The sequence below is a fragment of the Vicia villosa genome, linkage group LG2 (genome assembly GCF_029867415.1).
Source record: "Vicia villosa cultivar HV-30 ecotype Madison, WI linkage group LG2, Vvil1.0, whole genome shotgun sequence".
NCBI lineage: Eukaryota > Viridiplantae > Streptophyta > Magnoliopsida > Fabales > Fabaceae > Vicia > Vicia villosa.
The window spans coordinates 190,476,171-190,528,153 of record NC_081181.1 but is presented as its reverse complement, the minus strand read 5'-3'; the positions used below and the strand labels follow the sequence as shown (position 1 = coordinate 190,528,153).

Sequence of the window (51,983 nt, the reverse complement as noted above, 5' to 3'; positions counted from 1 at the left end):
GTCGAGGAATAGCTTGTTGGCCAGTCTCCGTCGTTTCGATTTGAGTTCCCAATTCGACCGCTGGATTCTGTGCGACTGGATTTGGCCTTGGTGGGGGTACTATGTTTCGGATTGGTTCGACAATTGGATCCTCTTCTTGGTAGGTTGACTGGTTATTCCTTCGTCTATTTTGTGGGACTCCTAAAAAATCCGCCATTCGTCCCAATTGCGATGATAACCTTTGGTATGTTTCTGCGCTATCCTGGCTAGACCTAGTAATGCTTGCTGCTATTGGATTAAAGATTGTTCCTAACTCTCTAGCAAGGAGTCCTACCATATCCTGGTTACTTGCATCCATTTCTTGTCGAAATGCTGCTTGAGTACTAGTGGTCATAGGGGGAATCTGAGCCTACAAACCAGTATTGTGTGCACTTCGACCCCTGTTCCTCATAGTCCTGCCATGTATGAATATGGCATCCCGTATGGCATATTTTGTCTCCAACCATCTACAGCGAATGATGGTCCTGGGGTAGATAAATAATTTGCAGCGTTCGTCGATACGGGTGGTATCTCGCTTGTGCTTGCAAACGGAGGAGCGGTGGTCGATACTGAAATTGGGATAGTCCCAGTTGATGTGGAAGTATTTTCAATCATGGCTTGCGAACTACCCGCTGGTTCAGATCTTGTCGAAACCGGTATGGCCTGCGCTCCTTGAGTGGAAGTCGAAACATTCGTCGCATTTGGCGCTACTGTTCCTGATCCTTGTGAGGGATCTTCTTCGCCCCCTGCACACTGGCCGCTACGACCATTTTCTTGTTGTACCTTCGTTTAGGAACTGGATTTGCACTGTTGGTTAATTTACCGTTCCTAAGGTTCATACAAGGTCTTGACAATTTCTAGACAAAATAAAACAATCAATTAATAATACTTAGTTTGACACAGTCCCACTGGGCGTGCCAATTTGTTTACGGTGATTTCCGGTAAACAACCGCTAGTCCTCCAAACTATAATAAATATGATTTGGTTACTCGCAGGATCGACTAGATTGATCCTAGGACATGGTCAAACGAAAGGTTTATTGATGTGATTTGGTTCATACCTGTTTGTTTTGATTTCGAGAAATTTATGTTCAAATGACTAGTCATTCGAGATAACGCTGGTTATATGAGTTAGTGTAACTTCGACGCATAAATCGTAATAAGAAAACATGTAAGAATGTAAGTCGCAAGAATATAAATTGCAGGAAAGTAATGTGCATGAAACTAAATGACTTCGAAAGTAAAAGTTTAAACAAGGAAAGTAAAGAAAACGAAAAGATATTTGATAAAAGTAAATACACATGTATTCAAATTGGTGGCGTCATACGTACATTTCTCAGCGAACTCTTTCTCTTAACACTTGATACTTGAGCGATATGTGAGTGATTTGTACAAAATGAACACACGAAATCCTATCATTAAGACTCCTATTTATACTAAATTTGACCCTAACGGTCATACAATAATCTAATGCCACGTTATCCACGAGAACTCTGGGGATGCCATCTGTCTATGTGCAGTTTATAGAAACAGTTTCGCAATTCAAATCTTCCCGCTCAAGTCCTTTTCGATATGTGGCCATATAGTTATATTCGAAAATGTTACGGAAATACATTAAGCTTCAGTACTTTATGTAATTTTCCGCGAAATGTCTAAGTCTTGGCAAAGATATCTTCCGTGCTAGCTTCGATACTTCTCTCCTTCGTTTCAACTTAGACATTTTCATGAAGCATGGCCATCAGTAGCCATTTTTTAAATCTTCGAAGATGGTCATCAGTAACCATCATTCTTCGAACTTAAAACCTTCGAAGATCAACTTCTTAAACGAAATCTCCAGCTAACACATACATCTAGCATTTTAGCTTTTCTTTTGCCTTTAAAGTTAAAAGTCTTATCTTTTGGTCTACCTTTATTAAAGTGACTCATTTTCTTATTCTTCTTATAAGAATTTTTATAAATATCCTTATTATTTTTATGAGGTTTATTCCTGAAGATTTTTCATTTCTTCCTTTAATTCTTTGAAGATCTTCGAAGATCAAAGGCAAAGTGGTCGCAAAATTTACCCATCTAGTGTTTTTCAGAAAGTTTATGTTTCTTAAGCTAATTTCTAAGCTTAATATCATTACATAAGGTTAACCCTTCATCAACACAAGTGCTAATAATTTGACCATAAGTAAGATCAGGGTAATTAATATTATCCTATCATTTTTACTTCTTAAAGAATATCTAACCTTTTCAGAAAAGAAATAGGGTAAACCATCAATAAATTTGGCTTTCCAGTGGATAGAATTAGGGTTGTTTAATTTGTAAACTCTAGACAAAAGGGTGTCGTTATACCATCTAAAATGTGTAAGAGAAGGACATCTTAGATTCTGAAGTAGAGTTTGAATTTTTTTTCCAATAGGGATATTGGTTCCAACAAAATGTTGAAGGATAGAGAGACTCAGTGTATAAACCACATCTTCTTCACCTGTGGTGGCATTACCACTTGATACGATTCCAGACGCTTCGGTCTTAACCATTTTCTTAAGGTGAAGAATATCTTTTTTCTGACTTTCAGTGATATAATGATCCCACCAGCCTCTTAATTGACCAACAAATCCAGTTGTTGTGAAGGAGGCAATATCTCTGTCGGAATTTTCGTGCTGTTTACAAACAGTTGAATACATAATTAATCTATGTATTGTATCCACGATTTTCTTGTCATTTAATCCATCAATATTCCATTCATAAATGGCTTTTCCATAATACAACTTTTGGAAGGGTTCAGGTTCCTCAAAAAGTAAATCTTGAGTAGGGGGGCGCTTATAATAGTATTTTTCTAAGGGTTTAGAGTTATACACAGGGTTTATCTCACTAGTAATTTGATTAATAATGTCTAAGTCAGCAAAAATATTTGCTAAATCATTAATGTCTTCTTCATTGGAAGAGTCTTGATTAGACATAACATATTTAGAAATATTAACAAGAAAAAAAATTAGAAATATTAACACTGTCTTTGAAATTTTCTGCCTCTATTTCTAAATGTTTTTACCGTGAAATCTAGAATTACTATTTTTTTCCAAATTTGAAGACACTAGATTTTTTTACAAATTTATTGATTCCAATAATTGAAATGAGTTTGAATTCAGGATTTGGTAATTTTTTGTGTTATTAAAGGGAATTTAGATGAAAAAGATGAAGAAAATGAATGTTTTTGAAGATGAAGAAGATGAATGTTTGAAAATGAAGAAGATGAATGTTTGAAGATGATAAAGATTAATATGAAATAGAATTTATTATTCAGATTATTTAAAAATAGGGTTATTTAATATAAAAAATATTAAATAATTAATAATTAAAATTTGATAAAAAATTATTAATAGGTAACAAGTCATGCATCACAGCCGTCTGAATCAAATAATAATATATAAATGGTTAAAAATACAACTTCTCCATGGTCCCCTATTCCTTTTGTTTAGGCGACATTTTTAGAAAGCGTGCCCAAACAACACCAAAAAAACATTCCCTTAGACTATAGGCAACGCTCGCACATGAGACGCCCATAAAACATCCCATATTTTTTTAGGCAACGATTTTCAGAATTATGGCAATGTTTTTCAAGTATTGCTAGAGACAACAAATGTTGTAGTGTGGCCCAGGCGAAATGCATTAATCATCTATGTCGAAATTTGTTTGATATTGTTTTAAATCGATCAAGTGTTTCACTGTACAACTAAATTTTAAGTGTTTTTAAACTTGAATTGATATTAGATTGAATTTATAATAGTGTGTACTTGACTATGAAAAATATTTTGACTTTATAATTGAATTCAATGTCTTGAAGTTCCAATATTCTTATAGTGACAACTGTCTTTAAAGGTAAAGTTTTAGGCGAGAGATTGACTACCTTTGAAATTTGGTGCTTTTGGTTCCTGTCTCTATCTATCTCATAACTATGAGTGTTCAAAACTAAACCAACTCAATAGAAAATCGTAAAACTGAACTAAACCAAACCGAAATTGCAAAAAACCGAATTTTAGTCATTTTAAAAAAAAAAACAGATTTTGAAATTAATTTTAGAAAGAAAAAAACCTATTCCACCTCCCTTCTAAATCAATCTAAGCAATATTCTCCCCAGCTATGGTTCTCAGCAAAATGAATAACTTAACCTATAACAAAATGTAATTTATCAACGACTTCATAATATATGTTGTACGACTAAGAATTATAGAAAAGGGTAAATATTTTATTTTCTTATTATTAGTTTAGAATGATTATTAATTATATGTATTTGTTTTTTTCTTCTTCTAATTTTAAATAATTTTTAATTTTTGTTAGTAAAGAGTAAATTTAAAAACCCTTCCAACAAATATGACGAATTTAAGAGAATTTGTGCTACCTTTGTACCGGCCAGATCCTAATTAATTCCTACATATAAATATTTTACGGTCAACAATTTATTGTCTCTTTCCTACCATGAAAGCTTAAAAAATTATAAATTGATGAAAATAATAATAATAATAATAATAATAATAATAATAATAATAATAATATTTGATGAATTTAATAGAAATACACCGACACTGTAAAACTGTTTTATACTACTGTTAGTGAAATCATAACCGGTAATTTTTGTAAAAATTTGACTTTTTCATTAAATTGCATATAAAATATGTATTTTAAGAGTTGTGATGCACTTACCGTTTAAAATATTTTACACTGACAATACACTACTTTTAAACTCATATTTTATTACTAAACAATATTTAATTACATGACATATTTTATTAAGTGTACTGACAAAACAATACAACCAATTTACTCACTGAAGAGACACTAATTTTATTAATTTTTATAAATAGTATTTAACTTTTATGTGTTATAAAATGATCAAATCTTACTCTATCTATCACTAAAAAGAGAGAAAAAATATGACTGCAATTCTAAAATTTATATACGTTGTGTTTATAATTTTGTTCTTATTTTCTGTTGCAGCTAAAGTTGATGGTGAGCATTTTCTTTCTTCAATTTAATTTTTACTTATTTGTTTGTGCAAGAAAAATCTTGTGACTTATTTTTAGCTTTTCACCATCGAGTCTGATGCAAACAACACTAATTTGTTACTTTTTAATCTATTTTAGCCTTCGGTCTACAGAAATGTGTTGAAGACTCTGATTGTCCAAAGAGTGAATTTGTTGATGAAAATGGCATTGCACCTGAGGTGAAGTGTATTAATGGTCTTTGTAAACCTATCGTACCGTTTTTTTCATAGAAAATCAAAGGGATCGTAGAGACACTTTGCATGAATGAATAAAGTATCTTATCCACACAAGATCTATGTAATAATCCTTAATATATTAAAATAGAATACACATTTAAGCGCCAAATTTTAAGTAAAATCCCGCCTAAACAACTTTTAAGTATATTATTTTCTTCTCTCTTTTCAACAAATATTAATATATTAATATTAATTAGTATTTAATATTAATTACTCCACCACTAATTTCTATGTACTTCAACTATTTAATCAACAAAAATCCTTTAAAAGAAATTATGGCATGCAATAGGTTTTTAGAATTTGTCCCGTGCATCACACGGGATGAATTACTAGTGTATTCTAAGAGCACTTTCAGCGGGAGGTTTCTTGCTCTTGCTCTTGGTTCGCCAGATGTCAATATTTTATTATTATTTTCTCTTTTTATGTGAGTTAATAGTGGGGAACGGTTCATAAATAAGCAACATGTTTTTCTGCTTTTTCTTTTAGTTTTTTTAATAATATATAATCAAGTAGCCGTTGATAATCATATGTTTAATTTGCTTTTTTTTTAATAATATATGACTTTAAACGAGCCGTTCAATGACTAGTTTTTTTTTTTATTTTAACTTTTTTTTTATAATATATAACTTTTTTTAATAGTATATTTGAGATTAATTTTAATTATCATTTTAAATTATAAGTTTAATTTGAATTTTATTTATTTTATATTAATTTTAATTAATATAATTAAAATTATTATTTTAAATGATTTAAAATTTAGTATGAATACAATTAATTCTATTTGAAAAGTTGATGTTCCTCTTAAAGTAAGAGTTTTTGGTTGGAGATGTCTTCTTAATAGAATTCCTACAAAGGATTCTCCAACCTTAGAGGAATCATTTCCTCATCGTCTAATCTTGCTTGCGTTTTTTGCGAAGAATTAGCCGAATCTTCGAATCCCTCTCTTTTGGCTTGTCGCAAAGTGGAGGTTGTTTGGAAGGAAATGGCCGATTGATTGGGATTGAATCTCCCTATGTCTCAAGATTTTAAAAAAAGCTTTTGTAGGTGGAGTTGTTCTTGCCGTAAGTTGAACATCAAGAGAAGTAAGACGAGAAGTGTTTGGTTGGCTATTGTTTGGAGCATTTGGTTATGTCGGAATGATATCATTTTTAAGGACTATGGTTGGAATGCTAGAGATGTGGATTGGGGATGCAAATCATTGTTATGGAAATTGTCTTATATAGGGAAAATTCCTCATTCCAATTGCAACTTTTATGAGTTTAGCAAAAACTCTTTGCTATACTTATGATAGGTTTTATTTAGTGAGCAATTTTTTGTATCGGGCTCGTTTTAGCCCCTCTTTTGTAAGCGTGTTTTGAACTTTTGTTCCCTTTCAATATAACTTGATTAAAAAAAAGTATGAATAAAATATTAATAGGAGTGTTCATTGGTTGGGGTAAATTCGAACCAAACCAGAATCCAAACCTAACCATAGTGTTTGGGTTGAATATTTTTTCAGTTCGGGCAAGAACCGAACCAAACCAATGAAATCCAATGACAATTGATTCGGGCATCGGATTTTCAATTTTCTACCCGCAAGCCCAACCCAAACCAACCATAATTAATTATCATAAAAATTACTACCAAGCATTCAACTTCAATAAGAAAAAAATAAAATGTTGTGTGTGGACAAGTTATGCTATTTTAATTTGTTATTAGAAAATTGATAGTGTAATATGATAAATGAACATAAAGTTATGAAACACATTCATTATCATATTAATTCAAGTGACTAGTTATAGATTCAAAAGTCTTAATCTTAGATATTTTCTTGTTAGATATTTTTGAATCTATTAGAGAAAAATTTCTAATATAATATTTAAATTTGAACACTATTAATATTATATTTTTTTATAATATTATGAAAAATTAATTTTTATAAATAAGTTATTTTTTAAAAATATTTTTGCATTTTTTATCTACCCGATCAATCCAACTCAAACCAATCAGTTGTTTCTCGGATTGGTCCGGTTTGGGCTTTATCGCAAAAAATTGTAAATCCAATCCAAACCAATCCATTTAATTTTAATCGGTTTGGGTATCGGATTCTCTCAAAACCGAATCAAACCAGCTGCGAACGCCCTTAAATATTAATATACAAAGTAAAATTGGAAAATCCAATATGAGTTCTTTAAAATTATACTATTGGAGTAAAAACTAGTTGGGTCGCTTAAGGCGAACGTAGCTTAATGAGTCCCACAAAAAACTCATAAGTGAACTGCATTATTGGAGATGCTCCGAGACAATACAAATATAAATATAATATTCAGCACAAAAAATATTAATAAAATTGTCATCTTTTATTTATTTTTTCATTCTGGAGATATATCATTGACCTTCATTTTATCAAAACTGCAATTTGTTTTCAACACAACCATCTATTAAAATGTCTATAATAGTTAAGTTAAAACTAATTTAAATATTTTTTCAAGTCTTAAATTCATTTTCATGTTAGAAGTTTGATGTATTTATAATTTTGGAAAATATTTTCATGTTGTTTTAAAGGAAATACTCTCTCTATCTCTTCGAGTAGAGCATGTTTTTTTAGAAACCATTGTCTCTTTCTCTTATATTTGAATAAGTACAAACACTAATGGATAGAGAAATAAATCGTTGTAATTGTTCTTTAAGGTTTCATTTTTAAGTTTTTAAATTGGATAAATATTACTATCTATCTTTATTACCTTTTGAGCTAAAATATTAGAAACATTAAATTGCTCAGAGATTCACGGTCTTCCTTTAAGGAATCTAAGACACTATTAAAATTATTAATCTCTTTTTTAATTTGATTGATCAATTGATCAATCTAAACACAAGTGTTCATACAATAGTAATCACAACGAGTGATAGGTGCACATTAGAATTGAGTTTGAGAATTTTTTGGTCTGTCCTTGGATCAAACACAATTTAGTTTTGCCGCCATAATTTTCTCAAGAGTTTTTTTAAAAATTTCTCTATGCCTCTTTTGAAGCTCTTTTATATTCAGTACGTATAAGATCTTTTATATTCAGTACGTATGAGTATGAGTTCATGTTATATTATTTTTTACTTTACTGTTATTCTTATCATATCACTTTTACATGTGCCTCAAATTATTTATTATTATTATTATTATTATTATTATTATTATTATTATTATTATTATTATTATTATTATTATTATTATTATTATTATTATTATTATTATTATTATTATTATTATTATAATATTTAGTATGTTTAGCATATGTATGTGATTCATTTATAGTATAGTTGTTATGTATACTCCATGTCTGACTGAATTTTTAGAGCCTAAAATGTGAGGATTGTTGTACAAACGAGACTTGATCAAATTTAAAGCTCCAAGTTTTCATAACAAATATAATTTTTTGGTTTGGATTTATCTCTGAAATTTAAAATTTTACCGAGAAAACGAAAAATACAGTGATCTTGGTTTCAGCGTGAAAGTGTAAAAACAATATCTGACCATTAAAATTCAAATTTTTAATTTCTAAAAACAACGACAACACTTTATTAATTAATTAGGAACTATTAGTTTTCAAAAGAGAATTTCGGAATTGTAACTTGTTACGTGCGAAAGTAGGCGATTACTGTATCGAAATTTGATACGGGCTGCGCGAAAGTGAATAGTATTTTTAAATTAATATTTCTACAAAAAACATTTTCAAGATTAAAATTAGGTGGTGAATTTTATACAAGTCCCAGCGGTAGCCGGAAATTACATTCCGATCTCCGCTTTTACTTATTCTTAAACTAGCTTATTTTAATGCGTTTGCAATCAATACTCTTACTCATAGCCTTAGATTTACATAGTTGCAATAGATAAAGGTACTCTTTATTGTTCGTCTATGTGGGTTCAATATTTTTATATTACCACGGTATTTCCGTGCACTTGCGTAACGTATCATGTATTTGGTGCCGTTGTCAGGGAACAATGAATCAATATCGTGACTCTGTTGTTGCATCCTATAGACTAAGACACTTTTATTATTTTTTCCCCATTTGGTCAGTTGTATGCCAAGTACCCGCACTTCCGAGGATGAGCTAGAGACCTGTAGACGAAGTCTAGAGTTTTCTTCATTTGAGATGTCGTATCGAACAATTTTTGTCCCATTTTGCACAAATGGTTGCAAACGATAATCATCCATTTAAGGACTACACCATCCCATCCCAATACGAGCCACACTCGAGCATTGCACTGTTGAAGCGGTAAAGCGGCAAGCAACAAAATATTTGGAAATATTTATCCGGGAATTATCGTGTCCACAGAGATTAGTGCTACTGAACTGCCGTTCGACGGATTCTTAGTTATGAGTTTGGTTTTGAATGAATTTAAATATGAAATGGAAAAGTAAATATCAACACAAAAAGAATACATTCTTCAAATAGAAGAAACTATCAAGTATTGCATATAATCTACTCTTCACAAACTTAAACTTATCGACCAGTTGCACTCAGGCTACTATACTCCTTAAACCATTCACGTGTTGCCCGTTGTCGGCATTCGTGTCCAAACACCTCCACGAGTTCTATTGTATGCTTAGTTGACGATTTCTCCACCAATCAAACATACGGTAGCTTACCGTGTTAAATTAAAATATTACTCGATCGACGATCTCTCCACCAATCAAACAACCCGGTAGCATTACGAACCAACACAAAGTGAACATTAACTCTTCATCTATCTCTACAATCAAGAAGCTAATGATTATCTCTCCTAATCAAGATTTGTGAGGTCTATCTCTACAACAACACAAACCCCTAACATCAAGATGCAAAACAACCCACCAAACATAACCCAAACATCAAGATGTAAAAAATCAGGAAAAACAACAAGTTTATATTGTAAAGCAACTTTATACAACGCCATGGGCGACAAATATACATGAGATCAAAGTATATATATACAAAACCCACAAATGAAACCACAAAGAGAAGAAAAGAAGAAAAACCCAAAAATCTCACGGTTTGTCGGCTCCGATTGATGAAGGATTCAACCCCGGATCATCCATTTGACAGCTCCAATGTGTTTTCTAGCATCTTTCCACTAAAAAATGGTTGTGATGACTTTGGGAACAAATACCCCAAAGCATAACCCTAAAAAATGTGATTTTTCCCTATTTAATGACTTTCCAAACCGCCCAGACCGCGCTTAGCGCGGTCAAGCCCGCTTAGCCCGCTCAACAGAAAATTGAAATCTTGTTTTGGCCATATCTTGAGAACCGTAACTCCGATTTGCGCCCGGTTCGAAGCGTTGGAAAGCTTATTTCATGCTCTACCTAACAATGACAACATATCAACCAAATTGGTGATTTATTATTATTTGGTTTTGAGCTTTATTCGCCGAATGAATTGATTCCACCGCTCAAAATCGCGCGTTTGAAGCCGTGTCTTCGCCACGTTATTGCTCATGCTCCAAATACGCCTCAATACCTACAAAATGAATAGAAAAATATCAAAAAGTATAAAAGTATATGAAGATACATCTATTCACAAAGTATACGTATTTATACACAAAACGGGGTATTATTCGAACGGTATTAACAAAAAGTATCGATAAGTGCCACTATTTACAAACACAAAATAACTACATTTTGACACTTAACAACTCTCCCCAACTTGAATTTGTTTGTCCTCAAACAAGGCCAAACACTCAAATCTCAAAAGTTAAAATCAAAGAATCAAGAATCAACAAGATTTGGAAAAACGAAACAATTGTACGGTTCAAACAAAAATGTACCAACAAAGTAAATACTTACCACAATCCTACAACGACAACATGAAAATGAAACGGATCCTAAGTACAAAATTCATACAAAACATTCTAAAACAAAACAAGCTCAATCACGAATCACGCCTAGCAAAAATTCACCGGTAGATGAAAAACACCGAAAGGTGAGGACTTTGACACACACCCGACAAACTTACAAACAATAGACAAAATTATGCGTTCATCCAAAAATAGTATCGAAAACGCAACGGCACGAATCACAAGGGCTTTAAAGGTTGTAATGTGGCTCGGTTAACAAACAAGTGATAATTCCTAAAGCTAATCGAAACAAAAACTTGCCTAAACCTAAGGGAGTAATTACTTCCACAAAGTTTCAAACAAAGGAATTTCAATCAAACTTCTTCCTTAACCACATTTTTCACACCAAACACAATACTTATTAACACAATCTTATTCTACTCTTTTTGTTCTTTTCTTTTTCAAACTTTTTTCTTTTTTCTTTCTTTTTCTTTTCTTTCTTTTTCACAATTTTTTTTCTTTTTCTTTTATTTTCACAACCATATACCAACCACATCATAAAGAGGCAAACATCCTCTCCCCAACTTGAATCCAACCACAATATACATTGAATACTCCCTACTTTCTAAGGCAAAGTAAAAATTCAAACTATAAATCATAGTTCAGGGTTCAAGAAACAAATAATCAACATCCAAACACAATCGAAAACCAAACGCTCATAGACAAGCATTAAGCAAAAACAATATGAATATTGACAAAAAGGCTCAAAGGGGGTTACTAATGCTCACACACTCACAAGGTGAATTGATATTTAGCTATGGTAGTTGTGCTCAAAATCAAACAAGTGCCTTGATCACTTTCGTGCATTCACAAAATCAATACAGACGAAAGATTAAACATAATAATATCTAGTTAAAACAAGAAATGTCGGTCACTCGCATATATACACAATGGAAAGCCACCTCACATTTATGGTAAAAAGGGAAAACTAATGTGATTCAAGTCATTGAGAAAGTTATGCAAAAAGAATGAATAATATGAAAATTGTACAAATGAAAAGTCTCATAAACATGCTATGCTATAGAAAGCGATAAACGAGTACCTTGCTATGTACAAATTCGAACAATCATTACCGCACAATTGGCATGTTGAATCAATCAAAATTGAAGAATTACCAAATGCGACTTCAAGTAATCGAGCCAAAATTTGAGTCTAAACAACAACAAAAGAATTAAAATTATAACTATAAAATACATACTATAAAGCCTTGGTGTAAGTGGGAAAAAGGCGAGTCAAATGAATCATTAAAAATAATTCATTAGCCAAAAGCTACAGACCGCGCTAAGCGCGATCTAGCACGCTACACCAGAAAGACAAAAACCAGTGCAACAAAACAGAAATTCCAGTGTGCCTCCACTTAACACATTTACATCTCATTTACAGAAAATCAGAAAAATAAAACCGTTGGGGTGCCTCCCAACAAGCGCTCGTTTTACGTTGTTAGCTCGACGCCTTTTATTGTTTCGCGAATGGTAAGAAACTTCCTCGCGGTACGCCAATGCTTTCGCCTCAAACGCAACCTAAAGGAAACGTCCTGCCCAAACACTTAACAAACGAATCAAAAGCAAAAGTATATACAAGTATGTGTAAAAACATAATATACATAAAACACAATATTTACAAAATCCTTATTTGGCTAAACAAATTGAAAAGTGAAGATTTATAATTTACGAACTATCCGAGTTCAATTTGTTTAGCCAACTTCACCTTGCTAAATAGCAAAAGTAAAGAGGAACAAAATCAAACACACAAACATGTATAAGTATGAAAATATAAACATGTATCAATATAAGAAAATATACAAGTATGAGAATATGCACAAAATATACGATATTCACAAAACTCAAAAACAAAGAAACTATCGCAATGCAAAGTCAATAAAAACACCAACCCCCAGCAACGGCGCCATTTTGTTGAAGCGGTAAAGCGGCAAGCAACAAAATATTTGGAAATATTTATCCGGGAATTATCGTGTCCACAGAGATTAGTGCTACTGAACTGCCGTTCGACGGATTCTTAGTTATGAGTTTGGTTTTGAATGAATTTAAATATGAAATGGAAAAGTAAATATCAACACAAAAAGAATACATTCTTCAAATAGAAGAAACTATCAAGTATTGCATATAATCTACTCTTCACAAACTTAAACTTATCGACCAGTTGCACTCAGGCTACTATACTCCTTAAACCATTCACGTGTTGCCCGTTGTCGGCATTCGTGTCCAAACACCTCCACGAGTTCTATTGTATGCTTAGTTGACGATTTCTCCACCAATCAAACATACGGTAGCTTACCGTGTTAAATTAAAATATTGCTCGATCGACGATCTCTCCACCAATCAAACAACCCGGTAGCATTACGAACCAACACAAAGTGAACATTAACTCTTCATCTATCTCTACAATCAAGAAGCTAATGATTATCTCTCCTAATCAAGATTTGTGAGGTCTATCTCTACAACAACACAAACCCCTAACATCAAGATGCAAAACAACCCACCAAACATAACCCAAACATCAAGATGTAAAAAATCAGGAAAAACAACAAGTTTATATTGTAAAGCAACTTTATACAACGCCATGGGCGACAAATATACATGAGATCAAAGTATATATATACAAAACCCACAAATGAAACCACAAAGAGAAGAAAAGAAGAAAAACCCAAAAATCTCACGGTTTGTCGGCTCCGATTGATGAAGGATTCAACCCCGGATCATCCATTTGACAGCTCCAATGTGTTTTCTAGCATCTTTCCACTCAAAAATGGTTGTGATGACTTTGGGAACAAATACCCCAAAGCATAACCCTAAAAAATGTGGTTTTTCCCTATTTAATGACTTTCCAAACCGCCCAGACCGCGCTTAGCGCGGTCAAGCCCGCTTAGCCCGCTCAACAGAAAATTGAAATCTTGTTTTGGCCATATCTTGAGAACCGTAACTCCGATTTGCGCCCGGTTCGAAGCGTTGGAAAGCTTATTTCATGCTCTACCTAACAATGACAACATATCAACCAAATTGGTGATTTATTATTATTTGGTTTTGAGCTTTATTCACCGAATGAATTGATTCCACCGCTCAAAATCGCGCGTTTGAAGCCGTGTCTTCGCCACGTTATTGCTCATGCTCCAAATACGCCTCAATACCTACAAAATGAATAGAAAACTATCAAAAAGTATAAAAGTATATGAAGATACATCTATTCACAAAGTATACGTATTTATACACAAAACGGGGTATTATTCGAACGGTATTAACAAAAAGTATCGATAAGTGCCACTATTTACAAACACAAAATAACTACATTTTGACACTTAACAACTCTCCCCAACTTGAATTTGTTTGTCCTCAAACAAGGCCAAACACTCAAATCTCAAAAGTTAAAATCAAAGAATCAAGAATCAACAAGATTTGGAAAAACGAAACAATTGTACGGTTCAAACAAAAATGTACCAACAAAGTAAATACTTACCACAATCCTACAACGACAACATGAAAATGAAACGGATCCTAAGTACAAAATTCATACAAAACATTCTAAAACAAAACAAGCTCAATCACGAATCACGCCTAGCAAAAATTCACCGGTAGATGAAAAACACCGAAAGGTGAGGACTTTGACACACACCCGACAAACTTACAAACAATAGACAAAATTATGCGTTCATCCAAAAATAGTATCGAAAACGCAACGGCACGAATCACAAGGGCTTTAAAGGTTGTAATGTGGCTCGGTTAACAAACAAGTGATAATTCCTAAAGCTAATCGAAACAAAAACTTGCCTAAACCTAAGGGAGTAATTACTTCCACAAAGTTTCAAACAAAGGAATTTCAATCAAACTTCTTCCTTAACCACATTTTTCACACCAAACACAATACTTATTAACACAATCTTATTCTACTCTTTTTGTTCTTTTCTTTTTCAAACTTTTTTCTTTTTTCTTTCTTTTTCTTTTCTTTCTTTTTCACAATTTTTTTTCTTTTTCTTTTATTTTCACAACCATATACCAACCACATCATAAAGAGGCAAACATCCTCTCCCCAACTTGAATCCAACCACAATATACATTGAATACTCCCTACTTTCTAAGGCAAAGTAAAAATTCAAACTATAAATCATAGTTCAGGGTTCAAGAAACAAATAATCAACATCCAAACACAATCGAAAACCAAACGCTCATAGACAAGCATTAAGCAAAAACAATATGAATATTGACAAAAAGGCTCAAAGGGGGTTACTAATGCTCACACACTCACAAGGTGAATTGATATTTAGCTATGGTAGTTGTGCTCAAAATCAAACAAGTGCCTTGATCACTTTCGTGCATTCACAAAATCAATACAGACGAAAGATTAAACATAATAATATCTAGTTAAAACAAGAAATGTCGGTCACTCGCATATATACACAATGGAAAGCCACCTCACATTTATGGTAAAAAGGGAAAACTAATGTGATTCAAGTCATTGAGAAAGTTATGCAAAAAGAATGAATAATATGAAAATTGTACAAATGAAAAGTCTCATAAACATGCTATGCTATAGAAAGCGATAAACGAGTACCTTGCTATGTACAAATTCGAACAATCATTACCGCACAATTGGCATGTTGAATCAATCAAAATTGAAGAATTACCAAATGCGACTTCAAGTAATCGAGCCAAAATTTGAGTCTAAACAACAACAAAAGAATTAAAATTATAACTATAAAATACATACTATAAAGCCTTGGTGTAAGTGGGAAAAAGGCGAGTCAAATGAATCATTAAAAATAATTCATTAGCCAAAAGCTACAGACCGCGCTAAGCGCGATCTAGCACGCTACACCAGAAAGACAAAAACCAGTGCAACAAAACAGAAATTCCAGTGTGCCTCCACTTAACACATTTACATCTCATTTACAGAAAATCAGAAAAATAAAACCGTTGGGGTGCCTCCCAACAAGCGCTCGTTTTACGTTGTTAGCTCGACGCCTTTTATTGTTTCGCGAATGGTAAGAAACTTCCTCGCGGTACGCCAATGCTTTCGCCTCAAACGCAGCCTAAAGGAAACGTCCTGCCCAAACACTTAACAAACGAATCAAAAGCAAAAGTATATACAAGTATGTGTAAAAACATAATATACATAAAACACAATATTTACAAAATCCTTATTTGGCTAAACAAATTGAAAAGTGAAGATTTATAATTTACGAACTATCCGAGTTCAATTTGTTTAGCCAACTTCACCTTGCTAAATAGCAAAAGTAAAGAGGAACAAAATCAAACACACAAACATGTATAAGTATGAAAATATAAACATGTATCAATATAGGAAAATATACAAGTATGAGAATATGCACAAAATATACGATATTCACAAAACTCAAAAACAAAGAAACTATCGCAATGCAAATTCAATAAAAACACCAACCCCCAGCAACGGCGCCATTTTGTTGAAGCGGTAAAGCGGCAAGCAACAAAATATTTGGAAATATTTATCCGGGAATTATCGTGTCCACAGAGATTAGTGCTACTGAACTGCCGTTCGACGGATTCTTAGTTATGAGTTTGGTTTTGAATGAATTTAAATATGAAATGGAAAAGTAAATATCAACACAAAAAGAATACATTCTTCAAATAGAAGAAACTATCAAGTATTGCATATAATCTACTCTTCACAAACTTAAACTTATCGACCAGTTGCACTCAGGCTACTATACTCCTTAAACCATTCACGTGTTGCCCGTTGTCGGCATTCGTGTCCAAACACCTCCACGAGTTCTATTGTATGCTTAGTTGACGATTTCTCCACCAATCAAACATACGGTAGCTTACCGTGTTAAATTAAAATATTACTCGATCGACGATCTCTCCACCAATCAAACAACCCGGTAGCATTACGAACCAACACAAAGTGAACATTAACTCTTCATCTATCTCTACAATCAAGAAGCTAATGATTATCTCTCCTAATCAAGATTTGTGAGGTCTATCTCTACAACAACACAAACCCCTAACATCAAGATGCAAAACAACCCACCAAACATAACCCAAACATCAAGATGTAAAAAATCAGGAAAAACAACAAGTTTATATTGTAAAGCAACTTTATACAACGCCATGGGCGACAAATATACATGAGATCAAAGTATATATATACAAAACCCACAAATGAAACCACAAAGAGAAGAAAAGAAGAAAAACCCAAAAATCTCACGGTTTGTCGGCTCCGATTGATGAAGGATTCAACCCCGGATCATCCATTTGACAGCTCCAATGTGTTTTCTAGCATCTTTCCACTCAAAAATGGTTGTGATGACTTTGGGAACAAATACCCCAAAGCATAACCCTAAAAAATGTGATTTTTCCCTATTTAATGACTTTCCAAACCGCCCAGACCGCGCTTAGCGCGGTCAAGCCCGCTTAGCCCGCTCAACAGAAAATTGAAATCTTGTTTTGGCCATATCTTGAGAACCGTAACTCCGATTTGCGCCCGGTTCGAAGCGTTGGAAAGCTTATTTCATGCTCTACCTAACAATGACAACATATCAACCAAATTGGTGATTTATTATTATTTGGTTTTGAGCTTTATTCGCCGAATGAATTGATTCCACCGCTCAAAATCGCGCGTTTGAAGCCGTGTCTTCGCCACGTTATTGCTCATGCTCCAAATACGCCTCAATACCTACAAAATGAATAGAAAAATATCAAAAAGTATAAAAGTATATGAAGATACATCTATTCACAAAGTATACGTATTTATACACAAAACGGGGTATTATTCGAACGGTATTAACAAAAAGTATCGATAAGTGCCACTATTTACAAACACAAAATAACTACATTTTGACACTTAACAACTCTCCCCAACTTGAATTTGTTTGTCCTCAAACAAGGCCAAACACTCAAATCTCAAAAGTTAAAATCAAAGAATCAAGAATCAACAAGATTTGGAAAAACGAAACAATTGTACGGTTCAAACAAAAATGTACCAACAAAGTAAATACTTACCACAATCCTACAACGACAACATGAAAATGAAACGGATCCTAAGTACAAAATTCATACAAAACATTCTAAAACAAAACAAGCTCAATCACGAATCACGCCTAGCAAAAATTCACCGGTAGATGAAAAACACCGAAAGGTGAGGACTTTGACACACACCCGACAAACTTACAAACAATAGACAAAATTATGCGTTCATCCAAAAATAGTATCGAAAATGCAACGGCACGAATCACAAGGGCTTTAAAGGTTGTAATGTGGCTCGGTTAACAAACAAGTGATAATTCCTAAAGCTAATCGAAACAAAAACTTGCCTAAACCTAAGGGAGTAATTACTTCCACAAAGTTTCAAACAAAGGAATTTCAATCAAACTTCTTCCTTAACCACATTTTTCACACCAAACAGAATACTTATTAACACAATCTTATTCTACTCTTTTTGTTCTTTTCTTTTTCAAACTTTTTTCTTTTTTCTTTCTTTTTCTTTTCTTTCTTTTTCACAATTTTTTTTCTTTTTCTTTTATTTTCACAACCATATACCAACCACATCATAAAGAGGCAAACATCCTCTCCCCAACTTGAATCCAACCACAATATACATTGAATACTCCCTACTTTCTAAGGCAAAGTAAAAATTCAAACTATAAATCATAGTCCAGGGTTCAAGAAACAAATAATCAACATCCAAACACAATCGAAAACCAAACGCTCATAGACAAGCATTAAGCAAAAACAATATGAATATTGACAAAAAGGCTCAAAGGGGGTTACTAATGCTCACACACTCACAAGGTGAATTGATATTTAGCTATGGTAGTTGTGCTCAAAATCAAACAAGTGCCTTGATCACTTTCGTGCATTCACAAAATCAATACAGACGAAAGATTAAACATAATAATATCTAGTTAAAACAAGAAATGTCGGTCACTCGCATATATACACAATGGAAAGCCACCTCACATTTATGGTAAAAAGGGAAAACTAATGTGATTCAAGTCATTGAGAAAGTTATGCAAAAAGAATGAATAATATGAAAATTGTACAAATGAAAAGTCTCATAAACATGCTATGCTATAGAAAGCGATAAACGAGTACCTTGCTATGTACAAATTCGAACAATCATTACCGCACAATTGGCATGTTGAATCAATCAAAATTGAAGAATTACCAAATGCGACTTCAAGTAATCGAGCCAAAATTTGAGTCTAAACAACAACAAAAGAATTAAAATTATAACTATAAAATACATACTATAAAGCCTTGGTGTAAGTGGGAAAAAGGCGAGTCAAATGAATCATTAAAAATAATTCATTAGCCAAAAGCTACAGACCGCGCTAAGCGCGATCTAGCACGCTACACCAGAAAGACAAAAACCAGTGCAACAAAACAGAAATTCCAGTGTGCCTCCACTTAACACATTTACATCTCATTTACAGAAAATCAGAAAAATAAAACCGTTGGGGTGCCTCCCAACAAGCGCTCGTTTTACGTTGTTAGCTCGACGCCTTTTATTGTTTCGCGAATGGTAAGAAACTTCCTCGCGGTACGCCAATGCTTTCGCCTCAAACGCAACCTAAAGGAAACGTCCTGCCCAAACACTTAACAAACGAATCAAAAGCAAAAGTATATACAAGTATGTGTAAAAACATAATATACATAAAACACAATATTTACAAAATCCTTATTTGGCTAAACAAATTGAAAAGTGAAGATTTATAATTTACGAACTATCCGAGTTCAATTTGTTTAGCCAACTTCACCTTGCTAAATAGCAAAAGTAAAGAGGAACAAAATCAAACACACAAACATGTATAAGTATGAAAATATAAACATGTATCAATATAAGAAAATATACAAGTATGAGAATATGCACAAAATATACGATATTCACAAAACTCAAAAACAAAGAAACTATCGCAATGCAAATTCAATAAAAACACCAACCCCCAGCAACGGCGCCATTTTGTTGAAGCGGTAAAGCGGCAAGCAACAAAATATTTGGAAATATTTATCCGGGAATTATCGTGTCCACAGAGATTAGTGCTACTGAACTGCCGTTCGACGGATTCTTAGTTATGAGTTTGGTTTTGAATGAATTTAAATATGAAATGGAAAAGTAAATATCAACACAAAAAGAATACATTCTTCAAATAGAAGAAACTATCAAGTATTGCATATAATCTACTCTTCACAAACTTAAACTTATCGACCAGTTGCACTCAGGCTACTATACTCCTTAAACCATTCACGTGTTGCCCGTTGTCGGCATTCGTGTCCAAACACCTCCACGAGTTCTATTGTATGCTTAGTTGACGATTTCTCCACCAATCAAACATACGGTAGCTTACCGTGTTAAATTAAAATATTGCTCGATCGACGATCTCTCCACCAATCAAACAACCCGGTAGCATTACGAACCAACACAAAGTGAACATTAACTCTTCATCTATCTCTACAATCAAGAAGCTAATGATTATCTCTCCTAATCAAGATTTGTGAGGTCTATCTCTACAACAACACAAACCCCTAACATCAAGATGCAAAACAACCCACCAAACATAACCCAAACATCAAGATGTAAAAAATCAGGAAAAACAACAAGTTTATATTGTAAAGCAACTTTATACAACGCCATGGGCGACAAATATACATGAGATCAAAGTATATATATACAAAACCCACAAATGAAACCACAAAGAGAAGAAAAGAAGAAAAACCCAAAAATCTCACGGTTTGTCGGCTCCGATTGATGAAGGATTCAACCCCGGATCATCCATTTGACAGCTCCAATGTGTTTTCTAGCATCTTTCCACTCAAAAATGGTTGTGATGACTTTGGGAACAAATACCCCAAAGCATAACCCTAAAAAATGTGGTTTTTCCCTATTTAATGACTTTCCAAACCGCCCAGACCGCGCTTAGCGCGGTCAAGCCCGCTTAGCCCGCTCAACAGAAAATTGAAATCTTGTTTTGGCCATATCTTGAGAACCGTAACTCCGATTTGCGCCCGGTTCGAAGCGTTGGAAAGCTTATTTCATGCTCTACCTAACAATGACAACATATCAACCAAATTGGTGATTTATTATTATTTGGTTTTGAGCTTTATTCGCCGAATGAATTGATTCCACCGCTCAAAATCGCGCGTTTGAAGCCGTGTCTTCGCCACGTTATTGCTCATGCTCCAAATACGCCTCAATACCTACAAAATGAATAGAAAACTATCAAAAAGTATAAAAGTATATGAAGATACATCTATTCACAAAGTATACGTATTTATACACAAAACGGGGTATTATTCGAACGGTATTAACAAAAAGTATCGATAAGTGCCACTATTTACAAACACAAAATAACTACATTTTGACACTTAACATGCACTCCTTGTGATAGAGGTAAAAAATTCTTAGTTTAAACCTTCTCTAGTGCAAATCGTGCTACTAAACCTATTCTCTAGTAACCCTACAGAGAATCCCGATCTACATATGTTCATGTTTTTGCAGTACATTGACACATTGAAAAGAAATGGCATAAATCAGAGGCCACTCGACTTCATCTCTTCCCATTTTCCCTAAGGGACACAGCCAGAGCCTAGCCGCAATCCCTTCCATCAAACTCCATCGCTACATGGCATTCTTAGCATGCTACTCCCCATCGAGTAAAACATATATCTTAAGAATCCAAATGAATGATTTCAGACATAAAGATGGCAAATTGCTTTTTGAAGCTTGGGAGAGGTATAAAGATATGATTAGCCTCTTCCCACATCATGGTCTAGAGAAATGGTTTATTATTTGTACCTTTTATAATGGTCTTCTGTACAACACAAGACTGGCCATAAACGTTGCAGATGGCGGCGCACAAATGGACAAACCCTTTCAAGAAACCTACCAGCTTATAGAAAATATGGCTCAAGTGAATTTGCTCCTCTATAAAAGTCCCAACCAAAGGGTGGAATGTACAAAGTAAATGGCATTAACCACGCCAATGCTAAAGTAGACGCCCTTACTTAAAAGATTAATAATCTTACCCTTACCCTTATTGCTACCATAGCTGTTGTAACTCCAAGCTAAGAGATATGTGAAGTCCATGGACATGTCGTTACTATATGTCAATTTTGGCTGGAATCCCACATGACCATGTACACTATGCACCAGGGAACCCATATTCCAATACTTATAACCTTGGCTGGAGAAACCACTCAAATTTCGACCCCAAGAAGGCACGTAAACGTTATAACACTAACAGAGGAGGGTTGGAGATCGATGTTGAACCAAGAGATAGAGTGCAAAGTACTAAGGATAATCCAGTACTATCTGGAAAGGAGAGAACGAGAGAGATGGCACCACTTACAAATGAGGTAATTGAGAAAGATTCATATGTACCTCCCCCACCATATCGTATTTACGAAAATAATAATGAGAACCAATGTAGAGGACCATTTTAAGAAGTTTGATGAAGTATTGAAAAAGTTATATATCAACATCCCTTTCATTGAGGAATTGTCACAAAGGCCTTCATATGCCAAATTTGTTAAGGAAATCCTATCGAACAAACGGAAACTGGAAGATATTGATACTGTAATATTGAATCAAGAGTGCAATGTTATTTTCAATAATAAGTTGCCTCCAAAATTAAAAGATCCTGGGATTTTTCAATTACATGTGTTATAGGCACAATGAGTTTTGAAAATGCTTTGTGTGATCTATGTGTGAGTTTGATGCCTTTGACCGTCTATGAAAAACTAGGCTAAGTTGTATGAAGCCAACTAGAATGAATTTGTAATTAGCAGGTAGATCATTGAGATATCCTGTAGGAATTGTATAAGATATGCAGATAAAGATAGGGGAACTAGTCATCCGTGCAAAATTTGTTGTAATGGATGTACGTGAAGACACTGAAATCCAAATACTATTAGGTAGACCCTTCCTGGCCACAGTCGGAGTAGTTATAGATGTTAAGTGTGGCAAGCTCACATTAGAAGTAGGGAATGAAAATGTCGAGTTCCTATTGTCCAAACTTATTAAAAGCCCTGTCTTCAAGAACTCATGATGCATATTTGATATCAGTGTAAGTGGCACTAGTATCAACCAAAATCTATGTGCCAACAAGATACAAAAGGTATGCTCTCATAGAAAAAATTCTGTGAATGGTAACTTGTTCAGGGTCACCATCAGCCTCTCGTGAATGCCTTATCTCATCCCTGAACACATTAGTCAAATAATTATAACTGACGTGGCAACCATGGGTTTTATCAATCTCTACCAGGGCACTCTGAGGGGAAACTCCCAACTTCTCAACCAACATACCCAACGCTTCCTCTTTATCAATCCTCTCATGATCCATGAATGTCCCTCTAATCGAAAGATACAGCAGACATGCGACGTCGTCGAGTGTGATCGTCATCTCACAATGTGGTAGATAAAATGACGATGTCTCATGGTGCCACCTCTCAACAAAAGCGTTAATCATACCCCAGTTGACCACGCTGTATCCACACTGGGCCAAATCCTTTAACCTTGTAAGCTGTAAAAGCTCATCAAACCATGGCTCAATAAGGGGTACGAGTCTATTGATCTTCCGATGGTCAATGACCTTGAGCGTATCACGTTCCTGCATAAATATTTAGACAGATGTAATCAACAAACTAAAATTCAAAATTCATAATAAAACTCATAATTCAAAATGTGATATGAACTCATAATTCATAATTCTAACTGTAATATAAATCAAAATTCAAAATTCATACATGTCCGTCCCAGATATGTCAAGTAACATGGTCAGGGTAAACATAAAGAAGGGATAAATCAGATGGTTCTTCTCCAAAAGCTTGAGGCGCCACATGTGCTTCCTGTGTAGGTGCACGCTCACGTGCCGCCTCATGAGCCGCCTCAGGTGCCTGGGATGACTGAGGAGCTGCCTCAAGTGTCGTCTAAACTGAGGTTGTGACGGAGGTTGTAGTTGGGCCTATGGCGTCGCTTGAGAACCATACGTCTCTCCCGTCTCAAATGCACTCAGCAGAGAAGTGAGTCTGTGGGAGGACGGCGGCGTAAACGGATGAACTGGATAATTTAGCCTGCTACACGAGGGCAACGGAGTAGGAGTATAAGCAGGAACACCGGAGGATGAAGTTGTAAGAGGTGCATCTGGTACGGCCTATTCAGAAGCAGGAGGAGGTTAGGTTGCTTGACTCCTTTCTCTTACACAGAAGCATGTTGTGCAACCATGTCGTGCCTCAATTGAGATGTTCTGCCAGTCATTGCTCCTGTAGAAGTATGATTAAAATGTTAACTTAAAGAACAATGTTCAAAACAAAGTTGAAAATAGATACAAACAAACACCGGAAATACACTTGCGATTTTGTTCTTGCTAAAAACTGGAAATGCATTTTCGCTTCCTCCTGCGATTTCAAAAGAATAATAATTACTTCTCCTCCCCCCCCCCCCCCAAATGAGCTAAAAAAATATCATTGATCATGAAAACGACATTGCTAACACCTTTCTAATAATTCCTAATATTGATAACAAACTACAAAATTCCAATTTCTAACCTAAAACACACATTTTAGTGGATTTTACATAAACTCTAAAAAGTTCAAAAACAACTTACTTGATGATTGTGGTTGATTTTCCTTGATTGGTTATGGTTGAATGCTTGAGGGACTGATGCTCGATGATTTCTAACAACTTGGGTTGCAAATGTGGTTGATTTGGTGAAAAATGAAATTGAGACAGTGTTAGAGAGTTTTATATAGGTTTTTTTGTTTTTGAAACTGTAATGGAAGGAGAAGAGACAACGCGCCTTTAAGTTGTTCCACGAACCATAAATATATTTATGGTTCTAAACCGTAACTATATTTGCGGTTAGTAACCAAACTCTTCCAATGTTCATGTCTAACATGATGCAAATCGAAATTATATTTTCAATTTTTAAAGGCATTTTTGAAATTTTGCGTGAAACGCTGAAAAAGGATAGGGCGGAGTAAGAAATTTCCATATTTTAATGTCAACAATTTATTCTCTTCCCTCCCATGAAAGCTTAAAAATTTATAAATTGATAAAAATAATAAAAATATTTTATTACTAAACAATATTTAATTACATGACATGTGTTCGGATGAGGGAGGTGTTGGCCGATTTTGGAGGTGCGGGGGAGGGGAGAGATGAGGTGTTATGGTCTTTAACCGATGATGGAATTTTCTCGGTGGCATCTTGTTACTCTTTTTTGGGAAGGGAATTCATTCCGGTTGGGCCGCCGGACAGACATGTTGGGCTAATTTGGAAGGCGGATGTGCCTTTCAAAATCAAGGCATTTGGTTGGAGATTTCTACTTGATAGGATTCCGACTAAAGATTGCTTGGTGTATAGAGGAATTAATATACCGGTAGATACTTTAAAGTGTTGTTTTTGTGGATATGAAATAGAAAGTAGAAACCATTCTTTTTTTTGGATGTTGGGTGGTGAAAGCTATTTGGAATGAGATAGCTCTTTGGGTGGGTAAAGAGGGGGATGTGGAGGAGGGGTGCTTGCCGAATTTTATAGATTGACATTGTTTCTTCCGGGATAAAAAGGTTAGGAGTAGTAAGGCGGATGTAGTGTGGTTAGCTACTATTTGAACGCTATGGTTGGTCCGTAATGGTGTGTGCTTCCGTGACGAAGGTTGGAATTTCAACGACATGGTGTGGAATGTTAAGCATATGGTTTGGAAATGGTCTTTTTGCGGGAAAATTACTTACTCCAACTATTCGTTTTATGAGTTTCTAAAAGATCCGATTCTTTTTCTCTCATAAGTTTATTTGGTTGTAATTTTCCCTTTTTTGGTCGGGTTATCCCGCTTCTTGTGTAATCGGGTTGGAGAACCCTTAATTTTCCGTTTATTAATATATCTTGCTTACACAAAAAAAAAATAATTACATGACATGGTTTATTAAGTTTAATGAAAAATTATTTTATTACTAAACAATATTTAATTACATGACATGTTTTATTAAGTGTAATGAAAGAATAATACAACCAATTTATTCACTTAGGAGACATTAATATTATTAATTTTTATAAATAGTATTTAACTTTTATACGTTATAAAGTGTTCAACTCTTATTCTATCTATCACTAAAAAAAGAGAAAAAAATATGACTGCAATTCTCAAATTTATGTACATCGTGTTTATAATTTTGTTCGTATTTTTTGTTGCATCTAAAGTTGACGGTGAGCATTTTCTTTCATCAATTTACTTTTTACTTCTTTGTTTGTCCAAGAAAAATCTTGTCTCTTTTTGGTTACCCTAATTTATTATTTTTTTAATCTATTTTAGGTAGGAAATTTAAATGTGTTGAAGACTCTGATTGTCCAAAGTACGAATTAATCAGTGGAACTGCTGCAATTGAGGCGAAGTGTATTAATAGTTTTTGTAAATATCTCTTACGACCACGTTTAATTTGAGTACAAAATTCAAGGGATCATAGAGAGACTTTGCATGAATGAATAAAGTATCTTATCTACAAAAGATCTATGTAATAATATATTCTAAGACAATACAAATATAAACATGATGTAGCAAAAAATATTATTAATCTTGTCATCTTTTATTTATTTTTTCATTCTGGAGACATCTCCATGACCTTCATTTTATCCAAACTGCAATTTATTTTCAACTCACTCATCTATTAAAATATCTATAACATTTAAGTTAAAATTTATTTAAATATTTTTTCAAAGTCTTAAATTCATTTGCATGTTAGAAGTTTGATATATTTATAATGAGAAATGCTATATCTACACTAAAGCTTACATCAATTTTTTACACCGTATGAATTTATGTGAGTGTTAGATACAATTATATACATGCACATGTTTTTAGGTGACAATAAAATATTTTAAAAAAACTAATAAACCGTATAATATACGGTGTAGTGTTAACATTATGTGTAAACTTAGCAAACCTCATTTATAATTTTGGAATATATTTTCATGTTGTTTTAAAGGCAATACTCTTTCTATCTCTTCGAGTAGAGCATGTTTTTATTTAAAATCATTGTCTCTTATATTTGAATAAGTACAAACACTAATGGATAGAGAAATGACTCGTGGTAATTGTTCTTTAAGGTTTAATTTTTAAGTTTTTAAATTGGATAAGTTTTACTATCTATCTTTATTACCATTTGAGCTAAAATATTAGAAACATTAAATTGCTCAGAGATTCACGGTCTTCCTTTAAGGAATCTAAGATACTATCAACTATCTACCCATTACTAGGATGTAGCCCAAACTACCTATTTTACCCTTCCATCCAAATAAATTAACACTGCAAAAAGGCTAAGATGGTAATTAACAAATCAAATATTCAGTTTTGCCAATTGTGTTCATCTAATTGGTCAATTCAAAAAAGTGATGTACTTTCTTTTGGACTATTGTGTAGAAATCGTTTCCCTCCCAGACTTTTGAGACCTAAGGGCTGCTGTGCATAAGGGAGAAAGGAGAAACAACTGGTCACTTCTCTTTCATTACGCTGCGGAGAACAAAGAACAACAACAGCATCAAACGTTTGAAGACCCACCACAGGTATGAATCCGTAGCCATTAATCGATATCGTTTTCATATATCTTCCTCTTCTCACTCTTCTCACTCTTATGTTCTTTGCGACATGCCTTTGTCCACGAAGAATCCACCCCTTTCTCTATTTTTTGGGTTTATTCCTTCTGAAATATTTCTTCAGAACTAATGTTTACTTTCTGAATCCACTCTTTCATCTCTTGCGACATAACAATGTTTCTATTTTGAAATATTTCTCCAGAACTAATGTTTACTTTCTGAATCCACTCTTTCATCTCTTGCGACATAACGATGTTTCTATTTTGAAATATTTCTCCAGAAATATTGTTTACTTTCTGAATCCACTCTTTCATCTCTTGCGACATAACAATCTTTCTCCAACTCTGTTTTTGATTTCATTTGATTACATCTGATATGAAGGTCAATGAGGCATATGTTCATTCTTATGTTCATTGTTATGTTTATGATTTATCTCATTTTGTTTACTACAGCAAGAAAATATGTCAAGACCTCCCATTTTGATTAAAGATTTGGTAAAGGGTAGTCAAGTCTGGAAAATGCACATTAGGGTGGTTGATGTGTGGGTTGTTATTGAGAAAAATGGGAACAAACACCTTGAAGCAGTCATTCAGGATGTAAAGGTTTCATTTTTACCATTTTAATTACTTTTGTTGATATTTTGTGCCTTTTTCATGTTCATCGTGAAGCTGCTTTCTTACTAAAATAATAAGTTCATTTAACAGGGTGACAAGATTCATGTCACCACTCGGGGGAGAGACTTCCAAGATTGGATTGAAGTAGTCAAGGAGCATGAGACGTATTTCCTTTACAATGGAGAGCCAGTTGACAACGATGGCCCTTTCAAAGTGTGTGCTAACCCACTGAAACTCATATTCAATGGAGGTACTACCATGTCTCAGGTGTCGATACCGGAGATACCAAGTCACAGCTACACTTTTCACCCTATTGGGAGCTTTCTCAAAGCTGACTTCAAGCATGACCAGTTGTATGGTACGAAGAAGCTTCACCTCAAATAATTTCTGTTATTTACTTCTGTCCATATATATTTATCTTTTTTCATTGATAGATCTGCTTTTCTTTTACGTATCAGATGTCATTGGTGTGTTACAAGATGTTTTAAAAACCCAAGTGGGAGGTGGCGGTAGGAAATCTTGCGTCAATGTCACTTTGCGTGATGTAGAAGGCAATGTGATCGAGCTGGTTTTATGGGATGATTACGCCAAACAGTTCAACAACTACACTACCCCTAACAACTTTGCCGGTCCTACTATAATTGTTTTGACACATGCATGGTGCAAGCCTAACACAGGTAATATAAATTTATATTTTCTGGTTTTGTTCTTTAGTGAATGTTTTTTGGAGAAAGGAATTTATAAACATGTTGCATCATATTTAAACAAATTCTTCACCGCTGTACATGTCAGTTTCGGGTTTACCGTGTCTTTCCAATGCATGGAACGGTTCTAAACTTTACATCAACTTGGAACATCCACAAGTCGATGAGTTCAAAGCTAGGTAATATGCCATTTATTCCTTCCCCTAATAACATGAATCCGTTGCTGGGTCTGACTGTTTCCTTCCTTTAATGTTTTTTTGCAGTTTTGGAACCAACTTACCTGCTGCTTCCCAATCATTGACTTGCGATTCATCTGTTCAAACTAATAACAATTTCTGGACCAAATTGTCTGAGGTCAAGAGTATCCGTGCAGTATCTAAACACGGGAGGGTCTGTTTTGTATTACATTGTTTGTTTAGTTATTTCTATTTCTATTACACTTCTATCACAATGAAACATTTATATTCTTAATGACATTTATGTTTTCCATGTTCTTTCCCACAATAGGACTGTTTTGCAACAACCATTGGAACTACAGCTGGTTTTAATGCCTCCCGTTCTGGATGGTATTTTGAATCCACTGGAAATACTAAGTGAGCACCGTGTCTTGCCATTCAATTCAATTGTCAACTTTTCTATAGGAAGCTTTATATAAGAACTGACTTTTACATTTTCTTTTAGATTCAAACTTGAAGTTGAGGTCGAATATGATAACCATAAGGGGGTTTTTGTTTTTTGGGATAAGGATGTGATTCCTTATACTAAACACACAGCTACCGAATTAAGAGAAATCATGAAGAAGGTTAGTTTGAATAAGGAATATTTATTTTATCACATGCAATCATTAATAGAAAGACACATTTGTGTTAATCCTTTGTTGTTTGCTATAGGCCGGAGAGGACAATCCTAAGATTTGGCCTACTCACTTGGATGCTATGTTGAATAGACAAATGGTGTTTCGTATCAAGTATCAATCCCAATTCTGCCGATTCTCTATCGTGAAGATACTTAACGAAGAGGGCCTTTACGATAAGTTCGACACCTACCTCAAAGCTAATGAGGTGACCATCTTTTTTTAATCACTTATACAATGTTATTCTTAAAATTTAGCCCATGTCCTATCTTTTTCCTAATATAGTTAACTTACTTAATATTCATAACCTCCCAACTAAGTTTCTGTTTATATGGCGTTTTTTTCCATATCCTTCAATCTTAGTTGTTGGTAATCTTTTAATTCATTCCATACAAAACTTTGACTATAATCAAATATAATAGGCAACTATTGCTGCTGATTTGGAAGTGGACACAGCTTCTCCATCTCTTACTCCAAACCAAGTAGGTTTATGCCATTTGACTTTGTTTTATTTAAACAAAACACAAGGTTCTCTCATACTCCTTGGTAACTCCTTCGTAACTCCATTTTATATCGCATAATTTAGGGAACACAAAATATGGAACCATCGATCGTTGCTCTACCAGATGAAGGGAATAACCAAAAGGGGAGTCCTTCTGCAAGCTGCGGCAGTACTCCTGCCAAGAGAGTCGCTGCGTCAACCTCATTTAACGAGCTTATCCAGGCTGAAGTAATCACTCCTAAGCAATCGGCCACTAAGCCCAAGAATGGAAAAAAGACAAAGCAACTCAAACATGACTGAGATGGTGGGTTAATTTCAGAATTTTCCCTCTTATTTTGATGCTTAACTAGCATATCACCATTTGTAAGGTTACAATCAAACTATTAAGTCCTTATTTTGTTGGCCTATGTCATTTCGAATTTGAACATGCCATGTCTAATGGTTCTTTCACTCCTGAACTCATCATTAACAATCTTTTGTAATGATTCTTGATTGTTTACTGCTGCATGTTGACTGCTATTTAGTCCATAGTCTTTTTACGCTCGGTCTCAATGATTTTTTTTTCCTTTTTTATGATATCTAGCAATATCAGGTTTCTATATCACGCATGGAGGTACTGCACTGTGTTAGTATGTAATATGTTGCCCGCTTCTTACAATATGACAGAGCTTTTGACTAATCTTTGCTACATAGAATAGGTGATTAAATAATCTAACTAAAAGCTAAAAAATAAAATACCTTTAAGATTAAGAGACCAAGAAATTGCTTGTATCCAATTCTGGAAATCTATATATGCAAACAGAAAATTAGTGGCTTTGTTCCATGTGGCAGCTGCATACCTTCTTTCTGATCTGTGAAAGGGAGCAGAAATTGTTTAGACATGGATTTTGAAATTCGAAATACATGCTAAATCCGAGGCACCAGTAAACCGTAACTTTGAGAAATAAACAATGTTGAACTAATAAATCTCTAAACCAGACCTGTAATGTCTCAATATACACTGAATGCATTTGCAAATTTAGTCATTATATAATCACTTCTGTTCCAAATCATACTTTGCCAAAATGCATGTTAATCAATAGGATAAATTCTTCTTGCTTATTGACTATACTTTAGTCAAACAGTCCCAGGTTTGTGTGAGTCATACCTGTATTCTAACCATTAAATCTCTTATCAAATCCATTATGTATGCTTCAAGTATGTATTTTATTCTAAACAATCCCAGGTTTGTGTGAATCATACATTTATTCTAAACATAAAATCTCTTATAAAATCTCTTATAAAATCACTTATGCTAAACTGCAGCCCGATTTTGTAGGCATCAAGTGTGTATTTTATCAAATACAGCGGTGTTGTTAGCCAACTTTAGAATTATAGTAACTCAGTTTAGTTCCAAATTTAAGTACTTAAGTTATGCACTTTTCTTAATATGTACTTTAATGTTTCCATGCTATCATTTTTTTTTAAGGATTCTAGAATTTTAACACCATAACTTGCATACAAACTGAAATCTGTATACTGTTGCACTAACAATGTACCTATTACTCTACTGATTGGTTTATCCCTTTATCCTTTGTGTAAAGCAGGCTGCCACGAAAACAATAGACTGTCAAAATCTGTACTATGCTGCAGCTTGCCTTGGAAACAGCCTCCATTGCCTCCATAGTGTACAATGCTGCTTTGTATCAACTGCTTTAAAGTACATATATCATCATTTTGAGAAAACCTAGGGATTGTTGTCACTTCAACCTTAAATGCATTGTGCTTCATTACAAGGTAAGTCAATGTTAAGACTTTTACTTTTGCTTTACAATTTCCAATTTCATGTCATGTCAATTTCTTTGGACATGTCTTTAGGTCTAATACTCATAGATAATCTTTTATATATATAAAATATCAGATTTGCAGCAGTACCATACTTGATTGTTTTTCGCACAATTTGACAAACTATTTGGTTATTTGTTCCATGTTTGATTACTATTATGTTTTTACCATTTACCATTTACTATTAGACATGATCTTCAATAAAAACCTATAGATAAGTAAATAAAAAATAAAACAATATGTATAATGTTATACTATTAGAAACTCAAGATTAATAAGACAAAACTCTGTTTCACCTTGAACAACTTGCTGAAGCAAAAGCTCGTGGAATGCTTGTCTTCCATGTGAGGACAGTTCTCTCATACTGTTAGTCCCTAAACAAATCAGATATACAGGTAAAAAAACTCATTGTTATTAACTGAATGCAGCTAACCACATGATTGTAACATAAGAAACTATGCTGTTTTTTATTCTACAACACTTTAAAAGGATACACCTCATATAAAGCTTACTTTTTAACAAATGAAGCAATGCATCCCTTCATATTAAACAAATGAATCTAACAATGAGACTGCCCAACATTTAGGATTGTTTTTTATGCTTGAATTGATAAGAATTTTATAGTGCTTGAGTTACTCACCGAAGCTAGAAATGATGGCAAGTTATGTTTGGAATGATGCTTAGAATATTTCAGGAGAACATGATAGCAGAAACATTGTATACATCCCTCTTATGTTTGTCAATTTATATAATTCTGAATATAATACCAACCTTACAATTAATTCGGTTGGTGTAACTCCTTTATGATAAACCAACCACCAAATTATGTATGGTTCTTTAGTGTAATGCTGTTTCTGTACTGACCTTTAATATATGACATGCCACACTCTATATCCTGCCATGGTACATTAAATGCATGGTTGTGCTCAATGTCAAATAGGACAATATGTGCTTAGTGGTAGAGAATATAACATGTCGTTTTTTATTGCCCCATCTAACATAATTAAATGTAAATTTGGTGGTTTGTTGTAGCTCTTTTAAAGGTCCAAGATATGGACCCGTTTGACAAAATGCACAGCGCGAAAAAGGCAAGATCAAGAAGGTCAATGATTATGAAAGAGAATCGTATCAAACGACAAAAGTTCAATTCTCACCAACACATCCCGCTTGATCCAATTATTAATACTCCAATGTCATCCACGCCCAGGCAACCTTTGTCCGAGTTGACACCATCGTTTCAAAACATGGCAGCATTACCGGGAATTTCAGGGCAGTCAGGTAGTATATGTTTGGGTTTTGAAGGTTCCGAACCTAGCCTTTCAAGACATGCCTTTAAAACAAATTTAAGGTCCCGACCGATAGATATTTTGGGAACAAATCTATTTTCAAAGTTTGCATCCAGTTCTACTGTGAAGGAAAATGAGGGATTTACTCTTTCCTCATTGATTACAAACCAAAATCGGACTCATCGTGAAGACTTCGTCAATGAAGCTGGGAGTTCTTCTAATACACATACGTGAGTGCAAACCCTTTACTATTACTCACCTCTATATATTTCTCTATGTATGTGTCTTATAAATCAAGTTATCGCTTTTAATGAGGTATTTAACTATGCTATGTGTGGCTGTCCCGCTAACTTGTGTGTCAAGTTAAGCTTGGTTTAAAATACTTAGGTTCCAGATAAGGAATTATTTCCCCCAATAAAGATTCATCTAACCTGAAAACTAATATTGTTTAGAATATGTTTTTATTACGTACCTGTTTATAATTGTTTCCATGGTTTCATTCTGAACAGCTTACCACTAAAGACCATACCAGTGCGGGGTAGGCCTAAGAATCAATATGGAGTTCCAAATATGGCTAGGAACTTGACCCGAAAGTTTCCTATACTGGAAAGAGTGGAAGGGAATGAAACGGCAAATTTGACCCTCGGTTCCACCACACAAATAAGGTACATAAATGCCTCGACATGAAAAATATACATTGTTGCGACTTTGCTTGAAGTAATCTTAAAAGGATAGTATGTTAGAACCTTAGTTTTGGCTTCTTTTTTTTTTAGGCTTGCTCACCACTGTTTGTGGATATCCATTTATAAATATGGAGGCCATTACCTTAATACTTTCAAAGGGGCATATATACATTGTTTATCTCTATTAATTTATTAACTATAACCCATCAACTCACTCCTAAAAAATGCTCTACCATTGGAACATCCTTCGATGCTGGGTTTTTAAGACATCCCTTAAAAGAATGTGTACAGAAACATATAACGAGCTATTAAGTGCCATGGGTGATCTGACAGGATATTAGCTATTATAAGATTGTAGAGAATACATGAAAATGGTAAATAACATATGAGAAGGGTTTCTGATGTAGAATCAATTATGCATCATAAATACATGTTTTAGTCATGAGCTGGGTTTTTCATCAGTCTGTGCATCTCACTAGCTTCCAATTTCTTGAAACACAGATGTGATGATGTCCCAAAACGATCTAGAGGAAGGCCGAGAAATAAAATGCAGCATCCAAATTTCCTGTTGAGACATCATACAGACCTCCCTAGCCAAACGAGGGTTCTGCCTCATCCCATGGCTCTTGATACACCCGGACCAAGGTACGAAACATTATGCTATTTGATTTTATACAATGACTAATGTCTTTATATAACTGGTTCTTTATTGGTTTCAACAGTAATGTCATTAGCCCACCGCCACCTGATCGGCGAATGTCACAATCCACGACCAATGACCATCGTAGGACAGAGCCAAAGCGTCCTATTTTTACACCTATGGTCAATGTGGATTTTAATAGTGACTCCGATGAGGATAGTGACTACGACCCATTTGCAAGTATGTTTAATAAGAGTTATATCATTATTATTTTCCCTTCAATAAACTGTTTTTGACTTAAACTTTTAATAGAACGCATCAGTCAACATAACCGAAATTTTCTCATGTCGGTAGTTATTGTGCATGTTTATGACAGCATACCTATCCGACGAGGAAAACTGTTCAGAGTCAGAAGATTTTGAAGCACCTTTTACAATCAACAACAATGCAACCGGACTTTCTGAAGGTAACTAATTTTTCTGCAGAATTTGGGTGCATTGCTACCAATATTACTATAACAATTATGGTATGATTTTCTAATCTAAATGTTGTCCCGGCTTATGTAGAATATTACGATATCGGTTCCCCTTTTATCGAATGTTGTTATTGCAAAGCCATGATGTGGTATCAAGAGCGGATGCACAAAAGTACACATTCAGCTAACCCAAAGTTTATGATGTGTTGTGGTAACGGTAAAGTCGAACTACCAATGCTAAGACATCATCCGGAACAACTTGCAAAACTTTTGTTTGATCATGAAAGTATAGTTAGCCGTAAGTTTCAACAACATATTCGACTATACAATATGATGTTTTCATTCACATCACCGGGAGCAAAGATAGACAATCGTTTTAACAATGGTCGCGGCCCTCCAACAATGAGAATACAAGGTCAAACGTGTCATCGAATTGGAAGTTTGCTGCCTCCTCAAGGGCAAAAACCCAAATTTGCACAATTATATATTTATGACACAGAAAATGAAGTCGAAAATCGCATGCATGGACTTAGGTAATTCCTTATGACTACGCACTGCCAAAGGTTTTACATAGCTTATATAATTTGTCATCTTTAATATTCATTGTCACATATTTTACATGAGATCTATTAGTTTGCCTATGCATACTCACTGTCACACGTTTGACAAATTTTTTCCTAATGTCAGGAACAAGGAAAACATTGATGAAGATGTTATAAACCAGTTGTCCAAGATGCTATACGAATTCAATCCTCATGCAAAAAGCTTCCAAATGGCGAAACAATGGTTAAACAATGGGGAACCTCAAAACCTCAAACTACGACTCATTTCTAGCCGATCCACCGATGGAAGGGTGTATAACCAACCTACAGTTTCTGAAGTTGCAGCCTCGGTTGTTGGTGATATAGACACGGCAGAAATGCGTGATATCATTATGCAAACAAGAGGAGGAGGACTTCAGAGAATCAATGAACTGCATGCTGCTTACATGGCTTACCAATATCCTTTGATTTTTCCTTATGGTGAGGATGGTTATAGACCTGATGTAGCTCATAGGGACTTGCCTTCCAACGGTAGCAGCGTAAGAAATAGGCTCACAATTCGGGAGTTTTTGGCATACCGCATTCAAACCAGGTTAAACGAAGCTAAGACTCTATTATCTTCTAGACGGTTGTTCCAGCAATTTCTGGTCGATGGTTACACAATGTTAGAGTCTGAGAAACTTGAATGGTTACGTAAAAACCAACCAAAACTTCGGGTTTCCAAGTACAACTCTTTAAATGAAGAGGGAGACCAGAATCAAACGCAAGGGAACAGCATAGGTAAAAGAGTTGTTTTGCTCTCCTCCTTTGTCGGAGGTCGTAGGTTTATGGATCAATTATACTACGATGGAATGGCTATATGCAGTAAGGTTGGATTTCCTGATTTGTTTATTACCTTTACTTGTAACCCAAATTGGCCAGAGATTCAAAGAGTACTTAGACCTCTTCATTTGAAGCCTCAAGATCGACCAGATATCATCTCGAGAGTATTCAAAATCAAGTTTGATCAGTTGCTTACAGATTTAACCAAAAAAGGTGTTCTTGGCAAAGTACTTGCCTGTAAGTTGATTATCCCCATTAACTTTGATGTCATTATTATTGTTTATAATTTATAACAATATATCTAAATTGGTTATGCTTTTCCAATTGTAGATATGTACACCATTGAGTTTCAAAAGAGAGGATTGCCTCATGCCCATATATTGATCTTCTTGCATCCTTCAAATAAATATCCAGGTCCAGAAGACATTGACAAGATAATCAGTGCTGAAGTGCCTGATCCTGAAACACACCCTCGGTTGTACAGTTTGGTCAAAGCTCACATGGTTCATGGTCCTTGTGGTTTGGCAAATCTCAACTCACCTTGCACGAAAGATGGGAGGTGCACCAAGTTTTACCTAAGAAATTTCAACCTACGACTATCGTGGACCAAGAAGGGTATCCTGTTTATAGGAGAAGAGACAACAAACACACTATTGAAAAAAATGGACTCATCTTTCACAGTGGTCATGTTGTTCCTCACAATCCAAGTTTGTTGTTGAAGTACGAAGCACACATTAACATGGAATGGTGCAGCCAAAGTACTTCTATCAAATACCTTTTCAAATATATAAACAAAGGTTCCGATAGAATTTCTGCAATCATACAAGGTCATGATAGAAACAACATCGACGAGATCAAGCAATATTTGGATTGTCGATACATCTCCCCAAGTGAAGCATGTTGGAGGATATTTTCCTATTCTATACATGGCAGAAAGCCAGCCGTAGAGAGATTGTATTTTCACATGGAAGGTGAAAACTCTGTGTACTACAAAGACTACGAGCAGGTTGGTGATGTGTTGCTCAAACCAAGTGTAACAGAGTCGATGTTTACAGCATGGTTCGAAGCAAACAAAACTTATGAAGAAGCAAGGTTACTAACTTATGGAGACTTTGTTTCTAAATTTGTCTATCACAAACGAAGTCGAAGTTGGAAACCAAGGAAACGAGGGTATACCATTGGTCGACTCATTTGGGTTCCTCAAAGCACTGGCGAGTTGTTTTATTTAAGGATGATGCTCACAGTCAAAAAGGGTCCTTTATGCTACCAAGACATCAAGACGGTTGACGGTAAAAAGCTAAAAACATTTCGAGATGCCTGCTTTGCAATGGGATTTTTACAAGATGATCGTGAATTTATCGAGGCCATTAAAGAGGCGCATCAATGGGGTTCAGGTCATTTTTTGCGCAAGCTGTATGTTACCATGTTACTGTCTTCTTCAATGAATAGACCCGAACATGTTTGGAGAAAGACTTGGATGTATCTATCGGATGGTATTCTTTATGATCAACGAGTCTTTGCAAGAGATCAAGGTATTTAATCTTTACTATATTTCTAATTGTTGTACTAATTTTTCATCTCAACTATTATGTTTAGCCGTTTGCATATTTGTTGGGTTCCTCTTTTATACTAACCACATACTATTTTATACTCATTACCCAACTATTTTGTCAAATCATGTATTTTCTAAACCTCTATTATATGTGCTACATACTGTTTCAATAGGAACCAAGACATATTGTGCAAATGGTAATTCAATTTGGTATTTGTAATTTGCTTTCTTTGTTATGTTCAAACACTACTCAAAACTAAAAATTCTTTGCTGAACCATTATAGTATAAGTGCATTATGTAGTGGTGTTGAGTAGGTAATTTTTGTGCATTCGTGCTTTAGCAATGTATCTGTGCTTCCATGCTTTGACCTGGTAGTTCTTTTTATTTATAAATCCAGTGTTTACTTTCAAAAACTATCCTTTTGAAACACGGCTTATGTTAAATACTAGCATAGTCACGGTTTTTAATAACCCATGCTGGTTTAGTAGTTATTACAGTCACGGTTTTATTACCAAATGAGCCTAATTTTTTATTCTTTATGTTTAACAATTAAATCTAAAACATTTATATGACTTGCTATTTTTTGTTAGAGATGCTTCAATTATGATTTGTTTTTGTTTGTTTTTTTCCATAGCTCTGACAATGAGTGATGTCGAGTTAAAAGAACGGACACTAATGGCTATTTAAACTCTATTACAAAATAATAATCGAAGTTTGAAGGACTTCAAGACAATGCCATATCCAAAAGATTTTGTTGAGTCCTTTACAGGAAATCGACTCCTTTATGATGAACGTCAATATGATGTTGTTGCTCAACAACAAATTTTTGAAAGTCTGTACGCTTCTCTTACAGGTAATAACAACCGTTACTTACACCAATTTATAATACTTCATCTTTCTATTTTTATTAACAACTCCGATTGGTATAATCTTCTGATATAGATGAACAGAGAAACATCTTTGAGGAGATCATGGATGTTGTAGAAAAGCAAGAAGGCGGAGTTTTTTTTTATATGGCTACGGTGGCACTGGTAAGACCTTCATGTGGAACACTCTATCAGCAGCCCTTAGATCTAAGGAAAAAATTGTTCTGCCGGTTGCTTCGAGTGGGATTGCAAGTTTGTTGTTACCAGGTGGAAGAACAGCTCATTCTAGATTTAAGATTCCTGTCCCTACTTTAGAAACTTCTATATGCAACATTGAAAAACAAGATCATCTTGCCGAGCTTCTAAAGATGACAGATCTAATCATATGGGATGAGGCTCCTATGGCTAACAAGTTTTGCTTTGAATCACTCGACAAATCCTTGAGAGACATTATGAGTGGAACCACACATGCTTCTAAAAGAGTTTTTGGAGGTAAGGTTGTTGTGTTTGGAGGTGACTTCAGACAAATTCTACCTGTTATACCAAGAGGTACTAGATCTGATATTATCCATGCAACAATCAATGCTTCTTATATTTGGGATCATTGTAGAGTCTTAAGGCTTACAAAAAACATGCGCTTGCAAACTGGTCAACCCACTTCTACAGCTGATGAGATAAGGAGTTTTTCTGAGTGGATTTTAAAAATTGGAGATGGCACGATGTGTGAGCCAAATGATGGCTATGCTGATATTTGTATTCCAAATGAGTTCTTAATTTCTAGCTTTTCAGATCCGATTAAGGGAATTGTTGAAGATACGTACCCTGATCTCATTCATAACTATCTTGATTCCAATTATCTTCAAAGTCGTGCGATCTTAGCTTGGACAATCGAAGTAGTCGATGATATCAACCAATATATAACAAATCTTCTTCCAGGTATTCAATTTATTTCCGTTAATGATAACAGTTTCCTTATCTCAATATATAAATGCATGTTGTCCATACATATTTTCTGAATATAGGTATTTTTCAATTGTTGTAGGAGAAGAGAAAGAATACTTTAGTAGTGATTCTATTTGTGGTGTCGTTTTCTTTTACCTCCCCGTTTCACTTGGGAGGACGGCACGCTAGACCCTTCACGCGAAATTTGGAAGGAGAATGCGCCCGTGGTGGGATGAATTTTGTTTCAGTTCTTCCTACGATATCACACGAACTTTCTTATTTGTCCTACGAGTAGGAAAGGGAAAAAAAGATCTCAACTAAACCCTAGGAGTTTGCTAAGTGTGGGGATTTCACTTAGACTAGAAATTCTAGAGTCCGGGAGGTCGGTTATACATAGGGAAGTGTTTAAACACCCTACATATCTGTAGTACTCTACAGGAACCTTCTCTGTGTCATTGTGATTGTGTTTGCTGCTAATGATTGGGAAAGTTTCTCCTTTGTGTTAGGAGAAGGAATTGAATTGATTTTAAAAGACAGACAGATAGACAGACTGACTATTTTTGGTATTTTATTAGCTCGCTGAGATTCCTTGTGAACCTCATGCCTACATATCCCTAGTGGAAGTCAGAGCTTAATGTAGTTCGGGGAACTAACTAGGGAAATTAATTGTTTTTTTGTGCCTTGCTTGAAGCTCAAGGTTGAAGCTTGGAATTAAATCTCTGTTTACAGTAAAGAGACATGAAATCATCTCTGCAGAGAGGTATTTGTACCATTCTACCACAAACATTTAAAGGAGTGACAGAATAACTGAATTCATTTCATTCAAGAGGGGGACCTTACTTGTGTGTGCAAGTATGCCAGTCAGATGCCTCTTAAATGAAAGAAAGTTGCTCGTCCAAATTAGGGAAAGTGTACAAGTCTGGGGATGTGCCAGAGCATGTCTTTCAGAGTCCTAAATGGGAGACTTTGATTGAAATTGAAATTGAAATGTTTGTTTGTTTGAATGTGGTAGAGTAGTAAAAATATCTCTTTATAGAGATAAGCTATGTCTATCTACTGTATAAAAGATTTGAATTTAGCTGGCTTGTATGAGGCCCAAGCTTGAGGCTTTTTGATTGATTAATTAATATTGACTCTGGGAGATGACTCCACTGAGGATTAATTACAGGGTATTTTTGTGTTCTGTACAAAGCCCAGAATTGAGGCTGACTCTACTTAGGGAGACTCTATTTGTGTGCCTTGTACAAAGCCCAAGGTTGTGGCTAACTGTTGAGTATAATTGAATGAATGACTCTATTTTATGTGCCTTGTACAAAGCCCAAGGTTGTGGCTGACTCTAGCTAGGGAAAACATTATTTTCTGCCTTGTACAAAGCCCAAGGTTGTGGCGGACTCTTAAATGAATTAAGTATGGATGACTATATGGGGAAAGATCCTAAGTGTTAGGAATCTTTGACACATGAAAAATATGGTTTATCTGCCTTGTACAAAGCCCAAGGTTGTGGCTACTGAGTGATGAAGAACTCACTGGGGAGACTCTATTATCTGCCTTGTACAATGCCCAAGGTTGAGGCTGACTCTTGACAGGGGAGTTTTATTGTTTGGGTGCCTTGTATGAAGCCCAAGGTTGAGGCTAACTGTTTTTGTTGGTTTTGACTCTACTGAGGAGGTTTTATTTATTAAAAGACTGTTTTTCTTTGGAAGCTAACCCTTTCCAGGGATTTTGACTCAGCTGGTGAATTTGTCTGTTAAAAGACCGACTTTATCATGTTTTTTTGGAGGCTGACCCTTTCCAGGGGTTTTGACTCTTTTGGGGAAATTATCTCCTAAGAGAAATGAATCTTTATTATTTGACATTTTTTTTTATTAATTGACTTTGGAGGCTAACCCTTTCCAGGGGTTTTTATTGAAATGAAGGAATGTGTGGAAGCTAACCCTTTCCAGGGATTTTGACATTTTAGACAGATGTTGGAGGCTAACCCTTTCCAGGGGTTTTGACATTTTAGACAGATGTTGGAGGCTAACCCTTTCCAGGGGTTTTTATTGAAATGAATGGCAGAAAGATTATCTAATGGAGACTTCTTGTTTAAAGCCTAAGATGAAGGCTGACTCAATGCTGAGGATGACCAAACATGGATCCTAGACTCTGCTAAGGAAGATTGATGAAGATAAGGGTGACAGAGACTGTCCATGTCTCTCATTCCAAAAATGTACTCAATGTGAAATTGAGACAAACTTAGCTTGTTTTAAAGTCTGGTTTAAATTGGAAGAAACTCACCAGGGTAGGCTAAAAGGTGACTAAAGACCTGTTCCTATGTTTATAAGAAACCTGATGGGTCCTTGTATACAAGCTCAAGAGGAAGCTGGAAATGCTTTTAAGAAGCCTGTGGGTCCTTGTACAAAGCCCAAGAGGAGGCTAATCGAGGGTCCTTGTTATAGCACAAGAGAAAGCTATGTGGTTTTGAACTTATTTTGGCTCTAAGCAAATGGGTAAAAGGTTTCACCGGGAATAATTCCTCTTTGGGTGGATGTGTCCTATATTTTGGATTCTAAGGTTTTTACCAAGATGTTTCACCGGGAATAATTCATCTTGGGGGTTTGAACTACAGATCTCTAATTAGGAAAGAGCCTTCACCGGGAAGACATTCTCAATCCTAGGTCATATTCCTAATATATATATATAGTTTAACTGTCCTAAGGTTTATACTCAAACGCAGTTCTAAACTAATATATGCACAGTTTATATTTGACAGTAATTTAAATAAAGACTGTAAATTGAAAGCTTGTAAAGCCTAACCTGGATGGAGTGGAGGCCATTGAAGAAGTATGTACAGAGCCTCAACAGTATTTTTGTTGTTTTGTTGATAACAGTTGAATATATATGATAAACAGTTAATGTTTTTTTTGAAAACAGAAGAAGTGAAGATGGACAAAGGTCACATAGGTATCTGAAGAGTTTCACCGGGAATAATGCCCTTCAAATACCAGAAGAATGTTTTGAAAACAGAAAGAGGATTTTAAAAATACAGTTTTGAAAACAAGCTAAGAAGAGAAGGTTTTTGGGACTTACACTCTATTAGAGGCCCAGTACTTTACAGTACTGGTGTAAAAACAATTTGAAAAAAATGATTTGGAATGATACAAGGTTTTGTTGTTTGAAAACCTTAATCATTTGATTTTATCAGAGATTGAAAACAGTTTTGAGATTTGACAAAAGTCAACTTAATTAAAGTAAAAATAAAGATTTTTACTTAATTAAGACCTAAACAATTAGGGTTTTATCATAAAATTATTTATAAAAATGATTAGGTTAAATCAAAGTGAATATATATATTTAAAGTATTTAAGAAAACACTTAAAAAACATACTATTTTAAACCTAATTAAAATTCAAGAAATACATAATATTTTTATGATTTTTTTGACTATTCACAAAATAGGTATATTAAATAATAGGTGTATGAAAAATGAAGTGAAAATGATTTATTTTGATAGGTTAAATAAATATGTGAAGTTGTGAAGAGAAATGAAAGAAATTAGTGTTAAAAAATAAGTTTTGGCCCTTGGAGGGTTTGAACCCACGCCCTTGAGGTCACCAGTCCAAAACAACACCACTGAGCCAACGCGCGCTCAGTGTTAATGACTTGCCTTCATTTGGTTATGTTTCAAAACAAGTTGTAAATCTTTGAAAAAATAAAAGAATCAAAAAGTCTGGGGCGAGGGGGATTCGAACCCCAGACCTTGGGCATGAGGAGACTAAGAGCGCATGTGTGGCCACTAGGGCAAGTTATTCAGTCGTTAATAAAACGCACACCATTCAAAATAAAATAAACTCTCCCCTGAGAATTCAAATTTGCGCGCCACCACCATCTTCATCTTCAACCTCAAGCTCTCCATTTTTGAATTTCTGAACTTACTCGTTTCTCAACCATTTGCAACGATGTAAACATGAAACTTGCTCTAAATTCACTCACGATTCTAAATATGTAACTAACATGAACTATCATTAACTACATCTAACTAATTTACCAGAAATCGTGAAGAACCCTAAAATTTCAAAATTAAATTAAATGACTATACTGAAAGATAAATGGATGATGATAGAGGGTTTTCAATCCTCTGATGATGCTGAACAAGATAGAATCGAGCTATTTCACAAAGAGTACTTAAATTAAAGAGAGGGAGTTCAGAAACTTACCTCTGAAAATGGAGATCGTGAGGATGATAGAGAGCAACTGGGCTTGTATGAATGATCCCAAAAGCTTCCTTGTGGCTCAGTGATGCTAACTGAATGCTTGTAATGACCTCAAACCTCCTGAATTGTTCTATGGACCTCCCTCGATTTCAGCTTCAAGTGAACATGGAGGGTGTTGATTCTCGAGTTACAGATGAGCTGCAGCCATCTGGTTAGCTTCACTATGACCTGAGGAGTGTGTCTGGATGATTGGCTTGCCTTGAAACCTTCTGAATCACTCCATGGACCTCCAACTGCAGATGCTCCAAAGTGAGAGCAACAATGGTGTTCCTCCACCTACAGAAGTGATCCAGGTGCTTGGATCACCTCAAATGACCTCCCTTGAGATGTTAGAATGCTCACTTCCCAAAGATAAGCTCTGGTTTGAAGAAATCGATTCTTCTTGCCAAAGAACTTTGAAAAACAATGAACAAGAGAAGAGAAAGAGAAAGCAAGTAATATGGTTGCTTTGGTGTGTTTTTCTACTGAATTGTGCTCTCCTATTTATAGGCAAATGTCTCAGTACTGAGTGAGAGAGTGAGCTTGCTTAGTGAAGCAAGTTTGGTTTCTTAGCCATGAAGAAATTTCAAAGAATATCCAAGTGTGATCATTGCATTTTCGAGCCACCTCCCCTATCCATTGATTCTATCTGATCTTAGGGGACAATTCAGATGCAAAGTGAGCTCTAATTGGTTGATGAGAAGATTCCTTGGGTGATTCATCAATTTGCCATAAATTCTCAAATGTAATCATTACATAATCACATGTTCTTGTTTTAGGAATCTTCTTCAATTATCATGGCATGGTGAAAATGAATGCATGGCATGTTTGCAGATGTATTATGGGTCATGTAGCATCTGTATTTGAGGTCATGTGCACAAAACTTCAAAGTTCCAAAATGATGCATGACCTATAATTTCACTTCATGAGGCCAACTTTGAACAAGCATAACTCTTAGCTCAAATTGAATTTTGAGAAGGTTGAACACAATTTGGAAAGCCCTAAACATCTACTTTAAATCATTAGTTTATGTCTTCTTCAGAATCCTTTGGGAAATTTGTAAAAAATGAGGCCAAAGTTGGAAGAAAACTAGGTTAAAACACTTAGAAAAATTTCTAAGTGTTTATGACCTAAACTTCAAAATTTCCAAAACTTCATAAATGGTTGATCTTTTGAAAAAAGTTCCCTTGTAAGATGTTGTTTTATTTGGCAAGATCTACAACTTTCATGTTGGAAGTTTTTTGAGTTGTGTAGGTGAAATTTTGAGATCTCACCATGCCCTCAAAAACCCTAATTCCCGACTTTTCGCTCTTTGATGAATTTCTTTGAATTTCTTTGGCCAAATGACTTTGACATCCATATATTGATGATATTGATCTTTGAAAGTCATTTTTTGACCAAAAACCTTAAAAGTCAATGATGATCCTTCACAGTTGACTTTTTCCTGACAAAGTGAATTTTTGGGCTTTTGTGTAGAAATAAGATCTTCTCCCCAAATGGATGATATAAATGGATTATATGGAGGTAGTAGAGACTCTTGAATCATGTCTTGAGTTTTGGATTCATGCCCTGATCAGAAGTCAACTATCTTGGTGAATTAGGTCAAAACCCTAATTTGTCGACCATGTGAAAATAATGACTGTAGACTTTGAATTGAAGTGTGATGTCCAGTAGATCTTGTCATATGAGTTATTTGAAGATGATTGATGTCTTTGAATGGTTCCCTGGGGCTTTTTAGGGTTTCCCAAAAGTGATCCCTGATTTTAGTCCTTGATAGGCTCAAAACCCTAGTCTGGTGACCTGAGTAAACCTGTACTCATATGACTGGATGTCTAATCAATCATAGATGAGAAAAGTGAAGTTTTTGAGCCCCATGATTGTATTAGAGACTAGTCTTTGTATTGATTGATCCTTTGCCTGAGCTTTCTTGTCTTTGAGCATCCTCGATTAGGTACCAGATGGAGAAATGACTGCTCTGGGTACTTGTCTTGACCTGATGAAAAATCCTGAAGATATGTCATCTCAGGGGGGTCAAAAATTAGGGTATGACACTATTGATAAATCTGATGCAAGTAGCTTTGATGCATATGAGCACGTTACACCCGAGTTCCTAAATGCTCTTAAGACTTCGGGATTGCCTAACCATTCAATCAAGTTAAAAGTTGGGGCCACTATTATGTTAATGCGCAACCTAGACCAATCTGAAGGTTTGTGCAATGGTACAAGGCTAACTGTTACTAGGCTTGCTGCTCATGTCATTGAAGCTAAGATCATTTCTGGAAAAAATGTTGGTAACTTATTTTATATTCCTAGAATGTCTTTGTCCCCTTCACAATCACCATGGCCATTTAAACTGGTGAGACGCCAATTTCCAATTATTGTTTCCTTCGCCATGACTATTAACAAGTCTCAAGGCCAATCACTTGATAATGTTGGTTTGTACTTGCCAAAAGAAGTTTTTAGTCATGGCCAATTATACGTGGCAATCTCAAGAGTAAAATCTAAAAAGGGATTAAGGATTCTTATTCATGACAAAGATAAGGAACCTATGCTCTCTACCACCAATGTTGTATTCAAAGAAGTGTTCCATAACATTTGAAAGGTGTGCTTTTAAAAATATATAATTTTATCATTCCATTTATGAATTTAGGATAAATTGTTGTTCTTTACTGCCACTATATATGAGTCTTTTGTTTCCTTGCTGTTTCAGATACAAACATCCTTTTCATTTTGGTGAACCATCTTGCAGCTTTTATCTCCTTTTTGTTATCCGTGGCTACATGAAGTGGAGACTCCTTTTGCAGCTGTCTCTCAACTATTACATGCAAAGAATTGTTGTCACATTAACTATCATTCTTATGTTATAAATTTATCAAAACAACTCTTATTTGAACAATGTCTTTACTTCATAAATCTTATTTGTTTTAATGTGGGCCTTAGATCATTTGATCCTTTTATTGAGCTCGACAAAAGGTAGAAATACCACTACAACGAGGAAGGGCTTTAAAAGCGCTTTTTATAGCCTTTAAAAGCGCTTAAAAGCACTGTGAAAGCTGGCGCTGGCGTAGCTAACAAAAGCGCTTCTAAAAGCGCTCTGGTAGGCCCCCCCTATAAGAGCGCTTTTCTGGAAAAAGCGCTCTTGTAGGCCCCCCTTTAAGAGCGCTTTTCAGGAAAAAGCGCTCTGGTAGGCCCCCCTTTAAGTGCGCTTTTTCCAGAAAAGCGCTGTGATAGGCCCCCCTGTGAGAGTAAAAAATAAAAAAAAAAACGCAACATACTAAAGCGCTTTTGGAAAAGCGCTCTTATAGGGTGGGCTTTAAGAGCGCTTTTTCCAGAAAAAATGCTCTGATAGCCCCCCCTATAAGAGCGCTTTTACAAAAGCGCTTTAGTATGTTGCTTTTTTTTTTATTTTTTTTGCTTTTTTATTAATCTTTGGCAGCGCTTTTACAAAGAAGCGCTTTAGTAGGTGGGCCTATAAGAGCGCTTTTTAAAAGCGCTTTCGTTGCTAAATGAGGTATTTTAATGTGCAGCCTATAATTTAATCCTCCCAGTCGACCTGTAATATTTTCGACCTGTAATATGTTTTCAGCCTGTAATATTTTCGACCTGTAATTTATTTTCGACGATATTATTTCAGCCATCAGTAAGACAATTTATATACTAATATAATACCATTGTAATATCCAAAATTATATATATACATCATTACAACATCAATAATATTATAGTTCAATTCGACACAAATCCTACATGAAAAAGCTCTTAATATAAAAATGACACAAATCCTCTTTTATTTCTTCCAACTTAAGTTTCGGGTATCCAGCGGCACGGAATTCGTCAAGGTACTACAAAACAAAAACAAAATATGAATGATACATTTAGTTAAATGTAATAAATTATATGAAATTATCTTAAGTTATAAATTCATACCGTGAGCGGAATCTCTAATTGATTTGCCTGAAGGATTTCTTTCATAAACCTCAATACAAAGTATCCGCAATCGTAACTGTTTCGCTGTTGCGGACACTACATAGAAAAACAAATAAGATTCTATAGTTGTGCATTGTTTTATCAAGTAGCATAAACATATTATAAGCAACATTGTGAAAAATAATGTACCTGCACTTGGATCCAAGTAATGTTGTTAGATTTAGTTCGGGATACCTGTGCGTCCCGTTGACTTCGGAACACTTGTATTGATCTAATTAACAAATATATAAAAGCATATGTTTAGATCAATCCCACAAATAAGTAAATATATATAAATATACACGAATATATATTTAGAACGATCCCACTTACAAATCAACGATGTCCTTCATGGCCGGATAATTGGTCCATTCACCATTTACCGAATTCAGATAATACACGACTTCCCTTATAGGGTTGATAGCAAGCAGCAACCAGTGTGCTCTATAAATAAAAACAATAGGTTATATGAAAATTTTGCTATACACAAAAGAAACAGAGATTAGATGAACAAAGAATGAGAAACTAACCCTACTGGTCGGGTATTATACGCCCAAAGATGCAGACATTCTGTATTGCCGGTGGACATGAATCTATCGACTAATCGCTGTCTAACTGATTCCCGTTCCGAAGCAATTGCCATTCCGCTGCAGTGGGCGGAAGACACGAAACGGAATCTGTTAGACAACGGAGTCCCGCGCAACACTCTGTCATACAACAACCTTAAATAAAAACATAATAAACATTAGATTATTTTCATTGAAATGTGTAAATAAATTATATTGTGGGACTAATTAAATAATATATCGGATGAGTGAATATTACCGGATGTATGAGTGCATGTTAGTGACGCCTAGTTGATCATGCTTAAAAATCTCCTCCAAGTCATCAATTGTAATAAGTGACTTGAATTCAATACCGAAGACACTCTCATCCATAACGATTTCACGTAAAGCACCATCCTTCATATCGGACATATCAACCATTGTTGCGAGCGTCGACCGGTACCGAGGCACAAAAGCACCGCCTTTTTTTCCCGCTGGCTTCGGAGGACCAGTGTGTGGTACGGTACGAACTTGCTGCGTCACTTGTTGTGACTCCCGAGCGGATGCCTAAAAATCATATAAGTTAGGTAAAATGTAAAATCATGCAGATTTAGATTCAGATTAATTATTAACACTTTAAATGTACCTCTTTTAGTGATGCAACGGACTCCTCCTCCTGTAAAATCCCTTTACCCTTAACTGTGGGTTTTATAGGAGCAGTCTAAAATTAAAATGTAAAAAATAATTAATAAACGGTTTAGAATTGACATTCGAAAACTAAATGATTCATAATCGTTTTCAATATACCTCATCACTAATGGTAATGAGCTCCGAGGGCCATGCAACAAATGATCCTATTGCATCTCGCAGCAATGTCGTCTCTGAGACCATGTCAGGTACCGGTAGCATCGCATCATGATCTACTACAACATCCACCGATACTTTCAGGTGTCCATCCGGGAGCGGTCTATGGTGAAGTAAATCTCCCAAAGTGTTGTGCACTTTTCCCTTGCCAACTAGTCGATAACTCGGTTCCGATAAGTATAGTTGGCAAGATGAAATGCCCTAAACCAATAGTAAATATAAAGTCATTATCATTAATAAAATAGAACAATTTAAAAGGAAAAAAATTATAATTACCTCGGGAAATTTCCTTTGATAGTTGATACTAGCCTTATCACTAGTTTCTTTCACCGATGAAGTGTTGCACTTTTCTCTCATATACACCTCTTTATCTCTTTGCAATTCAGAGACTTGTGCTTGCAATTCCGCCAACTTTTGCAACACTTCTTCATTTGAAGGATTTCTTCTCCTAGGACTCTTGTAAAAAGAGGTTGGAGTCACACCATGACCCTTACCCCTCACCCGACCGGGATACTCAGGAGCATCTAGTGCTCTACTAAGTACGCTCCCCTCACCGGTGGATGCCGATTGCGACAAGGTCTCCTGTAATTCATTTACATTAAAAAATCATTTATATATTAAAAAACATTTGATTTAATTAAAGACACAGTATTATACTTACACATTCAGTAAAAACTCTCTGAACTTCGGGATCGACAGCTTGATTCTTGCCCACACGAGCTTCCCTCCACAACACATGTACAGGAAGTGAGGTTTCCTCACTTTTAGTCTCCTCTAACTATGCATTGACACAAATGATAAAATTGTCAAATAAAACACATTTAGACAATTAATTAAAACGCATTTCTATTTACTTACAAGTTTATCCTCCAAGCGTGCATATCCCATACGCCCTTTTTTGTATGGATACGCGGGTTTGGATGCTCTCGCACTATTCGTGGCACTCCTTTTCCGAAAAGCTTCATCTCTTTGATTTACAAACTCAGCCCAATCATTTTCACCAATGAAGATCTCATACTTTTTTGGCCGTCCCGGTGCCTCTTCAAGAAAGTTTCCATCTTTATCCTTAAGATAGGTGTTTGTCAAAAAGGCTTTCCACCCTCTATATCTTTTGCCGGCCAAACTAAGTATGTAGCGTTTACGATCATCTGGTATCTCAAAAGTCCTCTGCAAAAAAACATACGCATAGTGTGTTAGTATAAGTAATTTAAACAATTTATCGTCAAGATAATAACAACAATTAACCATATATGATATATACCTGAAGCTCGTCCCAAATCGCGTCTTTTTTCTCTTCCAACGCTTTGCTTTTCAGAGTCCATTTAGGTGTGGAGACCGGAATATGCATACGAACAAGTGTACCAATATAGCTTGTCAACTTTGCAGAATTAGGACCAATTGCTTGTTTATCAGAATTCCAATCCAAAGGGTATACTAATCCTTGGTCTCTATGTCGAACGATTCCCTTCATAATAGTGATGCCTCGTGCAACTTCTTTTGCTTCAGTATCAGGTGGAGCATTTGTATCTGGAGCATCTCTTTCTTGGGCATCTCTTTCTTGTGAGTTTTCTTGTGAGTTTTCAGGTGGAGCATCTCTATCCGGAGCCATTTAACCTGTATCAAACAAACTAAAGCACATTAGTACACTATTAATAAGCTAACAATCTATACAAGTCAAATGGAAGTCAAACCATGCATGTACAAGTGTATCGGAAACAAAATCGGTACAAATCAAAATAAGCGTCAAAAAAGAAAGTTGTCGGAATTGAACGAAATTTACATGGCTATGGTAAAACGTCCCCACGGACTCAAAAATAAAGTCGGTTTTCCGAAATTCAGACCCTAAGCCCGACTTTTGATTACGGGAAGAAGCAAAACCGATAAAAAACAGTCCCGAAATGTAAAGATAAGTGCATGAGCAGCTCCGGAATCGTCAAAATAGTATAGTTACATGTAAAGAAGTCGACAAACGGATACATGGTTCAAAAGTTATGTACAAAACGAGAATATGCACCAAAATTGAATAAGTACTATACTATTGATTAAAACAATCGGTACAAATTGAATAAAACAAATTAGTCGGAATATGTATACTATTACCTTTATCACTAACGTCTCTTTCTTTTCTTGGTAGGATTGTGTTCTATGCGTCTCTTAACAACACGGACGGTTGGATTGATCCAAATACCCTCATTATGATCATTTCTAGTACAAGATTCATTCTCATTTTGATCGTTTCTTGTACAAGATTCAATGCCAACACCAATATCACCTTGATCTTCAATGTTTTCATCTACTATTTTGTTAGATAAAAGCACTATAGACCATTTCGTACTTGTCGGATCATTGACATAGAACACTTGTTTAGCT

The 51,983-nt window shown here is 35.0% G+C and overlaps 6 protein-coding genes, 1 non-coding gene and 1 pseudogene across 7 annotated transcripts; 6 read left to right on the top strand and 2 right to left on the bottom strand.

The window, feature by feature from the left end:
- Nucleotides 1-21,779: 21,779 nt before the first annotated feature.
- On the bottom strand, nt 21,780-21,886 carry LOC131654403 (small nucleolar RNA R71). The gene has a single exon (XR_009299443.1). It is a non-coding gene; the product is annotated as a small nucleolar RNA R71 (small nucleolar RNA).
- Nucleotides 21,887-27,572: 5,686 nt separating this feature from the next.
- On the top strand, nt 27,573-29,615 carry LOC131650946 (uncharacterized). Its single transcript, XM_058920641.1, has 7 exons — nt 27,573-27,670; nt 28,153-28,302; nt 28,405-28,672; nt 28,773-28,991; nt 29,107-29,197; nt 29,282-29,408; nt 29,526-29,615. The coding sequence occupies exons 2-7, from the start codon at nt 28,162-28,164 to the stop codon at nt 29,613-29,615; spliced, it is 936 nt and encodes a 311-aa protein (XP_058776624.1). The 5' UTR covers nt 27,573-27,670; nt 28,153-28,161.
- An 87-nt stretch (nt 29,616-29,702) lies between these two features.
- Nucleotides 29,703-30,769, top strand: LOC131647732 (uncharacterized). Its single transcript, XM_058917586.1, has 4 exons — nt 29,703-29,820; nt 29,909-30,079; nt 30,294-30,353; nt 30,458-30,769. Exons 1-4 carry the CDS (start codon nt 29,812-29,814, stop codon nt 30,671-30,673), a joined length of 456 nt encoding a protein of 151 aa, XP_058773569.1. The 5' UTR covers nt 29,703-29,811; the 3' UTR covers nt 30,674-30,769.
- Nucleotides 30,770-33,236: 2,467 nt separating this feature from the next.
- On the top strand, nt 33,237-34,296 carry LOC131647731 (uncharacterized). Its single transcript, XM_058917585.1, has 2 exons — nt 33,237-33,713; nt 33,993-34,296. The coding sequence occupies exons 1-2, from the start codon at nt 33,250-33,252 to the stop codon at nt 34,168-34,170; spliced, it is 642 nt and encodes a 213-aa protein (XP_058773568.1). The 5' UTR covers nt 33,237-33,249; the 3' UTR covers nt 34,171-34,296.
- Nucleotides 34,297-34,850: 554 nt separating this feature from the next.
- Nucleotides 34,851-36,995, top strand: LOC131650945 (uncharacterized). The gene is made up of 4 exons (XM_058920640.1): nt 34,851-35,046; nt 35,183-35,272; nt 35,373-35,814; nt 35,969-36,995. Exons 1-4 carry the CDS (start codon nt 34,851-34,853, stop codon nt 36,936-36,938), a joined length of 1,698 nt encoding a protein of 565 aa, XP_058776623.1. The 3' UTR covers nt 36,939-36,995.
- A 256-nt stretch (nt 36,996-37,251) lies between these two features.
- On the top strand, nt 37,252-38,185 carry LOC131650944 (uncharacterized). The gene has a single exon (XM_058920639.1). The coding sequence runs from the start codon at nt 37,385-37,387 to the stop codon at nt 38,183-38,185; it is 801 nt and encodes a 266-aa protein (XP_058776622.1). The 5' UTR covers nt 37,252-37,384.
- Nucleotides 38,186-38,891: 706 nt separating this feature from the next.
- Nucleotides 38,892-47,083, top strand: LOC131650943 (uncharacterized; annotated as a pseudogene).
- Nucleotides 47,084-47,924: 841 nt separating this feature from the next.
- On the bottom strand, nt 47,925-49,253 carry LOC131647730 (uncharacterized). Its single transcript, XM_058917584.1, has 6 exons — nt 49,030-49,253; nt 48,735-48,926; nt 48,538-48,648; nt 48,355-48,436; nt 48,166-48,261; nt 47,925-48,080 (listed from the first exon to the last, which is right to left on the bottom strand). The coding sequence occupies exons 1-6, from the start codon at nt 49,188-49,190 to the stop codon at nt 47,982-47,984; spliced, it is 741 nt and encodes a 246-aa protein (XP_058773567.1). The 5' UTR covers nt 49,191-49,253; the 3' UTR covers nt 47,925-47,981.
- Nucleotides 49,254-51,983: the final 2,730 nt, after the last annotated feature.

What these genes read in the sequence shown, in the direction of transcription:
- LOC131647732 (XM_058917586.1), top strand. An exon ending in CCTACCTCAAAGCTAATGAG is followed by an intron (nt 30,080 to 30,293) that starts GTGACCATCTTT and finishes CAAATATAATAG; the next exon opens with GCAACTATTGCTGCTGATTT. An exon ending in CATCTCTTACTCCAAACCAA is followed by an intron (nt 30,354 to 30,457) that starts GTAGGTTTATGC and finishes CGCATAATTTAG; the next exon opens with GGAACACAAAATATGGAACC.
- LOC131647731 (XM_058917585.1), top strand. Translation starts at nt 33,250, where the DNA reads ATGGACCCGTTTGACAAAATGCACAGCGCGAAAAAGGCAAGATCAAGA. An exon ending in AGTTCTTCTAATACACATAC is followed by an intron (nt 33,714 to 33,992) that starts GTGAGTGCAAAC and finishes CATTCTGAACAG; the next exon opens with CTTACCACTAAAGACCATAC.
- LOC131650945 (XM_058920640.1), top strand. Translation starts at nt 34,851, where the DNA reads ATGTCTTTATATAACTGGTTCTTTATTGGTTTCAACAGTAATGTCATT. An exon ending in TGACTACGACCCATTTGCAA is followed by an intron (nt 35,047 to 35,182) that starts GTATGTTTAATA and finishes TGTTTATGACAG; the next exon opens with CATACCTATCCGACGAGGAA. An exon ending in TGCAACCGGACTTTCTGAAG is followed by an intron (nt 35,273 to 35,372) that starts GTAACTAATTTT and finishes CGGCTTATGTAG; the next exon opens with AATATTACGATATCGGTTCC.
- LOC131647730 (XM_058917584.1), bottom strand. Translation starts at nt 49,190, where the DNA reads ATGGTTGATATGTCCGATATGAAGGATGGTGCTTTACGTGAAATCGTT. An exon ending in ATGAAGGACATCGTTGATTT is followed by an intron (nt 48,437 to 48,537) that starts GTAAGTGGGATC and finishes TTTGTTAATTAG; the next exon opens with ATCAATACAAGTGTTCCGAA. An exon ending in TTACTTGGATCCAAGTGCAG is followed by an intron (nt 48,262 to 48,354) that starts GTACATTATTTT and finishes TTTTCTATGTAG; the next exon opens with TGTCCGCAACAGCGAAACAG.
- LOC131650946 (XM_058920641.1), top strand. Translation starts at nt 28,162, where the DNA reads ATGTCAAGACCTCCCATTTTGATTAAAGATTTGGTAAAGGGTAGTCAA. An exon ending in CAAGCATGACCAGTTGTATG is followed by an intron (nt 28,673 to 28,772) that starts GTACGAAGAAGC and finishes TTTACGTATCAG; the next exon opens with ATGTCATTGGTGTGTTACAA. An exon ending in GTCGATGAGTTCAAAGCTAG is followed by an intron (nt 29,198 to 29,281) that starts GTAATATGCCAT and finishes GTTTTTTTGCAG; the next exon opens with TTTTGGAACCAACTTACCTG.
- LOC131650944 (XM_058920639.1), top strand. Translation starts at nt 37,385, where the DNA reads ATGGAATGGTGCAGCCAAAGTACTTCTATCAAATACCTTTTCAAATAT.